Source organism: Gossypium hirsutum, chromosome D10, assembly GCF_007990345.1.
Source record: "Gossypium hirsutum isolate 1008001.06 chromosome D10, Gossypium_hirsutum_v2.1, whole genome shotgun sequence".
Taxonomy (NCBI): Eukaryota; Viridiplantae; Streptophyta; class Magnoliopsida; order Malvales; family Malvaceae; genus Gossypium; species Gossypium hirsutum.
This window is the reverse complement of record NC_053446.1, coordinates 5,211,910-5,272,857: the sequence shown is the minus strand read 5'-3', so window position 1 is coordinate 5,272,857 and position 60,948 is coordinate 5,211,910. Positions and strand designations below refer to the sequence as shown.

Genomic DNA, 60,948 nt, shown 5'->3' with positions numbered 1-60,948 from the left:
TAAGAGCCCAAAGTGCCGTAGGGTTCGACACGGCTCTCCAAGCTTGTTTGGCCAGAAGTGCTGGATTAAAAGCTCTAAAATCTCTAAATCCCAAACCTCCTCCTTTCTTAGATTTCACCAATTTTTGCCATCCGATCCGTGAATTGAATTCTTTTCTATGTCAGCTCCTCTCCACTAAAATTGATTTTCTTTTTCGATGGCTACAATTTGGACAAATCTAGAACGGCCTTATTATTATTATTTCAAATCGTTGTCCCTGCACATTTTTGCCATGCCAACAATTACCCACTAATGCATTTACATCTTTACTATTATTAACAGCTTACTTGAGTTGATATCTCTAAAATAAAGTATTTTGAAAATATTTATGTATTTTTATATTTTGATAAATTTATATATGATGAGAATTGTAAATTTTCAATCTAAAACATTATAGATTTCAACCCAAAAGCAATGTCAAACACTTGGTTTTCAAGACCAAAACTGCAGTAAAAAATTACTTTTCTACCTAAGGGTTTGTATGATTGCCAGTAAAATATTTTCCGTAAAATAATTTCTAGAAAATGTTTTACTTTTCTGTAAAATGATTTACTGGAAAATATATTCTGGTGCTTGATTGAATCTGTGTAAAATATTTTCTGCTGTTTGGCAGATTTCTTGAAAATATTTTCCGGAAAAGTTGTTTTTACATATATTAATATATATTGATAAATTTTTATATTTTAAATTGTTTTTACATATATTGCAATGATTTATTTATAATAATACTCAATTATTAAGCTACAATATTAATAGTTAAATTGAAAAAAACTAATATCAAATAAATTATTTGTAATTGTGTTAAAAAAACAAGTATTGAATAATTATAAATTGCTTTGAAACCACAATGAGTACTAGTAAATTTAATCTAGATGTTAGTTTGATATGATTAAGATATTTTTAGTCATAAGTTATATTTTTATTTTCTTTAGTTTTATCTCACGTGAAAAATATTCTAAATAATTAAATATAATAAAATATAATATAATTAATATTAGAAATATCTAAGAACAAAAAATGATGAAATTAATAATATTATCCAAATACATAATTAGCAGTACTAAAAGTGAACACTATATCCTTCTCAAAGCTAAAATAAAATGGTTTCAGTGTAAGGGTTTCTGCTTCTAACTCATTCAACCTTCTTGCTGGATTTGTCATCACTACCATCTTCAGACGTAACCGCAGTCTTCAACTCGTCAAACTCCAATAGCTGCACATCATGTTAGCTCCTATTAACCATATTGTAATCCAAATACAAATACAGACCATAATCATTTCATTGATTATATTCAAAGTTGAATAGTGAAATTTATCATATATCATAACCAAACTATAATCATTATTTAGGAACACAATTAATCCAACATTCTCCAGGTTTTTGTTTGTGTCAAGCATAAGGTCCTCCTGTACCTCCATGGGAATTGAGTCCATTTTCTTACTTTTTACCAAGACTTGGACATGGTTCATTTCATAAACGTTAAACCCGATTCTCAAATGCAAAATCCTACTTGTTGCTAGTCCTTGGAAAACGGGACAATGTAACAAACAAATTTTAACAAAGATCCATCTCCTATATAGAATTTTATGTAAAAAGACAATCGCAAAAGAAATTGAATTAAAAATTCCATGCCAAGCAAATAATGCTAGAGAGAATCAAACAAGGGTGGAGAACAAACCGGTTTGACATCTCCATTCCATACACACTGTGAGCAGCCAAGAATCCAATAACAGTCGGTACAATATACAATATTGCAGGCTGAAAGCACAATATACACAGAAGATTATCCAAATGATAAACCTTTCACCCAATTGACATAATATTAAACCAAGGAAAAGGTTTCATCAAAAAACTAAAAGATGAGATAACGGAAGCTTTACTTTGAATTTTACTTTTGTTTCGATTAAATTTTTTGACATGAAGAGACTATGAATCGTGAACATTATTATTGTGAGGTGTTTGATTTAAACATGAATGAGTATTTAATTGTTAGCCCCTGGATCTGCATAGCTCATCCTAGATGTAGCGCTCTAGTAATTTTTCTTATTGCTGGTAATTGACTAAATTCTCGGGGGTTGGGTTTCTTTTTCCTCGTTACTCTTTGGTTGTTTTGGTGAGTGATGAAAAAGAATCAATTGGGACCGGTTAGAAAAGGTGGGATTCAGTGACTGGAAGTAAACCAGTTCAACTGATAAAAGATTCATTATGACAGGAAGTAACAACGTTGTTTCTGATTTTTGTTTTTTTTTTCTTCTAGTTCTACGCATTTTCAGACATCTCTTGTACAAATAAACTTCATAAATAGAGAAAGAATCAAGACACCTTCAGACGAATAACAAGTACACAATTTAACACCGAAACAAATTGAAGCAAATCAGTAATTTACAGAAACAAATACCATTATGCACCATTATATCAGCAGTAGTTAATCAATATTCATGAATATCCAATATGCATTAACATTTCATCAGTTTTTTCTTTCTTTCTAAAAGGGTTGCTATTCCAGTTGGCAAGAAATAGAGCAGTAACCATGTCAATGGAATTGATATTTCTCTCTTGCTTTCGGACTAACTGTAAGGAGCAACCAATAAGAAATCCCTACAGACATGATTCCTCACCTAGGCTCCATATTTGCCACGTAAATGTTTGTTTGGGCAATTTTCAAGCAGTATTTCCCATCTCATGTCTTCAAGTTCTCTTTTAGAAACAGATGAACTGATCTAAAAATCAAGAAAAAATAGAACCAGACCCGATCTACCATCTAGCAAGAAAAAAGCAAGAACCAGACCCGATCTAGAAATCAAATCAGTGAAAATTAACAGAAAAAAAAACCCGTTGATGACAGAGATGACGGTTTCTTCAAAATAGAAGTAAGGCCAACGGTCGACGGAGATGACGGACGGAGATGGTGAGGGGAGGTGATGAACGGAGATGAAGATGTGGAAGAAAATTTGCTTAGAAGAGAAAAGGAGAAAGGAAAATGTCTTACGGTAGAGAAATGGGTAAGACAATTTCCAAAAAAAAGCTTTGGATTTTACCCGTGTTTGTAAAATGTTTTCCTATTGGAATTCATTTTACACAAAACAAACAGACCCTTGATTTCAGGGGAAATCGTTTATAATGATATAGCTTAGGTGGTGTTGCCATTCCTGGGATAGAGTTTGGAAGATTGGGATTTTAGTTTGGTGGTAAAGGCCAACCTCTCTTTCCTTATCAGGCTAAGCAGATAGCCCATGTTGTCATCTACGTAGACCAATACTTGTTCTTGGACCCAGCTGATTAGGCTTTGCTCTGTCTTTTAAATTAGAGTTTGCTTAGATAATTTTTTTTCTAAAAGATTAGAGTTAACAAGCCTTGTTATATGTAATCATCTTGTTATTTTATACTAAATAAGATCCTTCCATATTATTAATAAGAGATAATAAGGTAATGCTTGAAAAGTTATATAATAATTGAATTTAAATGTAATTATATAAAGATGATACGTTCAAATCCGCATTGAAAACCTCCCCAGAGCTCACTCCAACCTTGAAAAGCACATTCAAAATAAATGAGAGGAATCTGGCTGTTTCATCTTTAGGACCAGACAAGTATTCCAAGGAATTGGATGTTGCTGTAAAGGCTGTCCAGATGGCCTGTTCACTATGTCAGAAAGTTCAAGAGAGTTTGATTTCTAAAACCAATAGTCAAATCCATTCTAAAGATGATAATTCTCCTGTTACTGTGGCTGGTATGAATTGACCAATCAAATTTTGTGCTATTTTTTTTTTTGTAAATTGGGGTTCTTGAGATGAAGCTGCTTTCTAATTTGTTTTTCTTGGTTTCTTATTGTATATTTATTGAGGTTTAGTTCTTCTAGAACCTAGGTTAATGCTTATTTCATGTTTATCCTGCATATTTGATGGTTCATTGTAGTTCAAATTGTTGCTTCATTGTGGCAGCTATGACCAGTCCAATTTGTGCTGGTTTTTACTACATTTTGTGAATTGGGGTTCTTGAGATAATGGTGTTTTTTCTTTTTTTTTATTGGTTTCTTATTATATAATTGTTGGGTATATTTAGTTCCTCTAGATCATTACTTCCTAGATCATTAAAAACATAGACTTTATCCTCAACTCTTGACATTTGCAAAACACCAATTAAGATCTAATCATACCAATAAGCACAATTTGAGAAATTCCCATCACAAACAAAAGCAAACACTCAAATATGGAAATTAAGAAATTCAAACAAATCCCCAGCAAAAGTTCACTGCTGAAGCCATAAAAAGAACTATACCACACAATAAAAGAAAAACAATCAATCAAAACGAAACCCAGAAAGCAAAAGAAGAAAAAAAATCATCAAAACGAAAACGAAGCTGAAAAGCTTCAAAATTCAATCAAACGAAAAGTACCCACATTTGACTTGCTACCAATAAAAAAATCTAACCAAAGAAAAATGAAAAAGAAAAAGAGAGAAGAAAATCGATCAACAAGTCTAGACATAATCTAAAGCAGAATATAATGAAGAAAAAAGAGATCAAGGAGCTTAATAAAAAGTTTTACCAGATGCTGAACCACAAAGAAAAATTGTTGGGTGAAATTTTGGTCTTCTAGAGACAGCAAAGAAAAGTCGAACAAATAATGAGCTGGAGTTTCCGCTTTATTTGTTGATTCTACTGATAATGGTTGTTTATAGCAAATGATTCTACTGATAATGGTTGTTTATAGCAAAGAAAACGTACCCTTTACAATATTTGGAGAGATGAAGATGAAGGGCGAATGGATGCTTGAGTTAGGGAGGAAGAAATCTGGAGAGAATTTTGGGAAGAATAGAGGCAGGCTATTTTGGTCTAAAAACCTTAACGGTGTGGTGTTGAATAGGTATTCAGTCCCCCAACCCCTGAATACCTAAACGGTGAGCTGAGAGAATTGAGACTGTAATTGCAATTCCATGGAATCACCTAAACGATGAACTAAACTGCTGCTTTCCTGTAGCGCGCGGAATTAAAGCAGAATGGAATAGCAATTCCATCCAACCAAACGTGGTGTTAATGTCACCTCAAACAAATCAGATAACACATTCAATTACCATTCAGTGGTAAGTTGTGATCTTACCTTTAAATATGATTAGCAAAATCTTCTAGTAAATTCCTCAGAAGTACACCAATGTATGAATATTACTATATTATATATTAATTTTAGAAGAACACAAATGTAAAAATCAGAAAGAAATTAATTAAAAATGAAAAAGCAGATTCATCCAAAAGTTCTATACACATAGGCATCATATTGCTATTTCAGAACTGATGAAAGTAGAATCTTGAGTAAATGCATTATTAAGGATTCATCTTAGCCTTTCTTGTTGAGAAGGAGTAGCATATGCATCTTCAATGTGTCGCGTGAGCAGTGAAATTCCATAATGCGAGGCACTAGAGGCAGCATAATAGGAAGTGACGGTGAGCTGAGCAAACTTTGGAAGTGCATAACCTACAAACTCGTATCAATTGCAAATCACAATCTATACACATCACATAAACACAAAGAAAGTGAAAAATCATTAAAAATACGATCTAGTTCTCAAGATTGCTGCTACTCAAGAATAGTCATCCGACTAAAATTCACTTGTAAATGCAATCAAATTAAATCCCCCCTTCTTTTTTTTTTAGAGTAAGAACGCCAGAACAATCAAATCGCTACAGAAGAAAAGCACCATAACCACAAGACATGAAGATGAAGCCAAGGTGCCTAATACTCTCAAATTTCACAAGAAAAACAAATGCATGCAACTTCTAAAGATCTTAAATGTCAATATAGGTTAAGGCAAGAAAGGCTTGAGGAGACGGACTTAAGACATGAGTAACAAGTGCAAGAAACCATCTGCTAAATGCTTTGATAGACAATAGCAGCCCAAAACTTATTTAGTTTTTTCTACTAAATAATTAATCCAATGACATACGGAAGTCATAGACAAAACTAAATTACTTGACAAACATTGCACACTCTACTCAAGGCCATAACATGCAAGGTAAGTGTGTAGGTCAAAATGGGATGCAAATAGCAAAGCAATTCAAAAGGAAGAATACCAGTACACTTAAATGGTTACCACTTATTTTTTGACAAAGGAATATAATTATCTTTTTATTAATAATAATTTTCTAGACCATATCAATGGGTTTATCTGTTACAATATTTGTTGTTGTTCTTTCCTACTTGGAGAGGATGGCAAAAACATGAGTATGCAAATAGGAACAATTTGACAGTGCTACACCATTAAACCATCACATTACCTGCTGCTGATATTGCAGCAATGCAAACTGAACATACTATATAATTTTAGAAGTACTCAACATTCAACAACAGTACCATCATTTATTTAGAGGACTTCATAAAGAATATGATGTACATTGTAAATATCTCACATATCACTTTTGACTAAAAGCTGCAGCAAATAGATTCAGCTCAATGAAGGATAAAATTTGCACAAATGTGATCATGCTTTATTTCCAAACTGAGAACTGCATAAGCTACTTTACAACTAGAGGGAAAGAGCAAACTTATACCTCCAAAAGCTGCACTGGCGCCAGAAAACATTAACAGCAGAGGAATCTGTCAAGCAAAAAGATCATAGAATTAAATTAAGTGACCTCTAACAAGATAACAAAAAAAAATTCTCTACCAGCCATAAAAAGGGGAAAATATGTTTGAGATTTGTCGCAGATTAAAAGGATTGGAAATGCAATTTAGAACAAAGAAATGGCATACCCCAGTTACAAAAGGGAGCCACTTAGGTCCCTTGATGTGATTCTGAAGGAAAGGGATCCCTGAAAATAAAAAACCATAAGAGATGTGCATGCAAAAGTAAAAGTCAGTGAAAACAAAATGAGTCCAATAATACCAGTATTAAAACCATGTACTGCACTAAGCATTCCCCCGATACCAGAGCCAGCCTATTTGCAACAAAAAATGCAACACATGTTGTAACAATCAACAACCTTTCAGCACATTAACTTAAAATTATGGTAACTTTAGGATTGTAATCCATACTATCTCATTCAAAACGTGAAATTTTTGGACAAGATTTCAATTTGGTGATCTTGCCATACTCTGAGCTGTTCTTGAAAGGCATAAGAATCTAAATGCCAAATTATTCCACGTTGAATTAGAGCAAGAAGTAGCTTAATAGACTAGACTAAAAGCAACCGTAGTTTTTTACCATCTCTGAGAAATATACAACTTGAAAAGAGCTAGTGCTACAATTTTCAATTACTGCACATACTTTAACAGTACAAATAACATTATTAAAGTGTTCAAACATATCAAAATCACATACATTGATTTGATAATGATATGTAGAAGATAGAATCTAATGATTCAGTTACGCAAACAATTTTTTTTTTCAAACTTCAAAAGGCATGTCACAACTTGCATTGAAAGCACAAACCCTATGTTACAAGGATTGGGATGGGTGTCAAATATATCTATATATCCAACCAACATATATTCATATTCTAAAGTTGTCTTCTTTTTTTTCTTTATCTGTTACCTAGAAAAATAAACCATTGGAGCTCCACCTTGAGGACATAGCAGTCTGACATCCCACAAATCCCAAAATCTGTCTCCTCAAAATATTTAAACACGAAATCTCCAGATTGAATATATATATTTAAGGCCATTATAACTGTATATTCCTAATAGACATAAAAGGTTAATCATGGGAAAACTTGGTAACTAGTCTAAAAGTTTTGAAAACTCATCTAAAAGTTTACAGCTTTCTAGGATGAAGATAAAAAAACCATGAAACTTCTAGTAAGCAAAAGGGCCAATTATACTATGCAAGTAGCCCTAAATTACAAATTAGAGCATTGGAAGGGTTATTATTTATGTTTCTTCCAACAAGCAAAACAAAAGAGGGAGAAATGAAACGAACCACTGCAGTGGCATCCTCCAAAACTGAATTAATTGTCCATTCGGCTTTGTCCTACAAAAGAATTACAAATTAATAAAAGAAAAACATAATTCAATAGTCAAAGCCTTGAGAAAAGAAGAAAAAAGAAGAATAGAGATGAAGGGATTACGGAATCAGGGTTTAAGAGAGAGAGGCAACGAGGACAACGAGCGGAACCTAAGCCAGGGTTGATGGTTGGATCGTGGTGCAAATTTCCATTCCTTAGCTTTTCCTCATATACTTCTCTTGTCCCCATTCTACCAATCTCCCAAAACCTCTTTTCTTTCTTTTTTGCTCACAATCTGATTTCTCCAAACGAACACAAAACTCAGTAACCCCACAACAGAACAGAACTATTTCGATCTTTTTGTTGCATCCAAAGACATGGGCCGAACCTGTTTCCATAGAGAAGTGTTTATTTAGATTCCTTGGGCCAATTACTTTGTCATCAGATCGGGCAAAAAGTTTGGGAAAAAAAAAGAAATTAATTAATTACTATTTTATTTTTATTTTTTTGAAAAAATATTTTATTACACAAAATAAATTTAAAAAATATAGTATATCAAATACACTATAAAGTTAAACAAAAATATTAACTTGTTTAAGCAAATGTGGAAGTGGAAGTGGAAGGAGAATTTACTTGTGTGGCAACAGTATTTGTGGTGTAGTTCTGACCAGATTTAATGACTTGTCTGGACTTCCCTTGTTCTTATGGAGCCGATGGATTTAAATTATTTTAGTCATGTGATGCCAATTTAGGAATTTTCTTCCTTTTTCTAAACAAATGGTTCCTTGAGATATTTTTGTGTAATTATTTTATGTCTAAATTCTCAAAATTATAATTATTACAATGTAATAAAAACTTGATTTTGTTTCCATAAAAAATAAAACTAATTTTTCTTAACTTAGGCTGGATTAAAGAAATCGAAAAGATCTAAGAATATGTAGGGTTTTTGGCTAAACTGAATTATTGCAAGGGTAATGCCTTACATTTTTATTTGTAAAATTGAGTTCATAATACCAATTAATAAGCCACTATTCAACTAGGAAAATGTCAAAAAAAAATTAATTGAAGAGGTTGGGTAAATTAAAACTATCCACATATTATTTTGTTTTTCTATTTTTATTAAATAAATGTTTCGAAATATAATATAAAAAATATCAATACATGAAGTAAAGACTATTTTTTTTCTTTAGAAATAATTCAAATTTTTATTGGAATACTTTACTCTTTAGTTTGAAAACTAAATAAATTTCTTCAAACTTATTTAAATTTCCATTTTTTACACGATTTCTTTTTCTTCTGTGGAGAAACTAAAGAACGTATAAATTAAAAGACGCCAATCCAAACACGCCTTAGGGTTTTCTCCTCCTCTTCCCCTCTTCTTCTTCAGCACTCTAACAGTAGAAAAACCCAAGCCCTAAAACCTCACATTCACAAGTAAAATATAAAAAAGAGTTCTTTCTTTATTTGACCTCTTCACCTATAAGGTAAGCTCTCAATAACCCAAATCTCAAAAACCCTTATTTTTCTCCCTCTTATATATCTCTTCAAGAACCCAGAATTAGGATCAAATAAAGTTTGTAACTTGGGTCTGGGAACTGTCTACTATACAAGGACTGAACAGTTAAAAAGGGAAAAAAATCAATCAATATGGACGATGTAGAAAAAGCAATATTGATTAGCTTTGATGAATCAGGTGCCATAGATTCAGAGTTAAAATTACAAGCAGTGAACTTTTGTCAGAAAATTAAAGAAACCCCATCAATATGCAGCCTTTGTATTGAGAAGTTGTGTTTTTGCAAGCTCTTTCAGGTTCAGTTTTGGTGTTTACAAGCTTTGCAGGAGGTTATTAGGGTAAAATATGGGTCCATGAGCTTGGAAGAGAAGAACTTTATCAGGAAGTCGATTTTTTCTATGGCGTGTTTAGAAGGTATCAATGATAAGATGTGTGTTGTTTTGGATAGTACTCAAAAAACACCAGATACAGTAAGCCCTAAAATTAATCCAAGACTGTCAAGATAATCTATGCTAAACTCCAACTCATTTCCAACCTATCGTCACCAACAAAATCACATTTATTCCCATTTTGTTGTCCAAGTTAAGCAGAAATCTATACTAAACTCCAACTCATTTCCAACCTATCGTCACCAACAACATCACATTTATTCCAAACCAATGAAAGCATTCCCAATATAAAAGAAATGAAAGCATTACAGTACCTTGACGACGATGAAGACAAATGAAAGGATCGAAAACCCTATACACAGAGACGACGATTTCACTTCATTTCAGGGTCATCAACAAATTACAAACAAAAAAATTAACAAAAACAAGAAAACCCAAAGTTTAAATACGCAAAATAAAGAAATCGAACCTTAAATACTGATTCACCAAAAAACAGAATCCGAATGTTTGGCCACCTTCATCGTCTTCTCTGTGTGGGTTATGTAAGTTTGCAAGAAACTGAAACACTGAAGCTTTTCCTTGTAAGTAAAAAAAACAATTGAAGAATCGCAGGTAAAATCGAAGAATTGATCTCTCTGACTGATTAGGGATTACCAATATTTGATTTCAGGGGAAATCGTTTATAGTGATATGGCTTAGGTGGTGTTGCCATTCCTGGGTTAGAGTTTGGAAGATTGGGATTTTAGTTTGGTGGTAAAGGCCAGCCTCTCTTTCCTTATCAGGCTAAGCAGATAGCCCATGTTGTCATCTACGTAGACCAATACTTGTTCTTGGACCCAGCCGATTAGGCTTTGCTCTGTCTTTTAAATTAGAGTTTGCTTAGATAATTTTTTTTCTAAAAGATTAGAGTTAACAAGTCTTGTTATATGTAATCATCTTGTTATTTTATACTAAATAAGATCCTTCCATATTGTTAATAAGAGATAATAAGGTAATGCTTGAAAAATTATATAATAATTGGATTTAAATGTAATTAAATAATGATGATATGTTCAAGTTGCCATTACTCACCCTAATTATACTTTTCAATTTTTAGGGGGAGAATGAGAACTAGAATAATTACACAGGTAATTGCATTCAAATTCAATTGTAAAAACTAATTTTATACAAATTATAAAAATTATATTTTAAGCATGCACATGTATGAATATTTGAGATGGTTATGAAAAAAATTTTCTTATATTATAAATCCTAATAATATAATTTTTTTTATGTATTTTATAAAATTATTTTATTTAAATCTTAAAAAATTATAAAGGTATGGCTAAAAATTTTATTATAAAAAATAATTTGCATGTTATAAAATTGTTATAATATATTTATTTATAAAAATTTATGGCCAAAAAATACGAACATAACTTATTTATGTGTCCATGCTATATATTATAAAAAATAATATACTTATTCGTAAAAAAATGTTACATTTTTTTATCATAATTTATTTATAAAAAAATAACTTTCTAAATTTATGAATAAATATATTATTGATAAGAAGTGTTACGAAAGTTATTTGACAATTTATAAATTTTTTTATAAAGGTTATATATTATAAAATTTATATGATTTTTTATTTAATTTTCGTATTATAAAAAGGGATATAATAACCTAGTATAAGTCTTTCTCCAAATTAGGTTTATACAAGTTTTTATAATTAAGCTATAGACTATTTGGACCGCGAACCAAAATATTATAAGGTTGATACAAAATGTTTTCTTACACTATATCGTAGGTCGTGATATTATTTGAAAGAATAGTATCAGACACAAATACTATAAACAATTCACAAACTCTTTAATTTGATGCATTTAAAACTTCAAAATGTGGTTGAGAAAAGAATTTGTTGTTCTAAATTTTTTTTTCCATATTAGCAACATCACCTTAGTATAGCATAAAAAGGGGTAAAATCGTACTAACATATTAGATATTTCATAACTTGAATCATATGTGGAATTAAGATAATACATACTTTAAAGAGTACATGGAAGAATGAAATCTTAATAATCTTAATGATGCAGATTCAAATTCAAATGTTGAACTCGGTCAAGGATCAATGGATGATGCTAAAGAGCATATATTAAATATTAAAGAGAGAATAACATAACAAATATGTACTAGAACAATTAGATAAATTTGCTTATGATGTGTATTTCTTTTTGTTATTTTTATTAGTAATCATATTATTAACTACTTTTTTAGACTAACATAATACATATGATGATTTGATTTTAATTTTTGTTACTTGTTTAGAAATTACTTTTATCATACTTATATTTTTTTATAGTAATTTATATTTTTATGTAACTAAGAAATTACAATTTGTATTACCAAACATGACACAAGGAATTACAAAGTAATTACACATTGTCAGCCAAATACGTTTAGGGAATTACAATTCTTTGTAATTATAAGAGAGTGTAATTACTAATAACTATACTTTCAATCGATTATTTTGTGCTTTCCAAATGGACTCTTAGTTGCTAAACTTGACAATTTCTCTCAATTTATCTCTTAATTTTTTCTTCATATAGTCCTAGAACTTGGTTTTTTTTCCCTTAATTTAATCCCTAAATTTGGATTCCGATAAGTCGTGATGATGTGATACTTTAATATTGTGTTATATCATCATATGAAAAATTTAAATATATATAAAATCTAAAAATATCAAATAATTATAATTTAAAAAATATAGGTGTTAGCATAGCACAATCTCAAGGTGTCGTATCATCACACTTTAATAGAATCTAACTTTGAAGACTAAATTGAAAAAAAAAAACTACCAAAATTTGAAACTAATATGGACAAAAAAATTTGCTTTCCTTTTTTCTCTATTAATAATGAAATACACAAAAACTTTTCCGTGTCTTTAACCAAATAGATCGCAATTATGTACAAGTTCACCACCATGAAAGCCTTAGTCTAAAAGTTAGATTACATTTTGTCCTCTCTATTTAAAAAAATGGGCAAATTAGTCCTTATACATTAGATTAAATAGCAAATTAGTCCTTTTTGTTAAAAATTCTATCAATTTCTATTGTTAAAAACTGGCCTTTATACGTCAACACGAGGTACATGTAGCACGCCACATGTACTATATAGTTATTTTGTCAACCGTGCCGATTTTTAATGGTACAAATGGATGAACTTTTTAATAGAAATGACCAATTTGCTCTTTAATCTAACGTACATGGACTAATTTGCCTACTTTTAGGTAAAAGGGTCAAAATGTAATTTGACTCCTAGTACAGGAGCCTTCATGGTACTTTTACCCTATACCCACTTATAGTATAGAATTAACTTCCATTAATTTAGCCAGTTGAGTATTAGCTCAATTGGCATCGTGCTATTACAACAACAAAGAGAATATGAATTTAAGCACACTTAAATACATTTTTCTTTCGATTTAAGAGATGAGAAAATATTATGGATAAAACTAAATTCCAACTCTAAACTGAAATGGTACAGTTCCGGAGCTATGGGATGATATCTATACTACCTATACTATTATATAAAAGCTCTCCCCTTGAAAAGAGATTAGCCAATTTCAAAATTGAAGCCATCAAATTTTGACAAGGGTTTCCATAAGCCATGATTCCAAAGTTAATTTGGACATATTTAGAATAAATTGATGTTAAATATAATGTTCTAGGTTAATTATATTTAATTATAATAATATGAGTGATTTGGGTTCAAAACTGATAATATATAGGGACGAAGCCAGAAATTTTTTTAGGGGGCCAAAATTAAATTGTATTTTTTACGATAGTAAAAATGTAACTTTACCATTTTAATAGCCTATATCTTTATAATTTTTAAAGGATTAAATCAAATTTTTATTATTTTCTGGGGCACTAATTTTATCATTACAAATTTAAAATTTTAAGGACCCTAAAGAAAAAATTTCCATTTTAAGGTGGCCGAGGCGTCTAACAGCCCTTGGATTCGCCACTAATAATATATGTTGCAAGTTAGACGTAATATATATATAAATTTGAAGTTTTGGGTGTTGTCATTGCTCATATGCAATTTCGAACCTGGGTGTACAAGAGGTGTTGTGTTTGTGTTTCCCACCCCCATTATTTTGTGTATAGGTTGAATCTAGCCAGTTGAGTTGTTGCTTTCAGTAGTGCAGACAAATGATTAGGCGTCACATGATATGGAGGATCCCATTCTCCTTCACCACCTCTGATTTGATATTTAATTAATACTTCAACTATTTACCTTGTATGGGAAACAACTAATATTTGACATAATAGATTTTTATCAAGTTTAGTAATATCCTAAGTGTGGAAACTCTTCATTTTTTAGGAAGTTGTCCAAGCCTTGGTTTAGATTTAGTCACACTAGGATCGGAATTCCTTTTGCTTAGATTTCTTAATTAGACATTTGTGTAATAATAGTTTAAACTCACTTGAAGAATTTCATAATATATGCTTTAAATATTTAGATGTTGATTTTTTAGGTATGAAATACTATAATATGTTTCAGGTTTCTTCTATTATGAATCTTTGTTAAAATAAAATTTTAGTTTTTTTTTCTTAGCCTAAATAAATTATTTTTAACTAATACTCAAAAGGGTAAAACTAACCAATTGGTTAGTAGATAAATACCACAAATAACCAGCTATAAGAACACCTAAGACCAACTACAGCAACACCAAAATAGAAGCAACACAATCGCACCTAATTATATGAAGGAAAAATACTAGAATCCACTGAAACAAAGTAATAATGGAACTCCCATAAACCTAAAATTCAGCTACAATGAGACTCCAAATAACCAACACAATTTTGAATAGCCATTACAATTTAATGTACACAAACTAAGACTTGTTCATAGATTCTAGATTGTAAAAATAGCTAACCTTAGCATATTACAAGGAGTGACATTTTAATAGACGAAATTCAATTATATATATGATCCACATGATTTTAAATTGTTTTTCAATAATGCCTTATTTGTGGGAAGAGTTGTCACCATACATCTTTAATGGTCTTATTATGAAATAATTAATACTTAGACCATAAAAAAAATCCTAACCTTAATGTCTGTGATGTTATGGAATAACCATTACTTTATAGTAGATGCATATAGAATAGTATACTTTACATATGCCGGATTTCAAATTATTTAGGAAAATAGGTTAAGTTGAAGTTATTACCTTTCATAATTTGTGTCGCTATAAGTGAACAACGTTACATTCAAATCCTTCAAAAACCTTTTGATAACAAATTCAAAACATAGACTTAATGTCTTTTCATACTTGACTCTTTGAATTTCTATGCAAATGACTTCAAAAATTTCATCCAAATTACACATCTTAAAGTTTTAGAGAAGGAAAGCCATTTTTTTAATTTAGAAAAACCATTTACTTGCTACTAGTAAGTAGAATGTTGGAAAAAATAGATTTTGGAAGCTTTGAGGCATATTCTCGATTGGTAAATATGGAGATTTGAATCATAAAATTATGGTTTTATATTCTACCTCATGGGACCTTTACAACGATATATCATATGCTCAAAATGGTTGAGTGATGAATGAGAAATCCATGTTCAAAGTAAGCCACTTGTGAATTATGTTGAGAAAAATAGAAAGCTTAATTCCACATTGGTTAGATACCAAGTGTGGAATATGTTTATATATATGAACCAACTTGGTGGTTATTGAATGAATAAGCTAATGCCCTCCTCCCCGCATAGGGGTGCAAATCCAAACCTATCGAGGTTGGGGGCGCACCTGCACTACATGGGCAACGCGAAATGTTTGGACCTGTTTCTCGAATCTGTCTTTAAGAAAACTATGAAAGCATGCCTCAACTACCTGTTAGATTTCTGCCTACCTACGAGTACAAAATTTTGATCCAGTTTTATTTCCAATTTTTGTTTTCCAGATTTTATATATATTTATATTATTCTAGTTCAATCTTGTGATTTAGATCAATATTTTATATTACTATTTATTTCCCTAACTTATTTTGTAATATAGAATATCATCAATATATAGAACAAGGTAATAACTTACTCCCACTGACCTTATGGTATGAACTTACCTAGTATAGTGAGACACGCAATCCAAGAAGATATAAGTTAACTTTCTGATCTTTTGTGTCCTTATATTAAGGATAAATTGATTTGATGAGATTTGGATAGACCAAAGGTTACTTTGTGAAGATAGATTCGTGTTCTAAATATGAAAGACTTGTTCAACCTTGATAGATGTTTTATTGTTAGGGCAAGTTTTTTTAAGTGGCCATCAAAGTGCCAATGAAAGTGGCCCCTTCTATAGGCAACATAACTTGCCTCATTTGAAGTTGGAAATCTTTTTAACCAAATTAGTTGAGTTGAAGATCCATCTTGTGGAGCAACAAATCTTTGATGATTAGATTGGGTCTTACATATCAAATCCCTTTCTTTGTGGAGACTGGGTTGGAAGCATTGAAAACATATCTCTCAATAGTTCACTTTATATTGGTCTTTATTAGCATATTGTGTTAGCTATTTAAGCTGTTGTTTAATAGGCATTTGAATTGTAATTGACATGTAGTATGTTAGCAAATCTGAAAAATTTCTATATATTGAAAGACTTGTATAGGTTTATGTATAGAGAGTTGATGACACTTATTTGTTCAATGAGGAACATTTTTGTAATAGTGCAATTGAGAGAGTAAAATTGTTTGTTTCTTGGTTTTACAATCTAAGTTCTCATTTAGAGGTGAGAGATCTAGTTTTTGGATACAAAACTAAGGTTACTATACCGAGGAGTGATAGAACTAAGGTCACTTGTATTGAGTTCAAAGATAGTGAATTCTTCTCATTAAGCTAAGCTTCACAGACTTAAGGAGACTGAACTGAGTAAACAATTTCTTGTCCCCTATTTTTTTGTTGTTGTTTAACATAGTGCTATAAGAAATGCCCACTTTTGCTACCACTTTGGTCACCACTAATGCACTTTGTTTTTCTTAAACAATTATCGATTGGTTCGAGTAAACAAACTTAATGACACCAAAACTCCAACTTAGCATAAATGTAAATCGATACAAAAACATCTTTTCTAATTTTGGAAAAAAATATAAAAAGATATAATTTTTTTGACAAAAAATTTAAAATTTTTTATTAATAATTTTAAAAGTTTACAATTATTCTTAGAAAAATATTACAAATATATAATTTATAAAACTATACATATAACATCATTTTTTATTTAAATATAAATAAATTATTAAATAAAATTTTATATCAACAATTAAAATTAACATATCGGGAAGTAAATTTAGCATTGCTTTTGAAAACTACTCTTGAAAATTTTAGTTTAAGATAATTTAACATTATTGTAAAAAGGTGTTTTTAAAAGATAAAATTATTTTAAATATAATATTATAAAGTAGGAAAAGAAGTCTTTCTTTAGCCTTTGAAAATATTTTTTGTTTCCCCCCACAAAACCACTTTTTGCTAAATTAAAAATACATTCCCTAAATAAATATATGTTTGATATTTATTTTTCTATAATAGGAACTTGAAAATTAAAATAAAATAAATCATACATTTGTATGAGTTTGAACTTTGAAATAAGGTCGATTCATTTGAGATAATGTTTTCAATCCTTTAGCCCAGGGTAATTACATAAAAGTATAATTATTAGGCTAATAATTACACCTTTTTATACTTATAAAGAATTTTAATTGACTGATTAAGTGTAATTATATCATTATTCCCTATTAATTATAATTATACGATTATATAAATTTTATTTTTTTAAAAAGAATATTAATTATTAAAAAAATATCAATGTAATTAATATGATATGTTACACCGAGCAAATATTTGATAATACGATTACTAATAATTAATATTTGTTAGATTATTTTCTCTTTTAATGTTAAACATATACTCCTTGCCATCAATGTAATTAAATGTACTTCGCTAAATCGAGTTAATGCTGAATTAGAACCAAGTAAATTTTTTTATTGGCTTAAAAATTTAATTTGAAAAATATTTTTAACTGAAGAAAACTATAGGTGAAACCTTGCTTATAGTTGAAAAACTTGATTTAACTTGAACATACTGGTAGTAGGTTGAGTATCTTTGCCAGATTGACTTTGAATACAACTAGAATATTCAACAATCACAGATAAGTACAACACCACCAACAATTTAGCGGTCCATGATTCCTCCTATTTTTCGCACCGCTCAAACAGGATCCACACCATTGTAAGGAAGCCGCTAAATTGGAAGAGCTCAGTCGACACACGAGACACCATCCAGTGGTAGGATGTCATGACGTTGACCGTTCCCCGTCTGAATTCCCGAACCAACCGAATCAGTCGTCTGCGTAATTAACACGTGGCGGCCCGACACGCTGACCATATGGCCATGGCGGCTGCTGGTGACAAGCCACGTGCCTCCACCGAACAGCTTGGAACCTATGTTTTTGGCACAAAAAAACAACGCATAATGGGAGAAGGGAAAGAAAGAGGGAAGAAGTCATTATCGTGGACTTGAGTGTATTCTCGAGCTTCATCGAAGGTTGAAAGATTGATCACGATTACCTAAGTTAGATTTCCCCTTCTGCCCTTTTTTAATCATTGATTATTATTAAAGAAATAAAAAAAAATTGTAATTAGCGATGGATAAAAGGAAATATTGCACGAGAAAAAAGTGAAATTTGAGAGTAATTCATCTCGATTTGAAGTGTAAAATTAAATTATTACAACATAAATTAAAATAATTTAATTTAAAATTAATTAATTAACTAATACATAACAACATATAATCAAATTTAAAGACACATTTAATTACATATTTTGAACTTTAATACTCAAAACTCTGTTAATTAGGTTCGACCATGAGGTTATTTGAGAGTGTAACTACCTAAGGCCTAGGGTTGGAAGGGGCAAAAAAAAATATTTTTTCAGTATTTTCAGATTAAAATAAACTAAATAAATGTTTAAAACTTTCGATTTTTCATCATAAATACTTCATTTTTTAAAGCCTAAAATTTTCTTTTAGGTTAAAAAAAAGATAAAAATGGTTTAGAATTTTATTATCAGATTTAATGTGAAATTTAAATTTGATTTTAACTCAATTTAATAAGATTAAATTTTAAAAAAATATTTTATTATTCAATACGAAAATCTATATTATTAAAAAAAACATGAGATATGATAAATAAATGAAATTAGAATCCTGATTTTTAAAACTGATTCAATCATGCACCACAAAAAGATTCCCATAAAAAAATAAAATAAAAATCCATAAAGTGGACCACATTGATTACAAGTTGTGCACCAAAAGCAACAACACAAATAAAGAAATAAAAAGAAACGTGCTCTTAAAGTCGTACAATCTTTGGTTTCCTTTGCTTTATTGTAAAGCAATAAGATTTGGAGTTCCAACACTAAGACAAATGAATGAGATAAGAATAAAATTCTCTCTTCAAATTTATGGGTTTAACATCAAATGGAATTGGTAGTGGGTGCAAATTAGAAAACAAATTATTTTTTTGACTAAAAATTAAATTTTTTATTTTATTTTATAAAAAATTCATTTTAGCTTTTTATTTTATATTTTATCTCTTTTAATCCTTAAATTTGTATTTTTTATTAAATCACTAAAAAATAGATGGAAAAGTTACCCTACATAACATACATGTAGATGACATGTTAACATTTAATTAGTTTTTAAATTTTAAAAATATTATAGAATATTTTTATACTTTTTCAAATAATTTATGATTTTTAAAATTTTTAAAATTTTAAAAAATTAATAAAATGCTTGTGTGTCGTTCACGTGACAATCTATGTGTATGTCACGTTAGTAAAGTTAAAAAACGTTAACTTTTCCCTCTATTTTAGAATAATTGGACAAAAAATACAAATTCAAAAATTAAAAATAATTTTACAATTAGGGGCCAAATAAATTATTATATGTAATTTTAATTTATAATTTTGATTTTTTTATAATTTTTAATTGAATAATTGTAATTAAAAAACTCATTCGATACTTTTATGTATACCAACATAAATGATTAAAAAACCAATTTTTATAAGATTAGGTGGCTTCTTTGATAATTTTAGAAGAAGACAATTCATTAGAAATAAAAAATTTAAATAATTTTATCCATTTAAAAAAATAGATTAAGGACTACTTTTCACTTAATAAATAATACATTCAGTCAAACATTATTTTACTTTCTAGATTATATTATCCTTTAAATAAAAAATAAATCATAATAATCTAAATTAATTACTTTTATTATTAGTTCTGATTTTATCTAATATTTAAAATTTCAAATTCAACATAAAAAATTCACTATTTAATATGTCAAATTCTCAAACCATTTAATAATTATTTCTTAAAACTTTATTTTTTTATTTAAAACAAAAATAAAATTTCTAAAATTTGAAACCAATCCCTTCCTAGATATGGGGTAGGTTGTCCCCTACCTAGGATTAGTTTTTCTCTCTCTCTTAATCTATTCTTAGCTTAACGACTTCTAATTTAATTATTGTTTTTTTTTTGTAATTTTTTCTCTTTTTTTAATGTTTAGTTTTAACTAAAAATACAATTATAAATTTTAAATATACATAACATGCATTGGTCACTATAATTTTGGAATTTTGAATTCCCTAAATTCTTGGACTTAATGTAGTTTAAACATAATTAATTTTTTTAACAAAATAGTCGTTAATAATTAAATATTCAAAATTGGCCAGTTATAGTTATTTGACATTAAAATATATTTTAAAAGCATATAAAAATTATGTGAATTTTTTTTTCATGATTGTTTTGCTTTTGCCCCATGACTTTAAAATTTTAATTCCTTTGTTTTTAATTTTAAAATTTTAGTTTATTTACTAATTTAAAAAAATAAAATCTAGCTGACAACATTATTAAAAAGTTTTCATTTATTTGAATATGTGATATTCTAATAATTAAAGATTTGATTTAAAATTAATTCACTTAACAAAAGGGAATTAACAATTTTATCAAATGAATTCTATCTGAAAGAGGACTAAAATTAAAATGTTTAGAGCTTGCAGGGATTGGTGGAAAATTTAGACCTCTCATGATTTATTTACGATAAATATCCTTTAAAACAAAATGAAAGCAGTTAAATTAACCAAAAATCGAGATTATCCAGAACGGTTGGAAATTGTCCTATCCAGTTAATTCTGTTAATCACCAAGGGTATATCCGTAATTTAATAATTCCTATTCATGGTCGCAAAGCCATTCCCCATAAAACTCCATTGCAAGGAGTTACCAGAGGAAAAGAAAGAAAAATCAAATAAGAAGAAAGGAAAGCGCTCTCTCTCTCTGTCTTTCAATCTCAAGCTTTTCATTTCCAAAAATTGAGCGTCTTTGTTGACTCCTCATTTCCAAAAAAAAAATCCGCGTGTTCTTTAATTTGTCAATTTATTAGTAGAAAATTTGCCCCCCCCTCTATATATTTGTAAATAGTGTAGCTCAAGAATTCTTCTCTTCAAACAGTTTCTTTTGATTCTTTGTTTTTTTCCTTCTATTTCTGTTTGTGTATACATATGGTGGTATAAATATACGGGTAGAAATTTCGTTGGATTCCTCAATTGGGTCTCCTTTTAACAAATTCATTGGCTTTCAATTGTAGGGGGGGGAAAAGGGGTGGGAGTTTAGGGGTAAATCAAAATTAATTTTATCGTTGGAGAAATTGTGAGAAAAAATTGTTTCTTTGAAGGAAAATTCTGGGTTTTTGACATAAAATCAAAATATAAAAACCATTTCTTTTTGGGATTAATCTTTGGGGTTGTTCGTAAGCCATGGCGGTTTCAACAATAGCTCTTTACGCTAGTCCACCGAGGAGCACACCGAGCACCGTCTGTTCCACGCCTCACCAGATTAGCATGAATTCTCACGCTTCTTACGATCTCGATTTGAATTCGAGATCTTCATCAACTTCCTCGACAACGGCTTCCGCTTCTTCCCAGAGACCTATTGTCGGTGGCCTGTCATGCCTCTTCTCCTCGCCTACGATAAAATCGAGCTTCTCTAGCGGTGGGGGAGAGGATTTAGGGTCCCATAGGGGAGACGATTTGAAGGAACTAAGCAGTTCATTTTGTTACTCATCGAGTAAATTCGGTGGGTCTTCTTTGAAAGCCAACCAGAGCCCAGTATCGGTGTTTCAAGGCCCTGTTTCGTGTAGTAGCAGCAGCCCTCCTATAAGAATTCTTCGCGAAAAAGGTGGGGATGGGAACTTTCAGGGCTCGTTTCGTGTTGGGACAAATCGATTGTTCAATGGATTCATTAGGGGTGCATTGGGATCTTGTGTTCATTACGATTCCCCGAGTTCTGAGGTGCAAACTGGTAGTTGTGTTGATGAATTACCCTTCACTATGGAGGATAATTTCATGGAGGAAGTGGATTCAGATCCATATGCTAAGGAATTGCTTTTACGTGCTCAAATGAGGCACAAAATATTTTCTGAAGATATTGTAATCAAAGCATTTTATGAAGCCGAGAAGGCCCATAGAGGACAGGTAACAAAAAGAGAAATCAATGCTAAGTTTTAAGCTTTCTTGTCTATCATTGTCTTAAGTGTAATATGAAGTTCTTTGTCCGTAGATGCGTGCGAGCGGTGATCCTTATTTGCAGCATTGTGTAGAAACAGCAGTGTTGTTGGCATCCATTGGTGCTAACTCCACGGTGGTTGCAGCAGGGCTTTTACATGACACCCTTGACGATGCATTCTTGAGCTATGACTATATCTTTAGGACATTCGGTGCCGGGGTTGCTGATCTAGTTGAAGGGGTAAGAGACATTATTTTTTTTTGTATCTTGTTTTAACAGTTGATTTTGTTACTAACCCGAATCGTTTTTACTATTAGGATTGGCTTATATCACTTTGGAAATTTTGGTATATTGAATTAGCAATCTAATGGTGCAAGCATGAAAGACTACTTGCTAAGCCATATTTAGTTAATTTATCATATTATAGGACTGGAACATGCATATGATTATAAATAGCTGTAGCTTTATTATGGTTGCTACATATAAATGATTGTGGATGAGGTTATACTGACCAAATACAAGGCTGTTTGATATTCTTTGCAGCATGTATTGTTTTTATTCATAATCTTGGTAATTCAATTAATATATTACTTTGCAGTTTTAGTTTGAACTTCGCTTTCCCAGTTTATAGCATTATAGGCAGAGCTAGCATATTCATTCATGCCACTTGGTTGGTTTTAAATTCCTTTATTGCATTATAGCAATCAATGTTCTTTTGAATTAAGATGTGAGATTTTAAGATTCTAAATATGATATCATTATGCCATCCATGTAGGTCTCTAAACTTAGCCATCTGAGTAAGCTAGCACGAGAAAATAATACGGCGAGCAAAACTGTTGAAGCAGATCGCCTTCACACCATGTTCCTTGCCATGGCAGATGCACGGGCTGTTCTTATTAAATTGGCAGATCGGTTGCATAACATGTTAACACTAGATGCTTTGCCTCTGCCCAAGCAACAGAGGTTTGCTAAGGAGACTTTGGAAATATTTACACCTTTGGCCAATCGGTTAGGAATCTCTAGCTGGAAGGAGCAATTGGAGAATCTATGTTTCAAGCATCTCAATCCTGAGCAGCACAGTGAACTCTCATCTAGGCTTGTGGACTCCTTTGATGAGGCAATGATCACTTCTGCTATAGAGAAACTCGAGAGAGCTCTCAAGGATAAAAATATTTCTTTTCATGTTCTCTCTGGACGACATAAAAGCTTATATAGCATCTATTCAAAGATGTTGAAGTATGTTCTCTCTCTCTCTCTATATATATATATCTCATACACACATAAGCACCCATGGCAGGCAGAGGAGCATGGAGAGATTCTTTCACATGCACCTTGACTCCTATTCATGACTTGCATTGAGAGACATTTGCACAAGTGCACGCACACACATGCTGTTGTCTACATGTCCACCTAGTTTAAAAATGTCATCTTTTTTTCAGAAGACTAGGAATGGCTTTCAGGATTTTTTTCCTAGAATTTGGCTACAGTTGATTAAGCGAAGTGTGAAGGAGTAGGCCATTGTTGACACTAGATATTATATTGTCTTTTGCAGGAAAAAGTTGGCAATGGATGAAATCCATGATATTCATGGACTACGAGTCATTGTTGAAAATGAGGAAGACTGTTATGAGGCTTTGAGAGTAGTTCACCAGTTATGGTCTGAAGTGCCCGGAAAGCTGAAGGACTATATAAGTCGCCCTAAATTTAATGGGTATGTTATGGCATAACATCTTTTGGTATCATTCTTAGATGGAATCTTAAAAAATGCTGAACTTCCTTCTAACTTCATTCTAATCTGCAGGTATCAGTCCTTGCACACGGTGGTGATGAGTGAAGGTACAGTTCCACTTGAAGTTCAAATTCGAACAAAGGAGATGCATCTGCAAGCTGAGTTTGGCTTTGCAGCTCACTGGAGATACAAGGAGGGTGACTGTAAGTACTCTTCATTTGTACTTCAGATGGTTGAGTGGGCTCGATGGGTTGTGACTTGGCATTGTGAAACAATGAGCAAGGACCAATCGTCAATATGCTACATTGATTCTGTCAAGCCACCCTGCACCTTCCCTACTCATTCCGATGATTGCCCGTTCTCTTATAAGCCTCACTGCAGCCAGGATGGACCTGTCTATGTTATCATGATCGAAAATGATAAGGTATGTTTCTTAAATAGCACTTCATTGCTTTTTCAGGTTGAGCCTGTAGTCATGCTTTGGGATTGGAAATTTGGTCTGAATATTTATGGGTCTATGAATGTTGCAGATGTCGGTGCAAGAGTTTCCGGCAAACTCAACAATGATGGATTTGCTGGAAAGAGCTGGGCGGGGTAACTCGAGATGGTCTCCATATGGTTTTCCAGTGAAGGAAGAATTGAGGCCAAGGCTGAACCATGAGCCGGTAAGCGATGCTACATGCAGGCTGAAGATGGGTGATGTGGTGGAGCTAACACCAGCCATTCCAGACAAGTCTTTGACAGAGTACAGGGAAGAGATACAGCGCATGTATAACCGAGGTCTCTCTGTTTCCAGTACTGGGCCTCCTGCTAGTAACATGGTTGCTTCACGACGTTGACGCCTCTTCGTTTCTTTCTTTTATGCTAAACCCAAAAAGGGGGCAAAAAAGAAGCAACAGTTTCTCCTTGTATATAAATGAAAAATATTTGTACAGGACAAAGCTATATGGTTCTGTTACTAAGAAACATTGACTAACTGGATTCAACAATGAATTAAACTATTTGATTTCGTAGTAGTTTCCTCCACTAATTCAATTTTTTGTTGCATTTTCATAGTACAAAACAGATTCTTTCCTCTATTATTCAAAAATTGAGAATTTAATGTCCTTATTTGGTCAGGCTTTCTATTTTAATTTGTTCTCAGATGATGTTATTAAACCTTTTAATGAAAACCGAAGTCCGACAAAAGGCAGCAACATGTAAAAGAATTGAATGTTTTGTGTCTGGTTTTGGAGTTCTCCAAGTTTCTAAACGCCCTATTGCCAAGTCCCATTCAATTTATAAGCATATTGGAAAACAGTGTTCAAATTGCCAAAGAGGTAACTGACTGAACTAGGAGTGAACAACATTTAACATTTTAACACTAACAGGAGAAGCAGAAACTTGATTCTATGACAACGATTCATTACATCCAATCATAAGAAAAATCAACCCTTCATTCTGATGAATATGATAAAATCTTCAAGCATATATATTACCCTACCTAAATGGATTATTGAAACATCTTACAAAAGCAGAAACCTCACTTAGAGCGCTTAGTGAGAGGGAACGATACTCTTTGAGACGTTGGGTGCGGTGCATCGGTCTTATGCTCTTGCGAGGAATTAGGTTCAACACTTTCTTCATCCTCTTCCGTCTCTTCCATCGCCTGTGCCGGTTGCTTCTTAGGGATAGCCAGTTGGTAGTTTGTACTTATCAATGTATCCTGCTCAGGAGGAAGGGGAATCCCAGGCCCTGGTATTGCCTTTGGCAATGGAACTTTGTTCCTATTTCTTGCCAACTCCAAAAGCACCTAACACCAGCAAATATAATATAATATAATATAATATAATATAATCAATTTCACAAAAATCTTTAACTCCTATATTGCATTCATTCAAGGAAAGCACAAGATTTATGATATTTCAGCACAAAATTGATCTAAAAGCCATAGAATTTAAACCATTTGGTTAAATGTAAGTAGTAAAAAAGGCAACATTTTAAGCAAAAGTACCTACCTCTCTGGATGGGGGTTGCGAGAAGCTGAAATTGACTTTAGATTGAATAGCAAGCTTGACATCATCGCAATCGATGGTTTGCTTGCCGGCATGTTCAGAGTACACCTGCGCATCCGTCAGTACATCCACGACATAGCGATACCAAAGCTCGAGAAATTGATGGATAACGCGAGGTTCATAGTCCTCCACGCCCATTGATTTAAGCAGTGACTTGACAATCTTAGCATCCCTCGGCAGATCCTCTTCGCCTTCTGCCATTGTCTATAGCTTGGCCCTTTAATCCCATATCAGAAAGTTAAATCTTAATTTCTCAGCTTTCGAACAAATAAAATTAACGAAAAAAAGTTCAAAATTCAAAAAAAGAAAAAGAAACCCTAAGTGGAGAAACGATATGTGAAATTACCTTTGCTAAGAGATTGATTATAGGCAGGGATTTCAGTAGTTCCCGGAGCAGAGAGAGAGAGGAAGAGAGATTCGAAAACCTTAAAGAACTTCGAAATCTGACTGGGGTTGGGTACAAGATGCGGTGGCGACGACTTGTTCGGGTCGGGTCTTATGAATAGTAATTAGCAGAATTTATCTCTACTTTTTCTTGGGATATTTTAATAAAGATTAAATCTTTTGAATCCTATTATTCTCTTATTTAATTTAAAATAAATTTATCTTAAATTTTATTTAATTTTTTTACCACTCAATTATACAAAGATTTAATTTTCTTATTAATATGATCAATATTTAATATTTTCATCACTCGTTTATTAATTATGTAAAAATCCTAATTTGAATTTTTTTATTTAACTAAACTAGCTTTTAAATTTCCACCTAATAATTTCTTTTTCCTTTTTAATATTTTCTATAATTTTCTCCTGTCTTCTTTTTTCTTTGTGTTTGGTACCTAAACGTATTTAAATTTGGAAATCATAAATCAATTTGAAATTTTTTTAAATACTTGATAAACACTATTAAAATACGTTGACCTGATATCAACAACCAATAGCATAATAACACGTGGGAGTTTAACATTTTGATATGTGATAGAAAATTAAAAATATTTAAATTTTATAAAAAAAAGTTTGTCATGTTTCAAAATATGAGATTGTTATATGTTACCATGCTATATTAGTCATCAGTGCCACGTCAACATATTTTAACAGTGTTAGTCATGTACTTAAAAAATATTAAATTAATTCATAATTTTCAAGTTTAGGTACTAGTTAAGTCTAAAAAAAAAAGCTTAGGCATAAAAGAGATACAGTTTGCCAATACGATAGTATATATTAACCCTTAAAACTATATTTGATAATTTATTGTAAAAGTTTAATTAATTGAAATTGAAATTTTTTATGGTTTACTTTTTTATAATAAATTCTAAAAACCATTTAATTGATTTTTTGATAAAAAAAAACCCATTGGAAGTGGTAAGTAAATTAATGAATACTTATATATTAATAATAATAGATTCATAATATCGATAACATTATATTATTCTATAAATTAAAAAATAATTTAAGTTAATTTAAATTAGTTATTTTGTTTTTTTTATGAAAAACGTGTTTCATTAAAAACTATTTTTTATGAAAAAGTAAAAAAAAAACCCAAGTGAAGTGATAAATTTTTTTTTAAAGAAAAGGAAAAAGAAAAAGAGTGTACCAAAAATCCATGAGCAGGCAAATCAACAACTAAATCAGCTACTTTAACTCTTGCCCCTGTATTAACTGACCAAGATCAAAGGGAAAGAAAGATACAACCTTGTGAAGAAGCGTAGTGACCTTTTATAACAACATGTCCTCTGATTGTTTGGCAACCACTCCTTGTTACAATGGCTTAGAGTGCAGCATAGGTACGTTCGAGCTCGAATGCTTTAATGTCCTGACTCTCGGGCCAAATACTTCTCACATTGTTGGTCAACTGAGCAGCAAGATCATCAGTCAACAACAAATTGATCATCACCAATCCCTTGATGATGAAGAAAGTCACTATTGGCTCTTAAATTGAATCTGAAATAACCATCTTGCATAAATGTTTGTACATTAAATTAAATTAAAATTTGTCATATGTTACTATCTGATTGGTTCGTCAATTTATTTTAATGGACAATGTGATCAACCACGGATTTCGTTAACGGAAAAGTTTAATTGATTCTTTTAATTAACGGCAAAGATTCAATTGGGTGCAAATTTAATACGAGAATTTAATTGATTTTTTTTCTTTTACATTTCTCAAGGGATTTTTTGACATATAAACTATTTTTAAATATAAAAAACAAGTAAATCAAGGATTATGATTAATAGACTCAGTTGATCTTTACCCATATATTATCATTGGTGTACGTCGCCATGGGACAAACTTAAATGCAATATTGATGGTGCTATTTTTGCTCACAGCATCGCTATGGGTTGGGCAGCGATTGTGAGGAACGACAGAGGTGACTTTGCTCATTGTATCTCAGGTTCTATGAAGAGTAATTTGGATACTTTCATGGCCGAAATCCTTGCAGCACCTGAAGCCTTTTCTTGGCTTAGGTCGTTGCATGTAGATGATATTGTTTAGAAATTGATAGTCGATGCCTTTGGTATGTTTTTTCCCATAGTAGTTTAGATATTTTAGATTCGAGGTTGTTGATCGAAGATTTCTTCATATTACTTCCTGTTTTTAATCTTTTTCCATGAGTTGAATTCACAGGTAAACTAATAAAGCAGTTCATCTTTTAACACGAGCGGCTTTATTTTATGCAAATTACTCTGAATTTATTGGTTATCTTTTTTTCTTTATAGGTGTTGATTGTTCTTTATTTTGCATGAAAATTAAGAAGTTAAACTTGGGTGTCTCTTGGCTTGGGTAGTTTAATGAAATTTATTTCTCCTCTATAAACTTTTTTTGAAGGATTTCATTATAAGTTTTGATTATATCTATTCTTCTTGACACAACGTTTAGAACTATCCATAGTCTCTTATCAATGGATAATATATTTTAATACACTCAAATTCGTCTCTTTCGCTAAAATAGGACAAAAATAGTACATAAATAAGTCAACCGTTGAACAATAATAAATCAGTACACAGCTATTGTCTTGTACAATCCGTCAATCCGGTCACATGGCTATTCTCCGCAGGCAAATTAAATATATAAAAACAATTAATTTTAATTTTTCAACATTTTTTCAATTTAAAAAACCCCTTAAATTTTAGTAAACCTATTAATTTAAATGAAGTTTTATATTTTTATTGCTTCAAATAAGTTATTACTCTTAGAATTTAACGAGTATAAAATAAAAATTCTCTATTAATTTTACCACTTTTAGCTAATCAAAATTATTTGAAAGAAAATTAGACATTTAAGTCGATAAATTGTATTTATAACTTAAATAAATAGAAACTGGTGTTTTATTTTGATATCATGATAATAAATATATATATTTCTGTATTAACATAATTATTATGAATTGTTTGTTTCAATAGTATTTTTTTTAATTTCACAAAGATATTTTTTAGATAAATTTTACAAATATATTAAACAACAATCATGTGTCTTTCTTTCTTTTTTTCATTTTATGATTTTATGTTAACTATAGTAGACGCAGTATTATTTTGGAGTTCTTTTAACAAATAAAAAAAATAGAGTTGCTCATTATTAGGCTGATTTTGTATCAGGTCCTAATAAAATTTCAAGTCTGATTAATAGTTTCAGGACAATATTTAAATAATAATAATAATAAAATAATAATAATATAATAATATAATGACAATAAAATAATAAAAAAATAATAGAAAAATAATAAAAAATTAAATTCGAGCTAGGTGAGGCCGAATCAAGACAAAAAAACTGTACTTAAGGCCGAATCAACTGATAATATTATTCTCCATGCAAAAAGAAATGTAAATTGTATTATATTTTATAATGGGTTAACATTAACTAATTATGTAATCTATTTATAAACCAAAATAAAAAAATAAAAACCTCTCTCTCTTTCTCTCAGTCATTTCTCGTGCGCTCGATCAGTCTCTCTCCTCCAGTCGCCGGTTGCCTTCCGTTTTAACGCCGATAACGCGGCCGCTGATGTAAATAGTTATCAAAATGTCCTCACATGAACAAGCTGTAGCCTCCTTAATCTCACAACTAGCGCTTTCTTTCGATGGCGCCGTTTTAGGTGCTGCCCTAGCCTATGCCGCCTTGCGCACAATCTTCCGGTTCAAGGCAACCTCCACTGCCCTACGAAAAATTCGTGGTGCACCGTACTTTCGTGTTGCCGACCTCCGTTCCCTCCTTGAAGAGGATAGGTCGGATTCCCACGAAGAGCCTATCGTCGTGATTCGCGGCGCCGTCGAGGCTAGATCGGCTACCGATTTACGGAGCTTGAAGAGCCTTAAGAGTAACGTGCTCGTCTCTCAAGAGTCCGGTGATAAAGCTGTGATCATCCAAAGAACACAAACTGTAAGGACTTAAACAAAAAAAGAACCGTTTTCTTTTTTTAATATAATCTAATTGTTGAAGTTCTAATTTTTTGTTATTATTATTTTTCAAAATTAAGTATATTTATCATGAATGGAGGGGATTGTTTGGATGGACTTCTGATTTACGTGCTATTATTGGGAGATCTTGGAATAAAAAAGAGTCAACTTCTATGAGAACAGTAAGTTAAAAGTTTCCATTTTCCCTTAATTCTGAATTAATTTCTTTAATGCTTAATTGTTTTTGTTATATTATGCTTTCAATTAGAACTTCTTTTTGGCGTGTTTATTATGTTCATTGGAATTTTGTTCTGTTTTCGATTTTAATGTACCGCAGGTTCCTTTCATTTTGGTTGAAGGTGGTCAATGGCCACAATCTGATTTTGTCATTGTGAACATGAATGGCTCCAAGCATCCCCTGCCTCTTACTACAGTTTATCATCAATTGCATCCTATAAATGCTTCACCTTATACATTCCTTCAGGCTTTGTTCGGTCACGAATACCCTGTGAGTTAAGAAAATTTGAAATTTTATCACTACCTTTGAAGCTAAAATTTGAAGATTTCCTTTGCTTATTGATTGTAGTGTTGCATCATTTGTTAATGCTCATCCGTATGAGAAATAATAATTTTACCTGTTTTTAAGGTTGGTCTGCTTGATGAAGAGAAAATTCTTCCTGTGGGAAAGGAAATCAGTGCTGTTGGCATTTGCGGTTTTAGTAATGGAGTGCCTGAAGTTAAGGCATGCAAGGAGCTTCCCTATTTCCTGTAAGTGGTCTAGAGACGAAGTTCATTTAACTTTTTATTTTTCACTTTTAGGACATGGAAATTTCATGCTTGCATGCTCATAATCTGAAATAGGAGAGCGTAGCTTAGTCTCAAAATTATTGCTTTTCTATTAGGACTTTCCTGATACTTTTAAGTGCTAGTAATTTACTTTCCTATTTTTCTTAAACCTTCATGTTGCATTTTGTTATTTACTTAGCAAGAATAAAAAGAAAAAGGAGTTGAAAATGGCCATAGCCCAGATTAACCTTAAATGTGATTGTCTTTCTTGAATTGGTTGTCTTACAAACCTCTTCGCGCTTGCAACTGCAGTACTGACATGACAAAAGATCAGATGCTGTTGGATCTTGCCTTCAAGACAAAAATACTGTTCTGGAGTGGTGTCGTCCTTGGTTCACTGTCTATTGGTATTCTTGGCTATGCTTTTGTAAGGTATTTTGTTTTAGTCTAATGATCCCTTTTTCCCCACTTCCTCATAATGCTGAAAGGTTCATTTGGTTTATTCCTATAAAAATATGTAGACCGTCCAAAAAAAAACAGTCCAGTTATGCACATTTGCCTTGTTCACTTTGTTAAAGATAAACATAATGTCTTTTAATGAATTGCCTTCAGGAACTGGAATAAATGGAAAGAAAGGAGGCTAAGACGGTTTCAGCAAGCAGCCAATGCTGCCACTGATGACTCCACCTTGCAGATGGATTTGGACGAAGAGTTAGGTGATGTTCCAGATGGAGAGTTGTGTGTGGTTTGCTTGATGAGGAGAAGACGGTCTGCATTTATTCCATGTGGACACCTGGTTTGTTGCCAACATTGTGCTGTATCGGTTGAACGGGAATTGGTGCCAAAGTGCCCTGTTTGCCGCATGGCAATCCGAAGTTCAGTGCGAATATACGCATCTTAATTAGCAAGAACATGGTTACTGTATTGAATTTTTGTAATCATTGAACAAGATATTGACACCAGGATGTCATGAAAAAGCTTCAGGTACAGTTTATACCATTCCCTATGATACTAATTAACTATAGCATTGCTAATTGGCTTCCATAACATTGAAAGGGCTGGAGTTGGCTTAGCTCCATAGCGGGGTTATAGTGATATGAATGGAATTAAGTCAAACTGGAGATTCTTGTCTATAATCCTTTTTTCAGGGAAAGACTTCTAACCCTGTTTGAATTTTAGTTTCGTTCTATGATGTATATGCCTAGGGAAGAACTGAAGCAAAATGTAAAATTCCGTATTCCTATAAATGATTTTGGAGCTCTGAGATTGGTGCTAAGTTCTTCAACAAAACAATATGATGATATGTTAGTTATCGGTTTACGGTTCGGATGAAAAATATGGCAATGTGTTTAGTTATTGGTTTACTATTTTGATGGAAGTATATGATGATATAATGCTACCTGAATTCTTTAACTGGTATCATTAGCTTTGCTTGAGGGAGCATTTCATATCTTTGTGATTGAGCTGTGAAATTCAAATAGTGAATTGCTTGTTAGTTCGCACACAAGTTGAATTTGATTAAGATTATACCAATTGTTAAAACTGACTGCAAACCATCCTTCACACATAGTTTTATACTTTTTAAGAATTTACATGGAGATTATGGAGAAAAATGAAAAAGCAAAAACAAAAACAAAATAAAGCAATATCGAGAACTGTTTTTGTTTTTTTTAACTTTCCTCTACCTTGACATCTAGCTTCCACAATGAACAAAATGATACAGGCTGCCCTTTCCACCACAATCCAACACAACCCTCTTTTTCTTCAACTATCATCTCCCAGTTACTGTCATACTTCCTCAGCAATGCTCGAGCCCCGTCAATGGCGTCCTCTCCAAACACTTCTGCCCTAAACCCCACGCCTTGCATCCTCTCGTACCATTTCTCTTTCCCTTCGTTCATCTCTCCTTGGTTTGTTAATGCCTTTGCTGCTTCTCCTTCCATTACTCTTCTTTCTTCGCTCTCTCGTCCTTTAAATGCTGAGCTTGTTGAGTCCAAAAACTTCCATACGTACTCTACTCTCCGTGAGAATCCCGTTGCGAAATCTCCGCAGCTGCTGCAGCTGCAATCCATGTTGTTCTCGCTTAGAATCACCCCTTTTGGTTCTAAACTTCGTAGTACTTTCAAGAACTCGGTTCTTTGATCAGGCCCGTTGTGGTTAAGATGATGAAGTCTGAACTGTGCGCAAACTATCAAGGTCTCTCCATGTGAGTTGTTGATAGTTTGTGCATTCAGGTGTTGTATTGGGTGGTTCTCGAGTCGATTTATCTGCAAATTGATGTTCATGGACTTGGCGAAACCGGGAAGTCGGGAATAGAAATCGTGGCCGGGTGGACCAATAGAAAAAGGGGTGTCCGTGATTTGATTATTTTCAGCTGTGGCCGCCACAACGGTGATGCGAACCACAGGTGGGGGACCTCCGGGACGGCGAGACAGCGCCTCAAGGAGTGTCGGCCATTGAACACCATGAGATACACCGATGTCCAGGATATGAAGATTACGGGGCTTATCAGGCTCTTGAGCAAGAATTTGGAGTATGGAAGCGTTGGCTATGGTATTAGGGAATGCAAACCAAGGACTAACCTCATAGAACTTGAGTAAAGATCGTTGAAAGAACTTCGGCTCAGTGGAAGCGAAAGTAACAGGCGCAGTCGAGGCAGAGGATGACGATAAGTGGTGCGTCAAGGCTCGTAGGCCATGATCCGCAAGCCGGTGGTTGGCATCTCCGGTCGATGAGGCAAGCTCGTTGAGAACATACAATAGATGCTGAACACGCGTGAGGTTACCGGTGGTTATCGCTGTTGCACAAGGGTTCAACAACTGTTCAGCCCATCTTCCTTCCTTGTTATTACCGTTATTCCCTGAAGACTTGTTTCTCTTATTTCCAGCTGACCTCTTATTCCCCACAACCTCTTCGACCCCTGCTTTACCGTCTTCGTTTTCATCGTTCTTACCATTCGAGCTCTTCTTCGACATCCTCGGAACGATGCTATCAGTGGGTCTCCTTCGCTTGGACGAACTCAATGGCACGGGAGGATTAACAACGGCAGAATCGGACTGTACGAGACCGGCATCGACATTACCCACAGCAGCTGCAATGGCAGGACTATTAATAGAAGCTGCAGCAGCACCTATGGTAATAAGATCTTGACCGAAATCATGATTGGGATCCCACCATTGATAGCCACTGATGTCGCCTGGGCTGTACGGATCATCCAAGAAAGATGGAAGTAATGATGCAGAATCCTCAAGCCAATCCAAGATATGATCTTGGGATGGATTTGGTTCTGCTGATTCTTCAAGTGTCATATATGAATCCTTTGCTTGAAGAAAAACTCAGTTTAGACAAGGGCTGAGAGATATGGATTTTGTTTGATGATCATTGACCAAATGAAAGAGAAACGATGGTTATACTTTTGTCTTTCACTCATGACATCGTTAAAAACATAAATAATAACAATAATTAATGGGGGCAGTGATGCAGGTTTGGAAGTGGACGGTAAAGGGCATATTAAGTGTCTGGTGTGCTGTTTTATTTGGAAGATGCGATGCTTTGTTTGGGTTTAATGTAATTAATTAAGGGTTTTTATTTGTTTAATTAAGGGTGTAAGAAATGTTGGGAGTTTTGTCTATGTCTTGCTTTTCATTTTCTCTTGGTTGATACTTGATATCAACAAATGAAATGACAGATTGAGGACGGCAAACTCTGTTCCTGCTTTTTTTTTAAAATATTAAATTATTTGATTGGGCTTTTACTTTTTATATTAAGTTTGATAACTGGTTAAATTATAAAACAAAAATCTAAAGGTTATATAATTTATTAAAATTTATTATATTCTTTTATATTTAAAATTTAATCTCTATATTTTTATTTTTTTAAAATTTGATTTCTTCATTTTTTACTTTAAAATTTAAAATTCATTTGTTAACACTGTTAAAATTCTTTTATTAAATGTGTTGACATGACATTTTGAAATTATAAAGATATTCACTTAGTATTTGTATAAAAAAGACACTGTAATTAATATTTTAATTAGAATAAAATTTTTAAATTAACTGATGACATTTTAAGATTTAACGTGTCAAATTATGTTAAAATTAAAGTATAAAAATTTAATTCCAAGTTTGAATGAAATATAAAAATTGAAATTTAACTATTATTATATAATTTTAAAAAAAATTAAAGAGATTAAAGCTAAATTTTGTTAAAAAAAAGGGAAGGACAGCTTTCATCAAAATATTCCATCAATTAAAGTAATTTAAGTTATTTTACATTTAATTTTTGAAGTAATTAAGAAGGCCAAGTTAAACGTAAAAAATGCTTTGATGTGTGATGTTTAAAGTGAATGATTTCTTTTTTGAATAATTTAATTTTAATTATTTTGGGTACTCAACAATGCTATCTGAATTAGATTGATCGGATATGATATTATTTTGATGAGATGTAAAATTTAGATTATTATTTAATTGGTATAAATCGATTGAATTGGAATCTAAAGGTTTTGGTAGTAGCATTAATTAACTAATGGTTAATTAATCTAATAAGTTTGTCGGTTTTAATATAAAAATTATTATAAATTCATAAAAAAATAAAAATTTGATTCAACTGGTTTATACTAATCCTTAAGTCAACCAATCTAATAATGTCAAGAGAAAAAAAAATCTAATTTAGCCCTCACTTGTATTTTACTTTATTATTTGTAATTTATAAATTATTTAACACTCATATAATTTATTTAATTAGTTTTAATATATTTTTATTACTTAATATATTTTTAATATGTCTTAATTATTATTTAACATAAATACTTCTAATTTATATTTTATTAATTTATATAAATAGAAATAAAAAAAATTTAATTGTTTATTATATATGGATATATATTACTTTAAGTTTCTTAATGTTTTGTTTTTTAAATTTTAATTTCATCTCACCGTTGTATTTGAATCTAAATACATATTTTACTATTGATTTTAATCTTACCATTACCGTATTCAATCTCACTACTATAATAATTAATTTCATCACCATCGATCGAAATACATCTTATTACCTTAAAGGAGCTTAAAAAGGCGAAAATGCTAGTGAAGGTGTCATGACACCAATAGCTTGGTTAAACGGCACCGGGAAGTGTTCCCACTCCGCCACACGACGGAGAAACAAAATATAACGTTGAGGCGAAGATGTTGAGAAACTGCTTCCTTCAGAAAATGTGTTGCCTTGGAATTATTTTCATAAAGTTTATGGTTACATAACTGTGAAGCATTGTGAGAAAGATTGGATAACGGTAGGCATAGACCTTAGGTTGCTCATCCTTCTCGTTGTTTATGTCGGCCCAAAGTTAGGTGGTAGAATCGTTTGGAGTAAAACTAATTCGTATGACTTTGTGGGTCAATTGATCTAATGCCTCTCTTTAGATGGGTACCATGATTACTTCCGAATCCAATCTGGTTCAAACAACTATGCTTTTGGGATGATAGTAAAGATAGTAACTCTTAAGTTTAAAGACTCGAACCGATAAAATAAATAGATGCTAAAGGTTAAATTTATTAAAATTTTTAGAACTAAAATAAAATGTTATATTAGCATCAAGTTATACCAATAAAAATAATTAATTTTATTATTATACTAATAAAAATAATGTTACATTAACATCACGTTATGAGATCAAATTTATTTTAACAGTGGTAATAAAATTGGGACATTTTTTTTTGAATAACTAAAATAAAAGCATTTTTAAACTTGAGTGACATTTTTTGTCATATCATTTTAAGACACGATAAATTAACAATTTTTTAACATTTGAAATTACAAAAATTGTGGTAGTGTTAGCTTAGTTTTTTGTTTTTTTTAGGAACCAAATCCATCGGAACTAGAAGACCATGTTCAATGCTTTTAGCATGCACAAGTGTTGAAAATATCACATTGGCAAATGGTGATACCATCTTCGTAGCTCGTGCCTTCGAGCTTGTCAATTTTACAGATGTAAGCAATTGTTGTAGTGCAACCCGAAGATGTGGATGAATGGCATCTAAGAGCATCAAGGGTATCGATAACTGCCTAATCTCAGGCGCCAGGAGAAGAGGTTATAATTTACTTTAAAGCTTGTATCACAGGATGCATGATCATCCTTGTTTTATTCTTGTTTTCAGTCCCAAGATTTAGTTTGTTAACACCGATTCAACCACTGTTTTTTTTAAATAATAATATTTATGAAGGTTCTGAAGAAAATATATAATCTAATAAAATTTATAAGCCATAGAATAATATATATAGATGCATAAATGACACGGATTGTTATGTCTTTTAAATGTGGGATATGATGTATAAGGAAGTGATTTTCTTGTCTCTAATGGTTGAGCAGTCCATTAACTGGCGGATGTGGCAGAATAAGCCTCTACTCCAAGGGTTGCTAATCTGCTATTTTTTAAGGCGGAAAGTTGTTTGTGAAGTTGAGTGTTAGGGGTTTAGTATAATTTAAATAGATTTTTGGGTTGTCGGATAAAGCAACGCTACAAGATTGTACCAATTGTTGCAACGCAGGGTGCAAATGAAGGTGGAATCCGACCTCAAAGGCATACACAAGCATAAAAATCGCACTCAACAAATTCTCCCCAAGAACTCATAATTACCCAGAAACACCTTCATCTCTTCCTCCATCATCATACATTCAAAGGCATCGTCCTTGACAAATAACTCACCTACTCTTCTTCCACACGACACCACCACTCTTACCCCCGGCCGTGGAGCAACTCAAAGTGCAAAAGCAATATTCGACTTACAAAAAAGAAACTCACCTAAGCAACGTGAAAAAACCCATAGGAATCTCACTACCCTCATGCCACGAAAAACCATAACTAAAAAAAGCAACCCAAAAAAAAAAAGAAAAACACCATAAAATTTTCAAAAATAGATATTTTAAGATATTTGGAAACCCGATCAAGTGAAGGAGAAGGAAACAAAGTTTATTTATCTACAGAAAGAATGGGGATCTATACACCCGCTCCGTGCATGACTATAGCACCACCGCTGCACGTTGCCAAAAAATCGCAACAAACTAGTGAAAGGTTGTCACGTAGTCCATGACTCATCATAACCCTTGTCACACATGTAGCTCAAGTAACATCCAGCGATAAAAGCATGTAGGCCCAAACCTAATGTTGTTCATAAGACCGAACACAGCAACGTAGACACTAGGATCCATAGCCTACCAATAACTCAATCCAAAGCAAAATGAGAAGAAATGTCCTTTCGCTAACAATCTTCCCATAAACAAAGTTGGAATAATCCTCAACATAATTATTCTCAGACATAAAACAAATGAAATTATACTCAAAAAGTCTAATCTTATCTCGGAGCATATCAATAGTAGTGAATTTGAGTAAAGGTAAAACTTTTCTTATTAGAAAAAAAAATTGTTAACTCAAATCAATATATATTTTATATCCATTTTACGATTCATGAATATTAATCATTTTAATATTTATAATTGTTCCTCTTAATAATATTATTTTTAAAATCTAAACTCGAACCTTCTTCTTAAAAATGTAATGCAACTTACTGTTATAATTGATACTTATTAGTTAAGATAAATTTTAACATTTATTTATTCTTATAATACTTTTAATTTTTTATTCACACATAATGTTGACACCATTTTTCGGATAAAAACGGGGTCGACTTGGGTTTTGAAAAAAATGAAACAGGAGTCGCCACCAATCTTTTTTTTATAAGGTGTGATTGGATCACCTCGAAAAGCGGTTGTTTTTAATAAACGGTTTGATTTTATTAAAACAACAAGTTTGGTCCGCGAAATTCAGAAAACGGGTTCGGGAGTCGGTTACGCACGAGGAAGGATTAGCACCCTCGATACGCCCAAAATTGGTACCTTAGTTGATTACTTAATGTCTTAATGTCGAAAATTGAAAAACTTAGAAGAATTTAAAAAATACGATCCTTGTATTAAAACGTTGAAAATTTTTAGGAAAATGGGCATATTTCACATTATTCGAGAAAGAGGATCATATCCAGTAAGTTAGAATACAATGTCTCAAATTCCCAATACGTGAATGAATGCCAGAATTTTACTTATTTAAAAGATATTTTATTATTTCGGGTTTAGGAAAGGGATCATGCCCAGTAAGTTAGGACACGATCTTTTCTTAATTCCCGAGATCGTTTCAAAACTTGAGTTTGAAAAGATTAGTGTATTTAGATTTATTGTGGAAATCGAAACCCAGTAAGTTAGGGTACGATCCTCTCGAATCTAAACACAAAATATCATTTTTTTAAAACAAATTTTATTATCGAGTGAAATAAAAACATGAAGTCGTAGTAAAAATGTGAAAGCAAATTACATTGTTATACATGACAAAATCATAATGAATACAAAAGTGTAAAAATGATACGAGTAATAGCAACAATATAAAATAAATAAAAGTCAAACCTACAATCATATAAAATAACAATGTATATAAACAAATAAATTAAACATTCGTTCAAAATAATAATGAAAATGAAATAAATAAATAGTGAATACAATTAAAATGTAAGGGATATATATATATATGTATAGACGAAAAAAATAAAATATGTGTGTATTCATAAATTACAAAATATATATAAAGTATATTTTAAAATATAAAGAAGAAAAAATATGCATATATATAAAAATATGTACGTATATATATAGGTGTATAAAATTATGGAATATGAAATTAATGAAATGCATATATAAAGTAGGCGCATGAAAATATGTATGTACAAATTAAAGTTTAAAAATAATGAAAATATACATACGTATACAAATAAATACGTTAATTTATATATATATGTTTAAAATATATTGAAAATATGTATGTATGTGTCTATGCAAATTAAGATATACAAAAATATATAAATACATACATATAAATATATATACTTATAAAAATAAAAATATGTATATGTATATAGATATATATATAAAAAAGAAATATGAGTATACGTATATATATATTAAACAAATTATATGTAAAATATGTACATGTATATGTACAAGCACTTATATGATAATAATAAGACATATATATATTTAAAAATACATAAGTAAATATGAATAGAGATATAAAAGTAACAACCATAATACCAATACTAATAATAGTAAAAATGATGATAATAATAATAATAATAATAATAATAATAATAATAGCAAAAGTACTAAAAAAAGGACTAAATCGAAGTAAAATAAAAAGTACTGGGCATATTCGAAATAAAAAAGGACTAAAAAGACTAAATTGTAACACGCACGGAAAGAAGAGGGACCAAAATGGAAAATAGACCAAAATCTCAAAACGCGGCGCTTCAGGGGACTAAAATGAAACAGAAATAAAAATTTGTGGTCAAATTAAAAACAAAGAAATAGCGAAATAGGACCAAATTGAAACACGCCACAGGTCAGAGGGACTGCGCGCGTAAATAGCCCAAAAATTAAAAACACGCGGATCCTTCGGGTCGGAGCGGGTCGGGTCGCGGGTCGACGCGCGGACCCCCCTTTGCCGAAACGGCGCCGTTTCAGGGGGGTATAAATACCCCCCTTTTGCGAAAAAAACATCATTTTGTACTGCTGAGGGAAAAAAAAAGAGGAGAGAGAGGGAGGGGAGAGCTCTGGGGGTAGTCCAGAGTCCGGCGAGCTTCGGTCGCCGTCCGTCGTGCCGGCGTTGTTCCGGCCACCGTACACGGTGGCCGGAAGTCCAAAAGGCAGGTAAATTTCCCCTTTTTTCGCCGAATCGCCTCCCCTCGGTAAGTTTCCCTCTCCTTTTTTATTATTATTATTTATTATATGTATATAAATAGATGAACAAAAAAGAAAAAGTAAAATAATAATGGTAAAATATGAAAACGAAAAGGGGTGGTAATCACCTTAAAACTTAGTTTGTATTGTATTTCTCTTTCTGCTAATCTCTGTTTTGTTACAAAGAGTACCCCCTCTTTTGTTACATTCTTTGAATGGCTTTTATAGCCTATTTTTGCTACTGTTTTTGCTTGCTTCCTGTTTGCTTCCTTGTTGCAGGCAATTGATGGTGAGAACAGGGTGATGGGACGGTGCGGCGGTGGCAGTTGTGGCAGGGCAAGTGGGTGTGCGGCAGAAGCAAGTGGATACCCTAGGTGCGGCGCACCTAGGGTTAGGATTGTTGTTTTCTGCTGAAGATGGGTTCTGGTTTGGGTATTGGGCTCATTGGGATGGTTTTTTGGGCTTAGGTTTTTAGTCTGGGCTATTGGGTTGTTTGGTGGGTAGTTGGGCCTTAAGCCCGGGCTAAAATTGGTCTGTACACATAATATACACTTGGTTCAAAGTGGTTCGTTGTGCAACCGATTCAATCTCCTGGTTCGAATCATTATACTAGGCAATTCTTGATCTAACCGATTCAATCGGCTAGTCCGAATTCAGCAACTATAGTGAAGATTAATTCTTATGATATCTATTGATATAGTTTTAAGGGTGTATTTGGTTTACCAAATATTAAATTATATCTTGTAATAGGATTATAAAAGTGTAAGATTACGGATGGAATATAAGATTAGTTTGTTTGGTTTATTTGGCTATGATTTAAGCTTCATGTGATTAGTTGACGAAATGTAATATTACTTAAAAGTAAATATTACAAAATTGTGTCTATTATATAATATTTGGTTAACACTTTTTAATCTTAAATTTTTTTTACATTCCACACCTAATTTTACATTCTAAACTTACTTAAAATTGGATGAACTAAACACCTATTATATCACGACATCTTAATATTATTTAAATATTATAATATGAATTTAGAACATAAGTAAAGATTCTATCAACCAAACCCCCGCTTAAAAAAGAAAAAAACAATAAATATTTAGCAGCTTTGCAAAATGAGATGGGCACGCATTTCAAGGAGAAAAGAGGTGGAGACAGCAAAAGGGCATATGTGCGTGCATGAAGTCAGTACTATTACTCAGTAGTCACCTTCTTTCCTTTACTTATATACAATAATATAATACGATAAATGTATACTTAATACATCAATACATAAATGTAGAATCACATAATAACATTTTATTAAAAATCCTCAATATCCCAATAATCATTATTAAAAATAAATAATATTGATAAATAACAATGAATACATAAAATGTATATCATAATATTACTGGTATTTCTGTATTTGTTCTTTTTCTTTTATAGATTTTTTGTGTGTGAAGATGTCAGACAGATTAAAAGCAGCAACAGCAGCACAAGCAGAAGGAGAAGCAATAACCCCCCTATTTCAGAGAGCTCTTTAGATTGGGTCTTGTTTGTTCTTCTTATTGTTCCATCAGAGATCATAAGATAAAATAATTTTTTTGGGGTTCGTTTTTAGTTTTTTTCAACTTTAAAAGATGATTAGTGCCAGAAATAAGTACCTTTTCACTCCAAATCAATGGCAAGAGCTTGAACACCAAGCTCTCATCTTCAAATACATGGTTTCAGGAGTTCCTATCCCACCTCAACTCCTTTATTCTGTCAAAACAAGCTTTGATTCTTCTTTGGCTTCACACCTCTTCCCTCACCAACCCAGTAAGTATCTGCAAAAAAAAAAAAAAAACCAAATTGGAGTTGCACTACTTTTTTGTATGTGAGTTATACTTTTATTGTTGAATGATTTTGGTCAAAAAATTAAAATGATGGTGCCTTGTGGTGGTTGCAGCAGGGTGGGGCTGTTTTCAGGTGGGTTTTGGCAGAAAACCAGACCCAGAGCCAGGGAGGTGCAGGAGAACTGATGGAAAAAAATGGAGGTGCTCCAAAGAAGCTTACCCAGACTCCAAGTACTGTGAGAGGCACATGCATAGAGGCAGGAACCGTTCAAGAAAGCCTGTGGAAGCTAATTCATCATCATCATCATCATCAACAGCACCACCAACAACAGCAGCAGCTTCCATCCTTTCACCATCTTTCCCATCAATCAACAGTAACCTTCCCACTTCAAGTTCTTCTCTCTCTTTTTCTCCTATGGCTACTGAAAACTTCACCCATTTCGACCCCTTTCTTTATTCTCATTCTTCTACGAGACTTCATGGTTCAGGCTTATCAGTTCCATCTCATCATTTCCTAGACTCTGGAACTGGAATTGATTACCCTCAGACTGATAAACTCTACAGGTTTTTTTTTATAGCTTAAAAGTAGATTAATTGAATAACCTTTTTCTTTACTTGGCCATCTTTCTGTAATACCAGTAAAAAGTTGTTTTGTTCTTTATAAATAGGTATGTTCATGGAACAAGGGAAGTTGTTGATGAAAGATCTTTCTTCCCTGAAGCTTCAGGGAGTGTAAGAGTTGTACCTGATTCTTATCAGTCACTGACAATGGTCCAAAGCTTTGGTGACAACAATGGTTCAAAGCAGGGGCAGCAATGCTTCGTTTTAGGTACTGATATCAAGTCAGCTAAGCCAATCAAGTTAGAAAAGGATGAAGGAACTCAAAAACCAGTCCACCAATTTTTAGGGGATTGGACACAAGGGAACAACAATGGTTCTTGGCTTGATCTTGCATCCAATTCCAGGGTTCAATCAGGCAATTTTTTTCAATTTCACCCATCATTTTTGGTTTTTTCACATCTAGTACAAATGTTTGTTTGTCCATTTGCTCACACCGGATCTTTTTGGTTCCTGCAGATAGTTGAGGTCTCAATAATGGAATCAATAAAAGCACTTGAATGAAGGGTCAATTTCAATACCTTAGCTGTTGAAATTGTGGCTAGGATTGCTTTGTTCTGAAAAAGTTGTGAAAAACCAAACAATGTAGGGCCAGTGGAAGATTTATCTATTTGTTGCTGTCACCCACTCTGATAACCTACTTTTTATCTTCTTCCCTGGAGGAAACATGTTTCGAATATGTAAGACTTCGTTTCTTTGACTACAGAATCGCCCTTATGAAGTAAGATATTTCCTTTTAGGTTTCTGCTTTGTATTATAAAATAAATTCCATTGCTTTATGCCCCATAAAGCATGTGAAATCAGAACTTTGTTTCTAAGCACTGTATGCTATGGACATTGTATTGCTCATCATATATTCCCAGCACTGAAATTTATAGCAATTATTGCTAAAAACTTTTCCTGAAACCAAGATAAGTTAGCAATGGATAAATATTAAATAAAATTACAAACAGAAACCCTTTGGCTTGAATTGCAAACCAACTATAATGAGTTGAACAATTAACATAAGCTGATTTTGAATACCATCAAAAATATTGCCTTCCTTGTTTGAAAGTAGTATCTGCTAAGAACCCTTGTTTCAGAGATAAAGCTGGAAAAGGCAATATTAAAAAGGATGGTTCTGAAAGGACTATGCATAATGAAGAATTTTAGGAAACAAATGAGTGAGTATATTTTACATAGCTGACAGCTTTTATCTCAGACTCTCAGCAGATCCCATAGTCTCAAGACTTAGCCCCATGCCATAGAACAGGCATAATTAACCACCAGTTTACCATCAAAACCAAAATTCTGAAAATGCAAAGGCAGATCTGGTTATAGTAACAGATAAACATCAACAAGGACAGTAAGCAATAAAATTTCCATGTAGTTTGTGTATTTTGAAAATTTGTTAGGAGATGCAAGCAAGTAATGGGGTGGCATCCACTTAAGAAAAAGAGTTCATTTCATTTTTCAGTGATCATGCAAGAATTGAAGAAAAACTCTTTTCATCTCAATTCCATTGTCCAATAGGTGATATGTAGAAATGGTGGATACTGAATACAATAGATGTAATGTGTAAGAGAATCTATTTTCAATGCAATGACCATTTCTGTCAGAATACTCAGACCAATCTACTGAGCCTGTAAAATAATGGACCATTTCATGTGAAAATTCATTCGATTCTGCCATTATGGGCCCAAATGTCAATTTCAGATAAAAGGAAATGGTTGCAGAGTTGATAAACAATTATCTCTATACATTAAGGCACAAAAAATCTAGAAAAAGCATGTGATATATGCCCAAGTTAATGCCCTGAAGTAGGAGGTAGATCGATTTTTGTCATTGTCATGTATAAATGAAAACCATCTCGCGTCTTTGATGATGACATACTCACATAAAAGAATACAGTCTAAAGCTAAATATCTTTGCTATTTCCTATTCTGGTTTGTGTTTACAGGGAGAAAAAGCTAGTCATGAAAGTAAATATGCAAGTCAGTTCCCTCTTTAAAGAATCTATAAATACTCTAACATCAGCAAGAGGAAGTATCTAAGTAGTACAACTTACATTAAATAGGTCAATCACCAATTCATCTGCGTTCGGTGAGAAGGCGCTGTTGACATACACTAACTACAAAACAAGAGCTAAAAAATTAGTACTTTGCAAGCAACAGATTGAAGTATAGATGAAAATAGATTACCAAGGTATCCCAGTGCAGTGCCGGCGGTTAAGAACAGTAAAAGTGTTGTTCCAATAGGGTCGGAAGCGTGTAAATTATTGTACTAAAAAATCACACAAAGTTCAATTCCCAGGGAAGAGAGGTGGATCACATGGATCTCTTAAATACCAAGTCTTTCCTTAGACAGAATATCCCTTCTATAGTAATTTAATAGCACAATTAAATACTACTATTATACCCTCAAATATTGAAAGAAAAATAGGACAAGAAAGAACACAAGAGTTTTAACGAGGTTCGGTAAATTATACCTACGTCCTCGGGCACTAACACCAGATGATAACTTTACTATCTCCAAAGTATTACAAACAAATAGAATTCCTTAAGAATTCTCAAATGGGAGAAGAGAGAAAACTAAGAGAGAAAGATTGGTTGGGATGAATTGAAATGAGAAATGAGAAGGCTTATTTATAGTTGAGGTTCAAGGACCAAACAATAAATAGCCCATTATCTCAAGGACCAAAAAAAAATTATCCCATGCCACTTTTTCAAAGTCAACTTTAGGGTGCTAAACTTGCACCACTTTGTATTGTTTGCCATTAATGTTGTCTCCCATTAATGTTAACAATCTCCACCTTGAAGATTTGATTAGGATAATCACATCTTCACACACTTCCTTCAACTCCCCAAATTCGATAAAGCTATCTTTTGTAGTGCCTACAAATGCACTCTCGAGCGCCATACACCTGAAGGTGCTCAAATTCTCAGGATGTTAATCAAGTTCAAACAATGATTAAACTTGATTGTTGTTACCACCTTGGTCATCATATCTGCGGGATTATCTGCTGTCGGAATCTTCTGAAGTAGAATTTTTCCTTTTTCAAAGACTTCCCGCACAAAGTGATATCTTACGTCGATATGCTTGGTTCTTGAATGATAGACTTGATTTTTCGCTAAATGAATAGCGCTCTGACTGTCACAATATAAACTTATGTGACTTTGAACAACTCCTAAGTCTTTCAACAATCCATTAAGCCAAATAGCCTCCTTAACAGCTTCTGTAACTGCCATATATTCTGCCTCTGTAGTAGACACAGCAACTGTAGACTGTAAGGTAGACTTCCAACTCACTGGGGCTTTCACAAGAGTAAACAGATACCCCGTAGTTGAACGACGTTTATCTAAATCACCAGCAAAGTCGGAATCAACATATCCAACTACAAACTGACCAAGTGCTTCATCCTGTTCAAAAATTAAACCAACATCTACGGTTTTTCGAAGATACCGTAGAATCCATTTCACAGCTTGCCAATGTCCTTTTCCAGGATCATGCATATACCTGCTCACAACTCCAACAGCTTGTGAAATGTCAGGCCTCGTACACACCATCGCATACATCAAACTCTCAACTGCATTAGCATATGGGACTTTCGCCATATATTCTCTTTCATCTTCAGTCTTCGGAGATAATTGAGCACTAAGTTTCAAATGAGAAGCAAGTGGGGTACTTACATGTTTTGTGTTTTCATTTACACCAAAACATTGTAATACCTTTTTCAGATATTGCTTCTGATTTAAACAGAGCTTGCCTCTCGGTCTATCTCTACTTATCTCCATGCCGAGAATCTTCTTGGCCTCACCTAGATCTTTCATCTCGAACTCTTGATTCAACTGAGCCTTCAGCTTATCTATCTCATTTTGGCTCTTCGAAGCGATTAACATATCATCAACATACAAGAGTAGATAAATGAAAGATCCGTCATGCAGCTTCTGCAAATATACACAATTGTCATATTTGCTTTTGTGTACTTCTGCCTTCTCATAAAGCTATCAAATCGCTTGTACCACTGCCTCGGGGATTGCTTCAATCCATATAGTGATTTGTTCAGCTTACAAACCCAATTTCTACCACCAGCATCTGTGTATCCTTCGGGCTGAGTCATATAGATCTCCTCTTCTAACTCACCATGCAAGAAAGCTGTCTTAACATCAAGTTGAGCTAGCTTCAAATTCAACTATGCTACCAAGGCCAACAAAATTCTAATGGAGGAATGCTTCACAACAGGGAAAATACATCATTGTAGTCAATTCCCTCCTTCTGAGCGTAGCCTTTAGCTACCAATCTTGCCTTGTAGCGAATATCCTTCTTGCTAGGAGATCCATCTTTCTTTGCGAATACCCACTTGCATCCGATTGCCCTTTTACCTTTCGGTAATTGCGCCAACTCCCAAGTATTGTTCTTCCGGAGAGACTGCATTTCTTCATCCATGGCGCTTTTCCATTTATCACTTTCTAAGCTTTGCATTGCTTCTTGATAAGTGATAGGAATATCATCAACAACAAGAAGGGCGTAGGCCACCATATCAGTAAATCGAGCAGGTTTACGAATTTCTCTCCGTGGCCTTGCAACTGCAACTGGTTCTGGTGTACTTAGTGGTTCTTGGGTCAGAACCTCTTCAACCTCTAATTCCTCCATTGTGGCTGGAGAATTAGACTTATTAACTGGGCAAATCCCCATCTGCTCAAACTCCACCTGTTTTGGAGTACACTCCACCTGCTGTGGAGTATTGCTCGTCTGAATATCTTTATCTGCTACCTTTTTCAATGTGGCAGATTCATCAAAGGTAACATCTCTGCTACAGATCATTTTCTTTGTGCTTAAGCACCAAAGACGAAATCCCTTCACTCCAGAAGTGATTCCCATAAAGAGAGCTTTCTTTGCCCTCGGATCTAACTTTGACTCCTTCACATGGTAATATGCAGTGGTTCCAAACACATGTAAGGAATCATAATCTGTAGCTGGTTTTCCAGACCATACCTCCATAGGAGTTTTTCTTTCTAATGCAGATGATGGCAAACGATTAACAAGATGGCCAGCGTATGTCACAGCCTCAGCCCAAAATTGCTTGCCCAACCCAGCATTGGACAACATACATCGAACTTTCTCCAGGAATGTTCGATTCATACGCTCTGCCACTCCATTCTGTTGTGGTGTATCCCTAACTGTGAAGTGTCGAACAATACCATACTCTTGGCACACATCGAAGAACGGATCACTTTTATATTCCCCTCCATTGTCCGTCCTAAGCCGCTTGATTTTCTTGCCAGTCTGGTTTTCGATCATAGTTTTCCATTTAAGAAAAACTCCAAGCACTTCATCTTTAGTTTTCATGGTATACACCCAAACTCTTCTGGAAAAGTCATCAACAAAAGTAACAAAGTAGTGTTTTCCTCCCAACGAAGGTGTTTTGGAAGGCCCCCACACATCTGAGTGAATATATTCCAAAATACCTTTTGTATTATGGATAGTAGTGCCAAATTTCACTCTCTTTTGCTTTCTCAGAACACAGTGCTCACAAAATTTTAATTTGCAAGCCTTTGCACCTTTCAACAATCATTGCTTTGCCAGAATTTGCAAGGATTTTTCGCTGGCATGTCCCAACTTCATATGCCACAACTGCATTGAGTCCAAGTCTTTGTTACCGGAAGCTGCAGCGACTGCTCCAATAACTGTACTACCTTGGTAGTAATACAAGTTATTTTTTCTGATGCCCTTCAATATCACAAGTGTGCCAGATGTCACTTTCAAAACCCCATCTCTCATAGTAACAACTGAACCATTGGATTCCAAGGCTTCCAATGAGATGAGATTTTTTTTCAAACTGGGCACGTACCGAACATCAGTCAGAACTCTGGTTGATCCATCTTTATTCTTTAATTGGATTGAACCTATCCCAACAGTTTTACAGGCATTGTCATTGCCCATATAAACAACTCCTCCATTTAGTTCTACTAAATCAGAGAACCACTCCCGGTTAGGGGACATATGATAGGTACAACCCGAATCCAATATCCACTCTTCTGATTGGAACGACGATGATGATGCAACCAGTGATAGTTCAGAGTCACTAGTATCATGCTTAGCAACACAAGCATCTACAGCAGCTTTTCCCTTATTCTTCAGCTTTGGACAATTTTTCTTCTAGTGGCCTTTCTCATGACAAAAAGCACATTCATCTTTCCCGAGTCTGGACTTTGACTTTGATCTCCCCTTTTGAGTTTTCTTCCGAGTGTATGAACGACCTCGGACTACTAAAGCTTCTGTATCTCTGATTGAGTTTTTCTGTTTGTCCTTCTTTCTCTGTTCATAACTGTATAAGGCCGCACAGACTTCGCTCAGAGATATATCACTCCTACCATGAAGTAGAGTAGTTTCTAGGAACTCAAACTCCTCAGGAAGTGACCCCAATAGCATCAAAGCCAAATCTTCATCTTTGAATGTCTCATCCATATTCAGCAAATCAGTGACTAACTGATTAAATTTGGTGATGTGATCATTCATTGTGGTACTTGGGACGTATGTGAAGCGAAACAGTCTTTTCTTCAAGTGGAGCTTATTTTGACTGTTTTTCTTCAAAAAATTTTCTTCAAGTGCCACTCACAACTTATTTGGAGAAGTCTCCTTTGAAAAAGCATACCTCTGCTCTCGAGAAAGGCATGATCGAATTGTGCCACATGCCAACCGATTGATCGCCTTCCAATCTTTCTCCTGTACATCATCTGGTTTCTCTTCATCAATGGCAATGTCTAGACCCTGCTGAAAAAGGGCATCTAGAACCTCACTTTGCCACATACCAAAATGGCCCGTGCCATCAAAGATCTCCACGGCCAATCTTGCATTTGCAATTGTCGGTCTTGTCCACTTGGACGATGTTGAAGCTCCTACACCGACCGTTTTCTCCATAATCTTTCAATATACCTAAGGAAATCTTTTCTGATATGGAAGATCAGTTTAAACTGCAACCACAGAGCATACTACGATTAACCTTCGGCTCTTGATACCACTTGTTGTTCCAATAGGGTCGGAAGCGTGTAAATTATTGTACTAAAAAATCACACAAAGTTCAATTCCCAGGGAAGAGAGGTGGATCACATGGATCTCTTAAATACCAAGTCTTTCCTTAGACAGAATATCCCTTCTATAGTAATTTAATAGCACAATTAAATACTACTATTATACCCTCAAATATTGAAAGAAAAATAGGACAAGAAAGAACACAAGAGTTTTAACGAGGTTCGGTAAATTATACCTACGTCCTCGGGCACTAACACCAGATGATAACTTTACTATCTCCAAAGTATTACAAACAAATAGAATTCCTTAAGAATTCTCAAATGGGAGAAGAGAGAAAACTAAGAGAGAAAGATTGGTTGGGATGAATTGAAATGAGAAATGAGAAGGCCTATTTATAGTTGAGGTTCAAGGACCAAATAATAAATAGCCCATTATCTCAAGGACCAAAAAAAAATTATCCCATGCCACTTTTTCAAAGTCAACTTTAGGGTGCTAAACTTGCACCACTTTGTATTGTTTGCCATTAATGTTGTCTCCCATTAATGTTAACAAAAAGAACATAGGCTAAATACAGAGCATAAGCAGGAAAATAATGGAGAATCAGAAAATGAGAAAATGAATTCCTTCATTATGTTTAATGGATCATTTTTTGGTACATTTATAGTAGAGATTGAGAGCAAAAACAGATTTTAGTAATGGAAAATAAGAGGAGCAACGTGGAGCAATCTGTTGAGAAGAATGAAAACAGAAAAATAGAAAATCCTTGGCTGCTGTGAATGACGACAAAGGTTAGGAGCCTCCACTGGTCATTTGACACCTGTCCATACTAGTAACGTTTCCTTCAACATCCTCCCCGTCTTCTATAGCTTGTGGTGAAGAAACACATAAAGCTTTGCGAAAGTGAGAAAAGTCTTTAGGTAAGATGGGTTTAGTGAGAGCATCAGCAATTTGTTTATTTGAGGGGATATAGTTGACTTGCAAAGCTCCAGAGAGAACCTTTTCCCTTACAAAGTATAGATCAATCTCAACATGTTTAACTTTTGAGTGGTGAACTGGATTGGCGGAGATTGAAACGGCAGAGGTATTATCACACCATATAATTGGTGTGTGTGTGTGACTTATACCAAGTTCTTCAAGAAGTTGTTGTAATCCAAGCATTTCAGAAGCACAATTAGCTAAGCTCCTATATTCAGCTTCAGTAGATGAACGGGAGACAACTGACTGCTTTTTAGATGACCACGTGATAGGATTTGGTCCTAAGAAAATATAGTAGCCGGTGGTGGAGCGTCGATCTTCAGGAGTGGAGGCCCAGTCAGCATCTGAATATCCAACAAGATTAAAACACCCCTTTTTGAACCGCAATCCATAATCAAGAGTTCCATTGATGTACCTCAATACTCTTTTTACAGCTTTCCAATTAGTGTCTAGAGGATGATTCATATATTGACTTAGTTTATTAACACAATAGGTGAGATCTGGTCTGGTAATACAAGCATATTGAAGAGTGCCGATTACGCTTCTATATAAATGAGTATCTTCAAATGGAGTACCATTATTGCGAGTCAGATGAGGGAGACCTACCATTGGCGTAGGAGTAGGTGTGGCACCATGTATACCAGTTCGATGAAGCAGTTCCAGAAGATATTTCTTTTGTGAAAGTAATAAGCCACCAGTCATAGAGCAAATCTCAATACCAAGAAAATATTGAAGAGTTCCAAGATCTTTAATAGCAAATCGAGAGTGAAGTTGGGTGACAATATCATCAATATCAGATTGAGAATTGCCGGTTAAAATAATATCATCAACATAAGCCATAAGAAATACTTGTGAGCGGGCAGTGTGTCGAATAAAGAGTGATGAATCAATTTTGGAAGGCTGAAAACCCAAGTTGGAGACAAGGAAATCCTTTAGAGTGTTGACCCAAGCTCGAGGAGCTTGTTTAAGGCCATACAATGCTTTGTTGAGCTTACATACCAATGACTCACCGTTCAACCCCTGAGCTTCGAATCCCGGTGGTTGTTGCATATAAATTTCTTCAGTAAGAATGCCATTAAGGAACGCATTATTTACATCAATTTGACGAAGACTCCATTCTTTCATAACAGCAATAGCAAGAACAGTCCGTATAGTGTTGGCACGAACTACTGGGCTGAAAGTATCAACAAAATTAGAACCGGCATTTTGAGAGAACCCTTTAGCAACAAGACGCGCTTTGTAACGGTCCACTGTACCATCTGGTTTCTTCTTAACTTTGAACAGCCATTTACATCCGATAGCACGATGAGAAGATGGTAAATGAGCTAATGTCCAAGTGTTATTTTTTATCAAAGCTTGAATCTCACTATGAACATCATTTTGCCAGTGAGGATAACGCATAGCACTATGAATATCAGAGGGTAACTCAGGGTCAGAGGAAGGTGCTTGAGAAAGTAGAATTTTGGGGCGAAAAATTCCAGCTTTGCTTCTAGTTATCATGGGATGGGTGTTTGTGGTGGAAGCTTGTTGTGGTTCAAAATTTTCAGTTTGATCAATTTGTGGTGTGAGTATAGGAGTAGAATGTGATGGTGGGTTAATTGTAGTGTGGGAATTGTCAGATAAAGTAGGAGGGTGGGATGGTATATAGGACGAAGATGGGGGGTTATCAAGTGAACTCATGGTGGGTCCCATAGTGTGTGTAGGAGTAGTAGAAGAAATGTGTGGAGGTGATGGACTTATGTGACGTGAAGGAGGGGATGAGTTGATAGGTGATGGCACAATATACAAGGTAGTGGTTGAATTTTTATTTTGGTGAGGTAAAAGCTGAGATTGGGTTTGTTTAAAGGGAAATTGTTGTTCATTAAAAATGACATGACGTGAAACAATAATTTTACCCTCTGATGTCCGGCACCGATATCCTTTATGTAAAGGAGAATAACCAAGAAAAACACAAGGCTCTGACCGAAAATTCAATTTGTTCCTGTTGAAGGGGCGCAAATTTGGAAAGCAGAGACACCCAAATACATGGCAGAATTGATAATCTGGTTTTGTGCCAAAAAGTTTTTCAAACGGAGAAAAACCATCTAACGCCTTGGTTGGAAGTCGATTAATAAGAAAAATAGCACTTGTAAAGGCATCATTCCAGTAGTGTAGAGGCATACTAGCATGAGCAAGCATCGACAACCCAGATTCAACAATTTGGCGATGTTTCCGTTCAACTATGCCATTTTGCTCAGAAGTATGAGGGCATGATAAACGATGAATGATACCATGGTGCGATAGATACCCTTTTAAAGCTTGAAATTCTCCACCATTGTCAGTTTGAAGTACTTTTATCTTGTGACCAAGAAGACGTTCCACCATCTTATGAAATTGAATAAACACACTTAAAACATCTGATTTTTGAGTGAGAAAGTATATCCATGTATATCTAGAAAAAGCATCTGTAAATGCCACATAATAGGAGAAACCATTTGATGTAACCGGTGCTGGTCCCCAAACATCAGATATAATTAATTGTAACGGTGTTGTATACTCTGTCAAGGAATTTGTAAAAGGCAGTTTATGAGCTTTTCCCATTTGACATGCTGGACAACAGTCACCAATTTTATTATCATGAAATGAAACATTACAATTTTGAAGAGCTTGAACAAGAGTAGAGCGGCATGGATGCCCAAGACGAGCATGCCATAAAGACAACGGAGTAGTATGCGAAGTAACATAGCATTGAGCAGACGGATTTGAAGAAGAAAATGGCAACTTTAAACGATATAAACCACCATGAACATCTCCATGCAACAGAACTTCATTTGATTTTAGGTCCTGAACCTTGCACTCCTTTGGAAAAAATTCAAACATCACTTGATTATCACTAGTGAACTTGGAAACAGAGAGAAGATTTTAGTGATGCCAGGAACATAAAGTAAAGAGCGCATGACTAAAGGTCGTGTTTGAGTAATTAAAGACAATTGACCAGTATGCATAACAGGAAGACCATAACCATTACCAACAAAAATTGTACCTGGTCCAGAATATGAAGCTTTTTCACCCATGGATTCAGAAGAGTGAGTTATATGGTGGGTAGCACCAGAGTCTGTGTACCAACTTGGATCACTAACTGTTTCAAGAGTTGCAATATAAGTATTGGCATTATTAGGCAGAGTAGTGGTTGGTGGCATGGAGGCATTAGCATTCTTGAGAGGTGAGGTTTGATAAATCCAATACCCATGTGGTTCAAGTGAAGGAGGTGGGGCCCATGGTGCTGTCCCACTATTATGCACAGAGGATGACCCACCAGTTGGTGTCCATTGAGGGGTGTTGAAGGTAGCAACATAGGCTTGAGGAGCTTGTGTTCCCGGTTGTGAAGAGGGAGGTCTGTAAGTAGAAGCCTTATAGTTTTGATCGAAACGAAAGTAGCATCGATCTACCAGATGCCCGGGCTTTCCGCAAAGTTGGCATTGGAGCCTAGAATTATTAGATCGACCCCTTCCTCGACCTCGAAAAGAAGAAGGATTGGGTGGTCTGTAAGAGGGAGTTTCTCCATTGTTTTGAGAACTTTGAGTGGTAATCATATTGGCAGCAGCTGGAATAGAGGCGAGAAGAGTTTGTTGTCGCGCTTCAGCATCAAGAAGAAGTGTGGATACCGTTTGAACGCTGTATGGAATAGGACTAGCCGAGATGACAGTAATAACAGATTAAAAATCAGCAGATAAACCATTTAAAATAGCCGTAACATGCTCATATTCACTAACCATTTCTCCACAGTTTGCTAAGTTATCACAGAAACTTTTAATTTTAAGTAAATAATCCTTCATGCTCAAATCACCTTTGCGTTGAGAGTGAAGTGCTCGACGATAAAACATTAGCTTGGAGGTCGTTTTGCTGCCATAAACACGAGCCAAAGTTTGCCATATTTGAGAAGAAGTGTTCATTCCAATAAGGTGAGGAAGAACTGTTTGACTCACTGATGAAAGCAACCAAGAAGCAAGAGCACTATCTTGTTGCTCATATCTTGCAAAATCTGGGTTTGGTGTTGACCCACCATTTTCATCGGGTATCATCGAGGGAGGTGGAACCAGGGTGCCGTCTAAGTAGCCTTGAAGTTTGAAGGTTTTGGCTGCTAGTAAAACTTGTTGCTGCCACAATAAGTAGTTGTCATCATCTAGGATAATATTAAGCTTTTTGGTTGCAAAAAGTCTTCCATCAAAGCCATCGACGGAGCTCCCAATCGCACCAGAGACAGTGACAGATTCAATCGTTTGACTGGTGGCGTTACTGTTGGTGTTGGTCATAACGAAAGCTTAATCCGTGAGGAAGAAAGGCTCTGATACCAAGTTAAGAACAGTAAAGGAACATAGGCTAAATACAGAGCATAAGCAGGAAAATAATGGAGAATCAGAAAATGAGAAAATGAATTCCTTCATTCTGTTTAATGGATCATTTTTTGGTACATTTATAGTAGAGATTGAGAGCAAAAACAGATTTTAGTAATGGAAAATAAGAGGAGCAACGTGGAGCAATCTGTTGAGAAGAATGAAAACAGAAAAACAGAAAATCCTTCTGCTGTGAATGACGACAAAGGTTAGGAGCCTCCACTGGTCATTTGACACCTGTCCATACTAGTAACGTTTCCTTCAACATGCCGGCGTAGAAATTCGATTACTTTAGCAAATTGGTCAGTTCCAGGTATCTGTGGAGATGCATTACATTTTATAACAACCATTACATGCAAGAAGTGTTTGAATGAGAAAGTATAGCCTCAAAAAATGGACAGTGTATACTATTTTCACACGGAAAACCTGAAAGATTGGACTAAAGTATACTCAAGAACATAATCTAAGAGAGTGTTTCAAGTGAAGCACAATCACAAAACTCCAATTGCACCATCAGCTAAAACCCGTACAGCTTATGCCGATTCAATACTGCTGCTGTTGCAGCAGCTTCCTGAAAGTTGGGGTTTGAGCCTGTGTAATATTCCTGCAATTTAATTATTAGGATTTGGAGGTTGATGGATAGTTTAGAAAATGTAAAAAAAAAAATTGCAACTTATTTTTGCGCAAGCTAAACTACCCAGTGCGCCATCAAAACAAGTTCATCAGGTTAGCAATTGCTTTAAATAATTTTGAAGCCATTCATCTGGACAAGTTCGAATTCTAAAGTACTATATCCGAATACCAGTTGTTTCTCAAAGCAATTAAGTCAAGAAATTCAGAGTTCAATGAGGAAGCCCAAATTGCCAAAGCAAAAAGGAACTCCCGATTACAGTGTACATAGTGTAATTAGAACTACTAACAATACCATTCAAAACATAATTAGAAGATGCCTGATTTTATAAATTCAAGCCGTTTTTGTCTTGTATGATATGTGTTATACTTTCATTCGTGACAAGACATGTGATAAATTTAGAAGATGCTTGAACAAGTAAGATTACATATGAACTCATCCTCTCGAAAAGACTATCCAGACAATGAATAATTTAATTTTCAATTAATTTTCAGTTCAAATTCAAAACAGATTTCTTTTTAAGAGTAAGATCGGATTACCTGTAAAGATCTGCCCCACCCCACCCGTTTCCATCCCTAAATAAAACAAACCTTGAATTACTATTGGATTTCTGCAAAGTGTTGGGTTTCTACTGCGATACTTGTCTAGTTTGATTATCACATTTTATGAAACTTAAATGATTTCTTCTAAAATAAATTAAGTTAATGTTCTTTGAGTGATAATAATTTTGGAGGTTACTGTTGGCATCCCGCCAGGACTTTCAACAATTATCCATCAAGAAAAGATATTTTTTACTGATCGAATGGTTTTTTTTACTAATTGAAAATTACCGATAGGTTTCATTTTGCATACAAATCCTTATTCAAAATAAAATGATTGTACAAGAGTAATTTTTTTTAAATATTAATTTAGAATTCGATATTTTCACGTTAAGAATAAAGCATGATTAAATAATATCATTTTTTAAAATATTAATTTAAAATTCGATATTTTCACGTTAAGAATAAAGCATGATTAAATAATATATTTGAGTCCCATTGTGATTACCAGATAACTAAAGGTCGGAGACCAAAAAAAACCGTTTCTTCTTTTGAATCCAATAGATGGAAACTCAATCACTGAATCAATGTGCTTTTGACAACCTATATATATATTGTCTAAAACCCAAATGAGGGATCAACTACAATCATGAAAACTAACCTAAATCCAGTTACCAACAGAAATCATGAATAGAAAATGATAAATTAGATGATCAAATGGTGTAAATCATTTGTACTTCCATCATGTCTCTGATACTTAACCAAGTAATTACAACCTTTTCTTTTTGTCAATCCACTACAGCTTAAAAGCTTCAGTTTTAACTATATATTATAACCTGCAAAGAAGGCAGTTCACAAGGCTAGTTACGAAATGAATGATTATAATAATTGACCATATCAACAAGAATATTTAAGGACATCATCGTATGATTTAAGACAGAATTGAACTATGTCTTTAGGATGGAGTATGATTTAAGACAGCATCGAACTATGTCTTTAGGGAAGTTTAGCAGCTAGGCATGATTCAGAATTAATCTCTATCTGGTTCATTAGACTAAAAAGATGACATTGTAATGAGTTTACTAATACTGCTTCAAGCAGGTTGTCACAATTGCGAGTAAAGACGAGTAGGGCCAGCTGATAAGCCAAATCCCCTCATTCGAAAGAAAATCAGAGTTTAGCCCATTTGACTGGTTGAATGAGCTTAACCACTCATTCAATTAGAATCACTACTCGATGAGTTAAGTGAGACGACAATTGAACAAGGCTTAAGAATCCCGGGAAAGATAGAGGCAAGACAAGCCCATTTTCCATCATACTATGCCTGTATTTTTTCCTTCAAGCTCATAGCTCCACTATGTGGAGAATAAGGTCTCATTGATAAAAAGGTAGTAGACATGTGATACATCCTAGCATGGATTCCATATGCTCAACATGTACATAGGTGAACAGACAATAAAATAAATACATATTTGGAGACTGGCAAATGGAAGAGGAGACACTAAACCATTAGTTAAAGTGAATCACATTACTAACCTATGATATCCAGATAGACAGGCAGGTTGAATTGGGTCCACATTATGAATGACAAATTCTGTCGGTTATTACCGAGTTATTTGCTGCAGCATTTGCGAACCAGCTGCTTGTGAAACCAACTGCTCAGAACCTGGTGAAGGTCTCGATAAATGGTTTGCACTGACTGGGTTACCAAGCCCTTGCCGTATCATTTCTTTAGGATTATTTGCATTTGTTTCAGGCTGTGATGATTCCATAAGCGCTCGTACCTAATCAAGTAATTTGCATAAAAGTAGAAGTTTTAATGCTGTAGGAGAGTAAGGTATACTTTATGCTTTTGTACCAAAATTTCACTCACCATATCAAGACGCTTCTTGTGGAGGTCACTTGATAACTGCATGTTTTAAAAAGAAAATTCAGCATCGTCAATTGTATTCTTTCTTCTTTTGCAAATAAACAAAGTCTTTCATATAAAGCAAAAAGTGCACCAGGGAAGATAGTTCAAAAGGTTTCAATCTATCGGGCAAAGTAAAATGTAAAATGTGAAAGACAAATATCCAGAAACTATATTTTGACTACCAAAGAAAGGTGTTGAACTAAGAGTTCCTAACCCTGAAAAGGAAATTGGAATTCACATACATTGAAGACAATTCTATCTCATAAACGACAAACAGAAATGCTTACTGGACTTGTTTGATTCCGCTCTTCACTTGAAAATCCAGGAACAGGCAATTTCCAGTTTCTCTCTGCAAATATCCCATGTATAACATCCATTATAGCTCCATTGGCTTCACTTAAAGTATGAAGAAACTAAAATAGGCTATCTTATGGGGCCTCGACATCTAAACTCTTTTGTCATACTGCACTATTGGAAGTAAAGTAATACATAATTTATCAAAATTTACATAATAGTGCATTGGAAGCAACTCTTGGAAGGAAAAGATTAAGCATGGATTGTAGTAAGTTTCTGAAATTCTCCTGACCACCAGCAACAGGATGTATATAGTTGTAACTTGTAACTGTAAGCTTAAACTTGCGTTTTCTTACTTATATGAAAACACAAAGTAACTTTGCATAATTATGTAAAAGAGAGAAATCAGAGAACAAAGGTTCATCATGGCAAACAATAGCTTATATGACATGTTATGTATGGCAACCTCAAAACATGCAAAACCTAGATATTCCAAAATTTATCCCATCTAATAAAACATAAGAACAGTAACCAAATATCACAACATCAACACATAACTCTTCCAAATAAATGCGAAATAGTGAAGCACAAACCTAAATGTAGCAAGAGATCCCTGGACTCTAATGTTGACGATTTCCTATGCTTAGCCAAACTGCATGCAAATGTAGTCACCTGAAAACAAGTGAAAAGGTGTAAGCTCTAAACAAAGAAGATTATTACTTAACAGCTGATGAACCTACTGAATGGAAGGACTAAGGAGGACACAAAGAAGAATAAGAAGAAAGACTGAAAAGGAAAAAAAATAAGACAACAGTGCATATGGACAGTTTAATTGTATAGCTGTGAGTAATGGCTAGTTGCCACAAACTGATAGAAAAGCTAAAATTTGATTACAAAGTTACAAATTGAAACACTATTTCCGTACTATAACTATTCATAGAAATAAAATAACTTAGATAAACTCAATATCATCCATCCACTTCGAGCCCAAACATTCAGTTTCTCTTCAGGCTAAGCACAAAACATTGCAGGAAGAGATTCATGGAGTTCTTAAAGGATGTTCCAAAAATATTCAAGCTACATTTAACATCAACAATACCCCAAGGCTAACCATGTCTATTGATACATGCACAGATGGGGTGAAATTTATTAAATTCCATTTATAGAAACTGCCAATTTTCAAGTTTGAGAAATCATCAGTCTTGCGACGACTTTTTGGACGGGATCTAGACATTTCTTAGTTAAGATGTCTCATGGTGTTCAAAGATCTATCTCTTAGCTTCGAAATGCACTTTGAATCACTTGATTTTGAGTTCGGGAGCTCAAGTTATGATCGTTTTAATGAAGATTGCGCGAGCAGAATTTCTAGACAGGATTATGACGAGAATTATGAGTTTCAGGCTTTTAATTCGAGTTTAAATCATATTGGCTTCATGCTTTAGAATTAATTTTTGTTATATACGAGCTCAATATTATATTTATCAGATCTTATTATTTTATTATTCCGAATTAATTAGAGTTCTAATATACTTAAGAGTTTTATTTAGATTTATTTATCTAGCCTATATAT

At 33.5% G+C, this 60,948-nt stretch overlaps 7 protein-coding genes and 1 long non-coding RNA gene across 21 annotated transcripts in view; 3 read left to right on the top strand and 5 right to left on the bottom strand.

Annotated features, from left to right (window-relative positions):
• Positions 1-1,044: 1,044 nt before the first annotated feature.
• Positions 1,045-3,198, bottom strand: LOC107913869 (uncharacterized). Its single transcript, XR_001688652.2, has 3 exons — positions 2,659-3,198; positions 1,719-1,798; positions 1,045-1,252 (listed from the first exon to the last, which is right to left on the bottom strand). It is a non-coding gene; the product is annotated as an uncharacterized lncRNA (long non-coding RNA).
• A 1,995-nt stretch (positions 3,199-5,193) lies between these two features.
• Positions 5,194-10,651, bottom strand: LOC107913867 (uncharacterized). 11 transcript variants are annotated; one of them, XM_041102923.1, is made up of 9 exons: positions 10,533-10,651; positions 10,348-10,444; positions 10,193-10,230; positions 8,100-8,364; positions 7,952-8,002; positions 6,920-6,971; positions 6,787-6,845; positions 6,585-6,630; positions 5,194-5,453 (listed from the first exon to the last, which is right to left on the bottom strand). In XM_041102923.1, the coding sequence occupies exons 4-9, from the start codon at positions 8,223-8,225 to the stop codon at positions 5,374-5,376; spliced, it is 414 nt and encodes a 137-aa protein (XP_040958857.1). In that variant the 5' UTR covers positions 8,226-8,364; positions 10,193-10,230; positions 10,348-10,444; positions 10,533-10,651; the 3' UTR covers positions 5,194-5,373. The 11 variants fall into 11 exon arrangements, with proteins under 11 accessions (XP_040958857.1, XP_040958850.1, XP_040958851.1 ...); XM_041102916.1 differs by having other exon boundaries at positions 5,194-5,511; positions 10,533-10,638; XM_041102917.1 differs by having other exon boundaries at positions 5,194-5,511; positions 10,348-10,436; positions 10,533-10,622.
• Positions 10,652-21,199: 10,548 nt separating this feature from the next.
• LOC107913865 (probable GTP diphosphokinase RSH2, chloroplastic) lies at positions 21,200-25,221 on the top strand. Its single transcript, XM_016842527.2, has 6 exons — positions 21,200-22,445; positions 22,531-22,716; positions 23,252-23,712; positions 24,029-24,187; positions 24,278-24,629; positions 24,736-25,221. The coding sequence occupies exons 1-6, from the start codon at positions 21,729-21,731 to the stop codon at positions 25,042-25,044; spliced, it is 2,184 nt and encodes a 727-aa protein (XP_016698016.1). The 5' UTR covers positions 21,200-21,728; the 3' UTR covers positions 25,045-25,221.
• A 323-nt stretch (positions 25,222-25,544) lies between these two features.
• Positions 25,545-26,816, bottom strand: LOC107913866 (transcription initiation factor TFIID subunit 9). The gene is made up of 3 exons (XM_016842528.2): positions 26,606-26,816; positions 26,203-26,476; positions 25,545-25,997 (listed from the first exon to the last, which is right to left on the bottom strand). Exons 2-3 carry the CDS (start codon positions 26,458-26,460, stop codon positions 25,728-25,730), a joined length of 528 nt encoding a protein of 175 aa, XP_016698017.1. The 5' UTR covers positions 26,461-26,476; positions 26,606-26,816; the 3' UTR covers positions 25,545-25,727.
• A 3,257-nt stretch (positions 26,817-30,073) lies between these two features.
• LOC107913864 (E3 ubiquitin-protein ligase SPL2) lies at positions 30,074-32,712 on the top strand. Its single transcript, XM_016842526.2, has 6 exons — positions 30,074-30,633; positions 30,731-30,832; positions 30,988-31,158; positions 31,297-31,418; positions 31,749-31,868; positions 32,049-32,712. The coding sequence occupies exons 1-6, from the start codon at positions 30,277-30,279 to the stop codon at positions 32,335-32,337; spliced, it is 1,161 nt and encodes a 386-aa protein (XP_016698015.1). The 5' UTR covers positions 30,074-30,276; the 3' UTR covers positions 32,338-32,712.
• Positions 32,713-32,979: 267 nt separating this feature from the next.
• LOC107913863 (protein NODULATION SIGNALING PATHWAY 1) lies at positions 32,980-34,902 on the bottom strand. Its single transcript, XM_041102914.1, has one exon. It carries the CDS (start codon positions 34,742-34,744, stop codon positions 33,107-33,109), a length of 1,638 nt encoding a protein of 545 aa, XP_040958848.1. The 5' UTR covers positions 34,745-34,902; the 3' UTR covers positions 32,980-33,106.
• Positions 34,903-42,382: 7,480 nt separating this feature from the next.
• Positions 42,383-44,492, top strand: LOC107913861 (growth-regulating factor 5). Of its 2 annotated transcripts, none has more exons than XM_016842524.2 (4): positions 42,383-43,008; positions 43,139-43,589; positions 43,694-44,001; positions 44,103-44,492. In XM_016842524.2, the coding sequence occupies exons 1-4, from the start codon at positions 42,831-42,833 to the stop codon at positions 44,108-44,110; spliced, it is 945 nt and encodes a 314-aa protein (XP_016698013.1). In that variant the 5' UTR covers positions 42,383-42,830; the 3' UTR covers positions 44,111-44,492. The 2 variants fall into 2 exon arrangements, with proteins under 2 accessions (XP_016698013.1, XP_016698014.1); XM_016842525.2 differs by having other exon boundaries at positions 42,680-43,008; positions 43,142-43,589.
• Positions 44,493-57,752: 13,260 nt separating this feature from the next.
• Positions 57,753-60,948, bottom strand: part of LOC107913860 (transcription initiation factor TFIID subunit 12b) — a 7,750-nt gene continuing 4,554 nt past the window's right edge. Inside the window, exons 5-9 of one of the 3 annotated variants that reach the window (XR_001688650.2) lie at positions 59,972-60,050; positions 59,372-59,433; positions 59,046-59,081; positions 58,709-58,956; positions 57,753-58,008 (exon numbers count right to left, since the gene is read on the bottom strand). Coding sequence is in view for 2 of the 3 variants with exons in the window: in XM_016842522.2 (XP_016698011.2) it covers positions 58,777-58,956; positions 59,046-59,081; positions 59,372-59,433; positions 59,972-60,050 (357 nt within the window). In the remaining variant the exon portion in view is untranslated. Of the gene's footprint in view, positions 58,957-59,045; positions 59,082-59,371; positions 59,434-59,971; positions 60,051-60,948 lie in introns of all 3 variants that reach the window. The other 2 variants (XM_016842522.2, XM_016842523.2) reach the window with 2 other exon arrangements.

What these genes read in the sequence shown, in the direction of transcription:
- LOC107913863 (XM_041102914.1), bottom strand. Translation starts at nt 34,744, where the DNA reads ATGACACTTGAAGAATCAGCAGAACCAAATCCATCCCAAGATCATATC.
- LOC107913866 (XM_016842528.2), bottom strand. Translation starts at nt 26,460, where the DNA reads ATGGCAGAAGGCGAAGAGGATCTGCCGAGGGATGCTAAGATTGTCAAG. An exon ending in CGCAACCCCCATCCAGAGAG is followed by an intron (nt 25,998 to 26,202) that starts GTAGGTACTTTT and finishes TGCTGGTGTTAG; the next exon opens with GTGCTTTTGGAGTTGGCAAG.
- LOC107913861 (XM_016842524.2), top strand. Translation starts at nt 42,831, where the DNA reads ATGATTAGTGCCAGAAATAAGTACCTTTTCACTCCAAATCAATGGCAA. An exon ending in CCTCTTCCCTCACCAACCCA is followed by an intron (nt 43,009 to 43,138) that starts GTAAGTATCTGC and finishes TGGTGGTTGCAG; the next exon opens with CAGGGTGGGGCTGTTTTCAG. An exon ending in CAGACTGATAAACTCTACAG is followed by an intron (nt 43,590 to 43,693) that starts GTTTTTTTTTAT and finishes CTTTATAAATAG; the next exon opens with GTATGTTCATGGAACAAGGG.
- LOC107913867 (XM_041102920.1), bottom strand. Translation starts at nt 8,225, where the DNA reads ATGGGGACAAGAGAAGTATATGAGGAAAAGCTAAGGAATGGAAATTTG. An exon ending in TGGAGGATGCCACTGCAGTG is followed by an intron (nt 6,972 to 7,951) that starts GTTCGTTTCATT and finishes TGTTGCAAATAG; the next exon opens with GCTGGCTCTGGTATCGGGGG. An exon ending in AGTACATGGTTTTAATACTG is followed by an intron (nt 6,846 to 6,919) that starts GTATTATTGGAC and finishes TTTTATTTTCAG; the next exon opens with GGATCCCTTTCCTTCAGAAT.
- LOC107913864 (XM_016842526.2), top strand. Translation starts at nt 30,277, where the DNA reads ATGTCCTCACATGAACAAGCTGTAGCCTCCTTAATCTCACAACTAGCG. An exon ending in TGTTCGGTCACGAATACCCT is followed by an intron (nt 31,159 to 31,296) that starts GTGAGTTAAGAA and finishes CCTGTTTTTAAG; the next exon opens with GTTGGTCTGCTTGATGAAGA. An exon ending in AAGGAGCTTCCCTATTTCCT is followed by an intron (nt 31,419 to 31,748) that starts GTAAGTGGTCTA and finishes TTGCAACTGCAG; the next exon opens with TACTGACATGACAAAAGATC.
- LOC107913865 (XM_016842527.2), top strand. Translation starts at nt 21,729, where the DNA reads ATGGCGGTTTCAACAATAGCTCTTTACGCTAGTCCACCGAGGAGCACA. An exon ending in TTGCTGATCTAGTTGAAGGG is followed by an intron (nt 22,717 to 23,251) that starts GTAAGAGACATT and finishes CCATCCATGTAG; the next exon opens with GTCTCTAAACTTAGCCATCT. An exon ending in AGTCGCCCTAAATTTAATGG is followed by an intron (nt 24,188 to 24,277) that starts GTATGTTATGGC and finishes TCTAATCTGCAG; the next exon opens with GTATCAGTCCTTGCACACGG.